General features: G+C 42.4%; 2 protein-coding genes and 1 long non-coding RNA gene across 3 annotated transcripts in view; 2 read left to right on the top strand and 1 right to left on the bottom strand.

Annotated features, from left to right (window-relative positions):
* The first annotated feature begins 5,064 nt into the window (after positions 1 to 5,064).
* ccm2l (CCM2 like scaffold protein) lies at positions 5,065 to 18,307 on the top strand. Its single transcript, XM_070839470.1, has 11 exons — positions 5,065 to 5,243; positions 7,107 to 7,274; positions 7,356 to 7,439; positions 7,966 to 8,149; positions 8,954 to 9,606; positions 11,159 to 11,288; positions 11,865 to 11,928; positions 12,757 to 12,913; positions 15,156 to 15,294; positions 16,988 to 17,135; positions 17,979 to 18,307. Exons 1-11 carry the CDS (start codon positions 5,214 to 5,216, stop codon positions 18,109 to 18,111), a joined length of 1,890 nt encoding a protein of 629 aa, XP_070695571.1. The 5' UTR covers positions 5,065 to 5,213; the 3' UTR covers positions 18,112 to 18,307.
* A 4,071-nt stretch (positions 18,308 to 22,378) lies between these two features.
* Positions 22,379 to 52,641, top strand: cables2b (Cdk5 and Abl enzyme substrate 2b). The gene is made up of 10 exons (XM_070840253.1): positions 22,379 to 22,987; positions 39,065 to 39,160; positions 43,865 to 43,942; positions 45,535 to 45,643; positions 45,729 to 45,897; positions 48,103 to 48,200; positions 49,595 to 49,701; positions 49,864 to 49,983; positions 50,867 to 50,951; positions 52,152 to 52,641. Exons 1-10 carry the CDS (start codon positions 22,380 to 22,382, stop codon positions 52,296 to 52,298), a joined length of 1,617 nt encoding a protein of 538 aa, XP_070696354.1. The 5' UTR covers position 22,379; the 3' UTR covers positions 52,299 to 52,641.
* Positions 52,642 to 59,479: 6,838 nt separating this feature from the next.
* Positions 59,480 to 60,948, bottom strand: part of LOC139210320 (uncharacterized) — a 3,179-nt gene continuing 1,710 nt past the window's right edge. Inside the window, exon 3 of the long non-coding RNA XR_011585243.1 lies at positions 59,480 to 60,777. This is a non-coding gene — a long non-coding RNA (uncharacterized lncRNA). The remainder of the gene's footprint in view (positions 60,778 to 60,948) is intronic.

The following is a 60,948-nucleotide window of genomic DNA, read 5'->3' as shown; positions in this document are numbered from 1 at the left end:
CTTCCTCTTCCTCCTCCTCTTCCTCCTCCTCCCTCTGGGGCTGAGTACTCCTCACCTCTTTTGTCCTTCATTCTTGTCCCCTCTCCTCTTCCCCTCCCCCATTTTGTCCATTCTTGCCTTTCTTCATTTCTACACTCCTCTCATCATTCCCTCATTTCTTCGAGCGTCTTCCCCTCCTTCACCTCCTCTTCCTCCTTCAAGTGTTCTTCTTCTTTTCATTTTCATGTAATCAGCTCGTCACTTTCTTCGTGCCCCTCCCTCATTGTCTCACATCATTTGTCTCTCTCATCCTTCCTTCTCTCTCTTTCATTCCTTGTTTCCTAGCGTTCTTTTCGTCCATTATTGATCATCCATTTATTTGTTCCTGCTGTCTTTCTCTGTGCTCTTTACATCATTTCCTATTTCCTTTGCCCTTTTCCTTCCTTCCTTCCTTCCTCTTTGGTGTTTTCATTCCCATCCCCTCTCCTTTCCTTTCTTTGATTTATTTCAGTCTTCATTTATTCCTCCACCTTTTTCTCTATTTTTCGTTCCATACCTCTTTTCCACCGAGGCTTTCATTCTTGTCTTTGTCCCCTTTACCTGACTTCCTCCTTGCCTCCTCCTGCCCCTTCTTTGTTCTTTATCTCCCCTTCTTCCCTTTTCTTTCAACTTTTCCACCACAACCATTGCTTTTAACTACATCGTCCCTCTTCTGTTCATCCTCCTTTTCATCCCTCATTCCATCTTCACCCTTCCCTCACTCCTCTTCCTCTTCCACCTGTCATCTTCTCCATGCTCATTTTCATCCTCTTTTTTTCCTCTCCTCTTGCGTCAGACCTCATGTGCGATTTTGAAGCAAGGGGTCTTTCAAGGATGCTGCTTCTTTCATATAACTGATGCACACACACACACACACACACACACACACACACACACACACACACACACACACAAACACACACAGATGCACATGCATAAATTCACACATAATTCAATGGACACTCTCACACACACTTGCTAAGACACAAACACACATTTTCAGAGATATTGAGTTGATGCAGCACCGAAACATATCAAGGACTGACATACTTTGACACACACACACACACACACACACACACACACACACATCAATCACGCTCGTGTGAACTTCAAAGAGAAAGAGAACATCAAGAGCAGGTGAGTTCATGTGGATACATGTGAGTTATAGTATGTGTGCATTTATATAGTATGAGTATGAAATGTGTGTAGGTATCATGCGTGTGTGTGTGTGTGTGTGTGTGTGTGTGTGTGTGAGTGTGTGTAGCCAAATACAGTAGAAATAAACTTTATGTTCTGTGTCATTTGCTTTACACTGATATCCAGTCCTGGAAACTATGAGCTGGAACAGGAAGGTCTATAACAAACTGAAGAACCCAGAGTAACCATGAGGTTTTAGACTGAAGCAGATAAATAATCAGGAGTAGCTTTGATGTATTGGTGTCATCCTCTCCTGTTCCTTATCCTTTATCAGACAAGGGACCATATTTGGTAACTTAAGTGGGAGTTCAAAATGCCGCCCCTTGCCTCACCATGAGGCAGCAGAACTATGAGATTTCTCCAAGCCGATCAGCGACAGTCAGGCTACATGACAGACCAGCAAGAAACCATATATGGTGACTTCACTGACCTTGATTTTCACCATAACATTAGAATTTTTTTGGAAAATCAGTGAGTGCCCTATAAAGGGTTAACAGTCACAAAACCATGTCTCTGTTATGGAGTTTACAAAAGCACATGGAGCAGCACACCTAAGAAGCTATGATAGTTCGCTCTGTTTTGCACTGTCCGGCTCTCCATTCCCTGAAAGTTTGTGCCGGCTTGCTATTGGTCAGATTAGCATGTGGAAATTCACCAAAATCCTGAAAGATTTGCATAGATATACTAACAACGTAGGCTAACTAGCTTCCAAGTTCCCTGTGAAACAGAAACTTGACTTGTTGAAAAAGAGAAAAGGGATCAGTTGTAGTCTCTACATTTTAATGGTCTCCAGTCAGCAGCCGTTGACAGCGTGTCTCCTGGCAACGCTGACTTTTAGATGTCAGTCAGCTGCATCATGGAAGCATCGACCCCTCTGAGGCTTAGACACCCGTTTCCATAAATATGTCCAAAAATGGTGTGGGGGGGTGTCCTGTTACTCCTAAACCCCATTAGTCTGAAAAACGTCCCACTGGACCGAAGGCCCATTTGCCTGAGCGCTCGTTATCCTGAGAACTCCCCCACACACCCTCCCTGCAGTTGTTTGTTCACTGACTTCTGGGTCGGGGGTTGAGGTCACATCTTGCGACTCGGGTGACGGGGGCACACACGCCAACTGAAGTAAAACTCTTATGGTTTTCTTCTGACGTTTGAAATTTGTCTGTGACCATAAAATCGCTTGAACTTTTGATGATGTAAGGCGAGCCTGCTAACCCCCTCATGTTCAGCACCATGGACAGGGCCACAGTTGGTGAACTGACAGCTGCAGGGAGAGTGTGTGTTGTCAGAGCAATGGGCTTTTTTTTTTTAAATAATGCACATTATCTGCAAAGTCTTTATATTTAGTCTTTGTTTCCACAAAAAGTGTAACTGCACTTTTTATTTGTCTTTAATGGTTTGGTTTGTTTTCATACTTTGGATCCAGTGACCAACTTACATGTTTTTCTTCAGAATAAAACCAAACATTTGTTTGATCTATCACACAGTTGGTGAAAATCTCAGTGTGGTGCAGAACTTTTGATTCATCCCCTGTTCTTTTTGACACAGTTAAGCCCCCGTTTCTCAGGGTTTAGAGAGAGAGAGGGGAGAGAGAGAGAGAGAAACAGGGGGGGGGGGGGGGGAGAGACAGCGGGAAGGAGGGAGGGAGGGAGAGAGACAGACAGAGGGAAGGAGAGAGGGAGAGAGAGAAGTGGGGGGGTTTAGGACAAGAAAAAAAACACTCAGAAGATAAATGCCCCATCTTTGTCTCCCGTTGCCTTGGTAACTGGACGATCATTAAGCCGTTAGCCCCTCCAGTCACCATGGAGTGGTTACCCTGACAATAGGTGTGTGTGTGTGTGTGTGTGTGTGTGTGTTATACATTCAAGTAGTATTTAATATATCTGTGTGCATGTGTGTGGTGACTGTGTAACATGTTTACAGAATATGTGTGTGTGTGTGTGTGTGTGTGTGTGTGTGTGTGTGTGTGTGTGTGTGTGTGTGTGTGTGTGTGTGTGTGTGTGTGTGTCGGACAGGTCACAGGTTTGATGTCGTCTCCTCTGCCTCCATTAGTGTCCTGCTGAGAGGAAACATGTCTTCCCTCCTCTCCTCCTCCCACCTCCTTTGTCACAGCGCTGCCTCCCTGTGGCCAAACCTGCTCACTGCAGCGCAACGTTTCCCCCTGATGATGACTTTCACAGGGTACATCTCATTTGAGTTTTTCTTTTAATAAACCTCAACTTTTCAAACATATAAACAGCAGCTGCGACATCGCTGACTGTGCGGTGACTAGAAATGAAACAGGGCTACTGAGCATTGACATTTTCATCTTTGTGTCATTCACTCCCCTGTGTTTAGACACTGACTGAAAGTACTGCCTTCGAGAAAATCTGAAAGCTGCCTGTTCCCACCCTTCACTGATGCTCCATCATATTTACAGGGATGTATTTTTGCCATCTTTAAGTAATTTTTCCACTCAAATTTAAAATGCAGTTCTGCCCTTTTGCGGCTTGGCTGAACAGCGAAATAACATATGCTGGTTATTGAATAAGCAGCAAACCGATCTAAAGTTTGAACCATGTGTTTTGTCTGTGTGGGTGCGGTTTGATCTGATTTGATTGACAGTGCTGACAACATTAGCAGACAACCCCACAACTGTCTTCACATTTTGATTCAAATGTTGCTAATCTCTGATCGGTGCGGTGAAATTTGTGACAAGTTGAGCTTTCAAACCAGTGAGATGAGGACAAGAAAAAAAAGTCTCTTAAGTGATGTCACTACAACTCTTCTAATTTTGACAGGAATCGTGTCTTCATCTAGGAGCCCATCACTGTTAGTAAGAAGCTTATTGAAAAACATTTTTAAAAAAAGAACAAGGTTTGCTGGGCCTTTAAAGAATCGTTCCTCCAGACTGGAAATCAGGCCATCTCTGCTAGCGTAATCGACACTGCAGACAGAAGCATTTAATGTGACTATATCTTATGGAGGATTGTAGTTAATTAAAGGCCTGCGTTAACAGACGTCCAGCTAAATTTAAAATGAGGTGCTGCGAAAGTTAACACTGAGTCACACTTGGCCAGAGAACTCTGACAGGCAGCAGCGAACCAGTGAATGCCCCAAACCATCCTTTTATTATTCTCACGAGATCGAAACTCTCACAAATAAGAGGACCAGCCTGCTGCAACCAGTGCGCAAGTGCGTTAATCAGCCCATGCATAGTTAGTCAGTGGACGCTGTCATTTCAACATTAGCAAGCAGGCACATTTCATCTATACACTGTAGCGTATTTTCCAGTTGTGTTAACAAGTGCTTTCCGGGGGAAGACAAAGAGGGAGAGAGGGAGATGGAAGACAGAGAGAAAAAGATATGAGTGAGTGAAGAGTAAAAACACACAGAATAGAAGTCATAAAGTAGTCAGAGGGCATCATTTCATATTTTTAACAATATGATGCTGATTGTTGAAGAGCTCCACAAACGCTCTGGTAAGTATACATGTTAAAATGAGGTAAACTTAATTCAAGGTTAATTTTGTGTGTGTGTGTGTGTGTGTGTGTGTGTGTGTGTGTGTGTGTGTGTAATCAGTACAGAGAGAATAGGCCTTATCAGTCTCTGGTGGAGTTTCCTCTCGGACAGGAAGTGGGCTTCCTCCATTTCCTGTTTTCTCCTGTGTGTGCGTGTAAATGTGTGTGCGTGTGTGTGTGTGTGTGCGTGTGTGTGTGTGTGTGTGTGTGTGTGTGTGTGTGTGTGTGTGTGTGTGTGTGTGGCCTCAGGAGAGGTCTCAAAAGAACAATCGGTGTAGAAAAGAAAAAGAACAAGAATGAAGCAGCCGAGAGAGAAGCTAAAATAGCTCGAACATAGAGACAGAGACACAAGAGGAACGATGGAAAAAACAACCAAAGGACGGACCCAAAGACAACAAAAGACAAACTGAAAGAAAAAATACACTCAGCAAGAGTGTGACCAGGACCAGGACTCTGCTGACCCAGAACAGGACCAGCACAGACGAGGACTGGACCACGATGGACTATGAGCCCAAGAAATCCAGGAAGGTACAGTAAGCTCTGGTCTGTCTCTGAGTTTCCACATTTCAAAGCTAATTTTGACACATTTCACCTCCAAACTAGGAACTGGGACTTGATTATTTTGGAGCTTGAAGACAGAACATTAATACGGCATTGTCAGAGATATGGCATAGCATAGCATATCTAATGGAGCAGATGCAGAGGTGTTGTATGGAGAAGCTTTGAGGTGCAGTCACACCAGCATTTAAGATGGTGAACATTCAGTTCAGCAATCAGTTCATGTCGAGTGAAGCGCTGGAACGAGTCGATCCCTGTGAATGTTTTTGTGCTGCTAAACTTTAAGAAGCACATTCATGCTGTTGACTGTGTCTTGACAGTGCTGACCCGAGGGAGAAAAGAGTTCAAAGTGGGAGATGCTGTTATGACTTTTTGGCAGTGTTGACCCATCATGTTTTATTTACCCATCTCCTGCGGAGTGCTGCTGCACAAAAAAGGATGAGGCATGAGGCAGGAGTCACTCAAGGACGCAAGGATAAACTTCTCCGTGCAGCATTCTGGTGTGACCGGGCCCTCCGGGGGGCAGGTCCTATGAAATCCAGCCAAAAACAACCTGTTGATAAAGCCAGACTGATGCAATTCTTTAAACTCGTGCTCCCCAGTAATAAGGAGCTTCTTCTAGACAGCCGGATTCCTACCCTCTGAAACTCGAAACAAAACAGTGTAAGAAAAGACATCATGTTTCTTAAAAAGGGAGACTTTGCAAAGACAAGTAAAAGAAAAGCACAAAAGGGAAAAAAAAGCATTAACTATCTCGATAGCACCTTGATCTGACCAGTGCAGGTTGTTAAATTCAATGCAAAATCCAATTATTTCCCTCTTTTTACTCCCTCAATGACACACTGGAACACGAGGAAGAACAAAACTCATTATAACTCCCTATCTTTGTCGTTACAATTAAATTCAGCTGACTACGGAGATGCTGATCAGAAAGCAGCCTCACTCTGATACATCTGATACTGAGATCTGTGCTGCTTATTATTCAGAGAGAAAGACAAGGCAGGTTTCTGGTTCTAAAACAGGCTAATTTCCCCTTGTCTTTCTCTTTTCAGTGTGTGTGTGTGTGTGTTCTAACGTCCATTCGCCCTGAGGCCACAGTATGTTAATGTGAGTCGGTGTGTGTGTGTGTGTGTGTGTGTGTGTGTGCGTCAGTGGGTGTCTAACGGTGTGTGCTGTGTTGTCAGGGAATCTCAGCAGGGAGTTGTCAGAGATCACTGCTCACCTGTCAATCACTGCTGGAACAGCCAACGGGGTGTGCTGCACACACACACACACACACACACACACACACACACACATATGTATACTGAGGCATGTATGTGTATACAAATTGACTGCCTTCTATCAGATTCTAGTTCAGATTCAAACCCTAAACACGTTGCCAGGGACCAAAGAGTGCTGTTCTAATTACAGCGAGAACACCGAGCGGCTCAGTGGGAGACTGGGACAAAATAAACAACATGCTGATGATTGGGCGATTCTAAGAAACTCACCAGTAGTAGAGTTTTAATGTAATGTTTGCCCTAAAGGAAGGTCATGGGGTTGTTAAAATCAAAAGGGTTCCTCCTCTGGGGAGCAGGACTATGCTAAATGAGATTTCCTGTGTGTAAACTTTGGCCTGATGATGACGGGATGATAGAGGGAAGGTCACGCAGTCACCAGAATCACTGGGGAGCATCATCATAACAAAGTCACATCACATACGGCTGGAGTGTCGGAGCACAGCAGCCAGGTTTGACTCAGCAGCTACAGGTCGGTGGAGACTTGCATTGGAAGTGGGGCAAGTGCACGAAGCTCATCAAAGACTCACCATGTCCATCTCTGCATCTCTAGGGTTTTGTCTCACCTATTAAGCGACTGGTCTGGTCAAAAGCCGGTCGCAGGCCGTTGGATCGAGGCAGCGTTTACCGCCGCCCGCTTCACACCGTCCCCCTCTACCCCCCAGACTACCTCATCCACCCCGAGAGACTCATCTTCGACTACGTAGAGAAGGAGGTCAAGGTAGAACCTCAAGTACAGTGCAAATCAACAAAATATACTCAAATCTCCATTGACTTCATGACCTTTGACCTCTTATCTTAGTTCCTTGGTCACCTGACCTGGGTGTCGGTTTCACTGAACCCCTCCAGCCGAGATGAGCTGCTACAACTGCTGGACACAGCCAGGGTTAGTAATCAATAAACTATCAATCGAATCACTTTTGTTGTAAATAATTAATAACCAGCAATGTATCTATTGTATCTATAATAAACCAATATATAACTAATAATCAAATCTATATCTATCTAATCTATACCTAATTATCACAACACAGTGATCTATAATGGATCGCTGTTTAGTTAGCAAGTAGGAAACCAATCAAACAATCAATAATCTCCACTAATTTAGGGCATATTCATCAATAACCCACCTGTATAATCTATCCTGTACTATCTAATCCCTGTTGCTCATAGTATTTATGTATCATGTAAATACTTAAAGTTAGGAATCAGTAATATACTGTTAACTGAACTCTGGTTTAATAATCAATAGGTTAAGTTAGCCGATAATTATCTACATATTAATCATTTCATCACTCATCCATAATCATTAACCCTCTAATGAGACAGTGTCAGTGTTCACAGGCTTTCATCAGTCTGTATTTCAACAATGTAATCAATAATCCATAATCACCCTGCGTGCTGGTCAGTAGCAGTTGAAGGTGCTGCCATTGAAGACCAGCGTGGACCAGGACTGTATTCTGAGTCTGTCTGCTCGCTGTCTGCTGCTGACGTGGAGAGACAACGAGAAGCTGCTGATGAGGATTCCCACGCACGAGATCGCCGCCGCCTCCTACCTGAGAGACGACGCACTGCACCTGCTGGTCCTCAAGACGGGTGAGGACACACCTGAGCACACCAGACCCCGAGTACTGAGGAAGAGCAGTGTTTATTCAAACTGAGGCTCTCAATTGGCTCTCAATGGACAAAATAGTATACTGAAAACTGTGTGTAGCTCAGACCTGCAACTCCACAGAGAGCAGAGGAAAGAGACGACGACCTGATCGCTGTTTTATTACTATTAAAAAAATGGTGGCTGATATAAAATGTGCCAACCAGACATTTTGGCTGCAAGTCACAACCCAAATTCCTGTACTTTCCCCTGAGCAGGGACTTTTACAGGGAGGGAGGGGTGTGAAATGATGTCCCTGAAACTTAATTTAGACTCTGGTCCCTGCAGTGATGGACCCTGGTTCCTCCAAAGGTTCCTCGTCTCTGGAGAAAGCTCTCGCAGTGGAAACTAAAGAGTACAACAGAGCACCATTACTCTAAACTTTAAGCTGCATTTTGGCTCCGGCACAGTGAATCAGTCCTGAACAGACATTTTTCTAATGTAACCTGCAACCCTACAAACTAGTGTAGTAAGTCACAGATATGCTAAGTACCCCTCCTCCTACTGTAGGTAGTCAGCTGGGCATGTTAACGTTTGCAGCTTACGTTAAAACACACAACTGAATCCATTCCTTAATCTTTGCATCTGTGTTTTTAAGGCTTAAAAACGACACAACCCTCTGACACGTTGAGATACATGAGTAGAAACACAAAGCCTGCCAGGCCTAGTTATGGTTGCTTAGCTAATGTTTGGTCAAACAGGACGGACCATCTCTGACACCATCTCTCTTTAAAACCCTCGTCCCACAGGTCTGAACGTGGATACAGTGGTCGCTGGAGACGACAGCCTGGACAGGAAAAAACCAACTAGCATAGATGGCCGATGTCAAACCATGAGCTGCAACGCCGACCCGCGGCCTGCAGGAGGCACAATGGAGCGACGACACACCATCTGCGGGGTGGACTGGAGGCCTTCACTGTCCAGGAGCAACCATGACAAAAACCAGAATGTGGAGAGAGGAGGAGGAGGAGGAGGAGGGGGAGGAGGGGGAGACAGAGGAGGAGGAGGGAGCTTGGAGAGGAAGAGAGTGGGAGGGAGCTGGGAGAGGAGGCAGCAAACACGTAAAACAGGAGGGAGCTGGGAGAACCGCAGGGCGAGACCCATGAGCGGGAGCTGGGGGGTGGGAGTAGGGGGAGGTGGTGGAGGGAGCTGGGAGAGGAGGCATGGGGGTGGCGGAGGAGGTGGGGGAGGAGGAGGAGGGAGCTGGGAGAGGAGGGGAGGAGGAGGCGGTGGAGGAGGAGGTGGCGGCGGGGGGAGCTGGGAGCGGCGGCAAGCCTGCACAGGTAGCTGGGAACGGGGCAAGAGCTACGGCAGCTGGGAGAGGAGGAACCACAATCCCCTGGAGCCAACGCCTTGTCCTGACGCCTACTGCAACCTGGTCATCCTGGCTGTGGAGAACAGGGTGGGTCACCTGATCTGCTCAACGTTCACTCAGGCTTTTGCTGCTGTTGGACCCAAATACTCGAGCGTTTAAAAAGACTAAAGGCAGGGGGAGACAGCTAGTTTAAAAAGACTCCAAGAACTTAGAGGAAATCATTTTTAGATTTCTGATTGTGCAAAGATACAACATACAACGAACATTTAATCAACTGTAATTAATTGTCCTGTATTTGTAGGGACTAATGTCCATCTTCTCCTCTCACTGCCTGAAAGAAAGCAACTAAGCATAATTGCCAACACATTGAACTGAAACTGTTATCTCAAAGGAAGGGCAGTGGGAATGTGGCCATTCATGTCAGCTTTGGACAAGCAGATGTTTTGTTGGTGGAAGTACATAAGAGAAAACAGGGATCACCAAAGTCATTATGAGTCGTTCAAAATGCAGAACAGTCCATCCAGTAGTAGTTGAGGTGCATTATTGTCACTCTGGGCTAAGTTGTTGGACAAACCATCATCTGAGCTGTGGGACAAGTTTGCCTTCAAGGTGTTCTGCCAGAGAGTTGCTGCTCTCGTCCTGCGTGAGACCAGAAGTCAACGTTGAGTTCCATCATTTCCCAAACCTAACCCAGTGCCTCTGTTGTCTAAACCTAACCAAACTGTGACTGAAAACTGACAACAATAATCTCCTTGGTGAGGCTCCTGTGTTTGACCCTGAAGGCAAACTTCTCCCATGTGTGCTGCTAGACTCTGAAAACACACACACACACACACACACACTTAGTGTGAGTTCTCAACTTACAAATATCAGTGTGGACGTTGAGTTCAGTCTGATATTCAGACTTGAGAGCGAAAAACAAGAGTGACGGGATATAAACTAGTGAAAAGATTTATTTCATTGCGGTTCACTTATCATTTGGCTCTTATATTAGAACTGTGGAAAGTAGGGCAATACTGATGATGCTCATCCATCTACAAACACAAACACACACACACACACACACACACAAATACACACACACTTGTACTGAAACTCTGCATTATTGCATAACCTGAAGCATTACATCACATTTACAGCAGAGTAGTTTTCTCATTGCGTTTGTTTGTGTGTGTGTGTGTGTGTGTGTGTGTGTGTGTGATCCTCAGTCATTGCTATCCCTGTCCCTGGAGCAATAATTTGTTTGGATTGGCAGCATTAGTGTTTCATTGTTAAACTGGCTCAGATGAAGCTCACAGATTCCAGTGGTGTTTCATCACACTGACAGACGTGCTGGCTTGGCTTTAGACGGTTGCTGGCTCAAACCCTGCACTTATTACTGTGCATGCACACTTGAACAAGGCACTGACTAACCCATGCAAGTGCTCACACCATGGAACGTGTTCAGTGTACTCAGCGAAGTGAATTAAGTGGAAAATTGCTATTCACAGGGTTAAGATAACCTAATAAGCTTTACAATAGTAAATTGATTGTACTTTCTCTCCTCACTGGACGTCAACATATCTGTGATTAGAGAGCATCACAGATAGTACTGATGGTGTGTGTGTGTGTGTGTGTGTGTGTGTGTGTGTGTGTGCAGGATGCTGCGGAGGAGTACTGCTCTCTGATCTGTCAGATGTTCCAGATCATTTACGGCCATCAGACCATCGAGTGTGTCGACAGAGCCGGGTTTCACCATTCCATGCCAGACCGCTATTGGCTGGAGAGGAGTGAGTGACACACGAGCTTTCTGTTCGTCAAACTTTGACAAACATTGTTGAATCTGATTTGTAGGGAATTTTGGTACATTAACTTTTTTCTTTTTTCCTTTGGTACATGTTTGTTTGTTTTTTATCTTTAATCTGATGAAACTTTATAAAGTTTTACATAGTTCCAGTTGCTTTTGGTCCCGCTAGCTGAAAGATTAACATCCACCTCTAAGCGTGGTATCAGCATGGATACCAGCATGTCAGGACACACCAAAGTTCTTCCTCCCAGCGTTGATGTGTGCCAGCACTTCATCATTCAAAATGTACCAATCCCATTCCTGCTCCCCAAACTGGTGACGAATGGGGTTATTAAAAATCGAAAGGATTCGTCTTTAGTGTAGTTAGTTCAATCACCCCACGAGCTTTCTCGTAGCATCACCCTCAGGAAAAAATCCTTCTTAGCTCCACTACTGGTAAGGCTCTGAGAATAGTTACAGCAAGTCTTCAGTTTGTCGTTTGCTTAGGGTTTAATAAACACTGCAGCCTCTACGGGGATGCTAGTGAGGCTAACATGTCTGTCTGTGTGTGTCTCTGCAGGTGACAGCTGTCTGACTGACATGTCCTACAGTTATGATCCAGAGTTTAGCTGCTGCAGCTCATAGTGAGTGACATCTGGCCCTCCATATTAATACAGTGTGTGTCTAACAGACAACTTTAAAACTTTCACTGGGCTACACAACATAACTTTTGTCATCACCAGCTGCTCTTGTTATGAGTTTGGTCACAATGTCAAAATACACATTGAATAAAGCAGAGGAGCTCATTTGTAGTTTATTTTATCAGGATGTTTAGAAAAATGTGCAATTTCAGAATAAAAGCCCAGAAACCATCAGCTATCTGATGACAATTGAGCCTCCAGGGGCAATGGCCAATGTTACATTGTTTTTGTAGTCAACATCTTCAAACAGATACTTGCATATATGAATACAGATACATTTTTAAAAGCTAACAAGGAGCTAGATCATCATCAAAATGTAACTTGTCCCTGAGATCCCTGCGATCAGTGGGCGGCCGGCTCTACCCCCTGAGTCACAGCCACCCTTAAAATTCCAAAAACTCCTCTCACCTTCACAAGAAAACATGAAATGCCCAGAAGCATTTCGAAGTTAACCTTTCCAAAGCAGCTCACTGGAAGTCAGCCACCACTGGCACACGTTCACACTTTCACAGTTTCCTCCCTCCACAGACACTTGGCCATAGGGCTAATGTAAAATTACAAGGGGGCCAAGGCGGGTCTGGACCCCCCTTGGCCCCCTTGTAATTTCCAGGCAAGTTTTTATGCTCCTGTAGCAAGTACAGTAAATTACAACTAATTGTTGCTGGCCAGTAGAAACTATAAACTTGCCAACACATCTATCCACCTGTCTATCCATTCTCTCTCTCTCTCTCTCTCTCTCTCTGTCTATCTATCTCTCTCTCTGTCTCTCAGTGATGGATCCCAGGATGCCTTTGAGCTCTACTACAGTGAAACATACAGTGAGTGTTCGTCTCTGTCGCTGCAGGACTCCCATCGCAGTCTGGCTTCAGTCAGTGACGGAGGAGACAGCAGCCCTGCCCTGCTGCTAATGCAGGAATACATGATCACTGTGAGTGAGCGTCTGTGTGTGTGTGTGTGTGTGTGTGTGTGTGTCTGTCCACAGCTTCAGTGGCTGTTGTTCTCCATTATTCTCCATAACAAACAAGAAACACAATTTATACAAGGCAGGAATAGCTTTTCAAAAAGAATAGCTTTTCGAACGTCAAGGGTTTGAACGCTGTGTATGTGTTCCACAGTTAAAACTCCAGTTCTCTGGAAAAGGCAAAAATAAGCCTGAATTCATAAAACACAGCTCTCCCCTCTCTATCCTAAGCCTCTGGCACCACACAAGCACAGGCCAGCGGCACAGGCATTTGCAAACACTTCATACGTGCAGGAAAATGAAATTAGCAGCTTCAACCGACTGTGTTTGTGATCCCAAAGCCGCTACACTGTATAGTAGTCCTTTGAGACGATATAGTGGGATTCGAGGCTCTACTATTAGCTCGCCGCGTAAACATCACAGACTGTATAGGAAGTGGACGTGGCCACCGTGATGGCACCCATTGGTTTGTGGACCGTCGTTTTGAAGCCTCTAGTTCCGCTTTACGGATGTCGCCATCTTGGTTTCATGGATGTCGTCATCTTGGTTTTTTGGAACAAGAACTGTTCCACAAAGACGCCTCTAACTCTAACTGGGACCATAATCTACTAAATGAACATGATTTTTTCATAGACTTCCACTATATATATATATATACAGTATATATATTATAAATACCCAGATGTTCCTCTGTCCTGGGCCATTAGAGCATACATACTAGTGTCTCGAGCCTGGCGAACCGGCTAACTTCTGGTTAGCCGTCCGCTAACTTGAATGGGGATGAAATCTCTTCAAGACTTTGTTGTGACTTTTGCTGTGAAAAAATGTATCTGTTGATTTACAGACGTCTCTTTCACCATGTAAGTCAACATAAAAAAGTACTTTTGGGCCCAATGGTATTATATGATGGACGCCATTGTTGTAATTACCCGGTTTGTTGCCAGTGCTGCAATAGCAACTGCAGGATTTCCTGCCATTGAATCAGACATTCACTGGCATCTGAAGGGACATGCTTGCACTGCGTTTGTAGAGCAGCCAGTAGGAACGCCCTCTCTCTGACAGGACCTGGGGATTGGCTAAAGCTTGAAAACAGACCATTATAATTACAATATGCTCAAGGTTATGGAGTTTTTTCCTAATGACACCAAAAATAAACTGCCTGAGCCCATCTGTAAGACTCTTCCTGCTTTTTATGATTTCCATCAAGCAAGATTCTTCTGCCTCCAATTTACACCTAAAGCGCAGAAGGTTGAGAAGTTATGGAAAGAATCAATGAGGTCTCTTAGTTTGTTGTCACGACAAGCCTCCAGATGTACTGAACTCGGAAATTAGCTACTGTAGTAATGCTGTGTAACTTTACTCAGGTAGCATAGGGCCTCACAGCAAGAGCGTTCCAGGTTCAAACCCACTGGATTCTCTCCATGTACTTCCTCCTACAGTCCAGGTTACGTATGCAGGTTAATTGGTGACTCCAAATTGACCTTTTTGTGAGTTTGAGGGTGAATGTCTGTCTGTCTCTATGTCAGCCATGTAGTTGACTGGCAATCAGCTGGGATTGGTTACACCGTGGATGCCATGAATGCAGCCGTTTTGTTGCTGTATACATTACAACAGAAGCAGCCAGCCTCCTGGAGCGCTCTGGAAAAGACCAACTTCTCTTTGGCACAAGAGCTAACTGACTAACACTGACTGTTTCTGTCAGGAAGATAAAAAGTCACTGGAAGTGGTAAAAGAAAAGCTCTCTGTGCTTGCCAGTTAATTGTCTGTGGGCACTTCATTGTTTTTAGCTTGCAGTATCTAATTATTTGTTCTGTTAATTGTCAAAATTGACTTCTAATTCATTTATTATTAGGGCCTGAGCACCCGCGGTGCGAGGACCCTATTGAAATTCGTGGATGGAAGGAAGGAAACATGTCAGGGGCGCAAACATCAAGAGGTGTGAGGACCCCATGGGGGTTGAGCACCAAGGGGTCGAAGACATAGTTGAAATGCAAGGAATTATTACTATTCTTCTTGTCGTTCTTGTTTTATTTAATCTTTTTTTCCAAGTTTTCTCCAAGTTGCGGCAGCTGAGCGGACTGCAGTGGAGCTACTATGACATTAGCTGTGACTAAAGGGTTAGAAGGCAGGAACAACCAGTTAGTAGCACTTTGTTCACAGTCTCCATCGAACCAAATGTGTGTGTGTTTATGTGTCTGTGTGTGTGTAGCTGCGTAACAAGCTGAGTCCACTGGAGTTGCAGCAGTTTGCGGTGTTGCTGAGAGAATATAGATTGGGATCAAACATCGACCACTTCTGCTCTGAGCTGCTGCAACTGTACGGAGACAACCGCAAGTTCCTGCTGCTGGGTGAGAGACCTAGAGAGAGAGAAAGAGAGAGAGAGTGGGAGACACTTGCATGCACACACACAGATAGAGCTTATAGACTGCAGGAAATGCTGCAGCAATCCACAACCGACTGTTTATACTGGTTATGTGGTAGTATTGCAGAGGAAAGAGAATCTGTGTCAACAGCACACTGTATATTGACGTGTGTGTGTGTGTGTGTGTGTGTGTGCATGTATGTGTACATGGATTTGTTTTACATTGTGTGCGAATGTCTATAGTGTGTGTGTGTGTTTACCGCAACAAATCCAGCTCTGACCCACTTACCACTGAGAAAACCACAACTTCCTGCTAGTGAGTGAGAGGGAGCGAGGCTGATGTGTGACGTTCCTCTCTACACACAAGGTTTAAACGGCAAAATCACTGAGATGCTCAGAAGCGCTCAGACTGAATTTTAACCCCACAGTTTTTGCAGGTTCCTATGCATTTTATTGTTATAGTAGTTATAATAAATCCACTTTTAATAGCATTACTGTCAGCTAAAACTACTTATTGTCATTAGGTTTGTCTGAACACCAAATATTTAAACCCACAGCTGCTTCTTTACATTAACCCTAGAACACTAACCTAACAGTTAGTAACACCATCACTAACGTCGGGTATACTTTACCCGATAAAAAAATACTTCTCTTCAAAATATATTAGCACAAGTACAACAATACATGGCCAATTGAAGTACTTTTCTTTTATTTTCCCCAATACAACGTCTCATGAAAAGGACCCTATAAATAGGCTCTAAAATTAGTGAAAAATAAGGGAATCGTTAACAAAAAATTCCTTAAAAAACAAAAAAGACAATGAAACACAATGAAAATCACGTGACCACAATAGCGTGAGTGAAAATCACCCAGCGTTAGTGTTCTAGGGTTAAAACCACTATGTGTATGTAACCGAGTCATCTGTACAGTTACTTCCTGTTATTATCTTTACCTGACTGGGAAGGCTGCCAGTGTGGTAAGTTAAGATCTGTAAGGTTCACGTTCAAAGCCCCACCTCTTCCAGTTCTTATATTATGTTGTCCAGCCTCTCCCCTTTTTACTGTCCTCCTGGGGGAGAGGTGGAAACTGGTTGGCTTGGAGGAGCAGTGTGTGTTGCTTCCGCCATGCATTGCAGTCAGCGCCACTGACTACATGTGCAGTATAACTGTAAAGTTCAGGATGTGCTCTTTTGTGCACCATTGACCACGTCATTATTCTAGGAAAGGAAAGGACATTTGAGGTTTGAGGTATCAAAAGTATTTTACATTATGCAGGGTCTAATCTTAATTTATAATAATTCATCATCATTGTTTGTTTTATGATTATATTTTGCATTGTTAATCTGAATCTGAAAAAGTACAATATTCATTTAGTCTGAGATAACAGAAAAACACTGTTAAAACTTGGACTGTAAAAAGCAAAGTGATCACACACATTAACACATTAACACAACTTTCCTCAAAACTTGAAGAATTAATAAAACTCCTTATAGTTATTTAAATAGACTACAGATATCCCTACTCTAAATAGGAGTAAATTCACTAAAAGCACACCATGTTTTGAACCCTTAAGTAGGTAGAACCCTGTGTCCTCAGACTAAACACATGTAGCACTGAGTAACGCAGCCTTAAGCCAACCATAATGCTGAATAACCAAAGGGATTTTCATGTGTATCCCAGGTATGCGTCCGTTCATCCCAGACAAGGATGTCGGGGTGTTTGAGAGTTTCCTGGAGAGCATCGGGATCCGGGAAGGTGGGATTTTAACTGACAGCTTCGGACGCATCAAACGCAGCATGAGCAACATGTCGGCCACGGCCATGAGAGGGTATGTAGGTCAGGAGGTGTGCACTCTAAACACCACACTGCCGTCTCACATCCCTTCATATCTAATCTAATCTAGTATTTTATATAAGATGTAAGTGAGACATCACACTTTTAAAGAGTTTTAGAGTATGAAATCTAATAAGAGTCGAGGGCCATATTTTCTTTTGACATTATTGAGTTAGGGTTATATCATAGAGCATGCCTACATGACATTAATACATTGTTAATGGGGATGTATTCATGTTTGAGCAGCAGCTTATTCTTGAAGAGGTTTGCTTTGTAAAAATTCAGAAAAATTCATCAAAATTACCCAGAGCCCAAAGTGACACCATCACAGTGCTTGTTTTGTCCAAACGAATCAATTATTCAAAAATTGATTAAAATAATGAAAAGGAAGGCAGCAAACTGGAGGAATTAAATAGTTGGCATTTTTACCAAAGAAATGAATATAAAAATGGTTGCCAATTTATTTTCCTTCAATTGACTAATCAGTTCAGCTGTACTTGTATGAACTGTTCCTTAGTGTAATTTATGTCAAAGCTGCATATTTCATAAACTCTTCAAGTAAGTTAACTTTTTTTTCTTAATGAAGTCAAAAGCACAATGTTTCCCTGTGAGATGCAGTGAAGTAGAAGTAGGAAGTGAAGAGAAAATACTAAAGTGCTTTGATACAAAAACCAGTGCAGGCTGAGTCCAGGTCGGCCACATTCAGTGCTGACAAACATTGGATTTCCTGTAGAAAGAGGTAAAACATCCATTTCCTGCTAAAATTACATTCACTCTCACCAGCAGGAAGTGAGAGAGATTGTCTCATATAATAATATTCTGTTTTTTCCCCCAGCAGGTATGACAACTGCTCTCTGGCCTCAGGATCTCAGGAGTTCAACCGACGCATCACTGACATCACCCACGACATCCAGGCGCTCGGCTTCCAGGACACACATGGGGACATTGAGGAGGAGGACTACTACCTCTGATGGAGGGATGAAGGGAATGAGAGAAACTCTTTGAATTCAGTTTGAACTTTGGAATCTGATCTGAATAGTTCACATTCTCTCCATGACACAGACAAACAAACTGTAAATAGTCTGACAGAGGCAGCCTTTCCTCTGACGATGTCTTCAGATGCAGACAAGAACAGCACACGACAAATAAAACCAACAAGTGAGTGAAATAAAACAATAGAAAGGAAGTTATTCTATAGAAAGCCAAAGCAAATCTTCATTCACTTTAAATCATTGAATTTGAATCATACAGTTAATAAACTACGACTAAACTATTCAAATGCTATCTTAATTTCCATATTTTAAAATGCATCATTGCTGCTCAAATGAAAGTGAAAATTCCACTGACAGTATTTTCTACATAAATCGCAATCGGATTATCTTGTTATAAAACACATCAAAAGGAAAATACGATACGTTATTATGCATATGTACGTATGTGTATGTATATATATGCACATGTATATATTATGTAACATACAAATATGTGTATATACATTGTCAAAATTATGTATCGTCTATGTACATGGATTCTCCATATCACCAAATTTGCATAAAATGAAGGCATCTAAATAATTTACAAAGCTGCAACATGATGGTATTTCCTAGGAGATGTAATACCTAACAGTCACCACATGGAGGCAACTGAGGATAAAAGAGCTGGTTTATCCCTGCTGCTGAGCTTCAGGCTCTGTTATTAGGCAGACATTATAGTTTGAAGGATGATAATAACGTAGTAATAATAATGATGACAATATAAATCAATAAAACAGAATAGAAGAAAGTATGATAACATGAGGTATCCAGGAGTTTTAACAACTGAACGGAATGATGAGAACCATAAAAAGAAAATCGACACTATCTCTCTCTCTTTCAGTTTTTGTGTTTCACTCTCTGCATTGACCGGTTATCCCAGCAGCAGCATCATGACCTTCCCATGGTGCACTGCTTCTCTGCCCCCCAGTCCTCACTGCCAGCCTCACTGAACATCAGAGAGAGAGAGAGAGAGAGAGTCAGCACACAACCGGGTTTCACCCAACTCCTGTTAGTCCCCTCACTCTCATTATGTAACAGGCCAACGCTGTGTGCCTTTATTTTTCTATTAATTTGTAATGAACTCATGAACTTTATTCTCACCAGCAGTGATGCACATTACTGTACATGTGCCAGAGGTAGCCAAAAGGCTGGGTTTCACCTCCTGGCCCGGAGAGATGGAGCACAGGAACAACAAACAAACGAGATAATAAAGGTAAAAACGGAGTCACTTAAATAGGACACGAGGAGAAGAGCGCTGGCTCTTAGCAGGAGGCTAAGTGAAAAACAATGGAAAGCTTTCCTCCATGTTTGGGCTGATGGCAGGCAAACAGCAATATTTTCACTATCACTTGTACAAACTTGGTCAAAGGTCAGGATTAGAGTTCATATCAGTCAAAACGATACCAGGAAATGCTATGAAATAATGTTCTGTTCTGCTAGCAGGACAGCAGATAAACTCAGAGATCATTTTTGTCAGTTTAACTGTAGTTTTAGGGCAATGTCCGAGTGTGTGTGCTTGAGTTTGTGTGTGTGTGTGTGTGTGTGTGTGTGTGTGTGTGTCTGTGCGTGCGTGTGTGTGTGTGTGTGTCAGGGGCAGCAGACACATTGTATAAAGTTGATCCTCATCATCCATCATCGGATTACAGCTCTCTAACCTCTGCAATCATCCACATGGCAGCATTTACCATCATATCATCATCATCCCACACACACACACACACACACACACACACACACACACCGCATCTCGTCCTCTGTTTGTCATATGAAGCCTTGTATTATCATGGATACACTGTTAACTATCAATCCTGGGTCAGATATTCTTCATTTTCTCTTTCAGTCTCTGTCAAACCAATAACATTTCTAATGCTTTTACAGTATATATATATTTTAAATGCTTACTTATGTATATAAAAGTATGAAGTAATATTCATAAAAAAACTTCAATTTCAAAATAGTTTGTACTTTATACTTTATAAATATGTTTTATTTCAGCTAAAATTTTACATTGGGCTAAATTAATGTTTGTTTACTGTTTTATAGTTTGAAAAAGATATATTTAATGCACTTTTGATTGATTCATGTCATATTAATTATATTTGATATTGGATATAATGTACATTAATGGTGATGATGATTAAATATCAATTATCAAAGTTTGTGTTTATCCTTAGAATACTGTGTAATGTATATTTTTGTCTATAAATGACACATGTAGATATCTATCGATTGATCAATCAGTTTTCATTTATATGGCACCAATTCATAAAAAAAGTTATCTCAACACACTTTTCATACAGCGCAGGTCAAGACCACACCATGCCATTCTACTGTATGCGAAAGCTTTTCCCACACCCTGTGCTGTCCAGCACTTCTACATCACAGCTGGGTGTGATACAGATACAGTCAGTCAGAGCTGACACATCAGGCCTGACCACACCCAAAGTCAACATTGTACAAATTCACACCTTTCAAGTCACATAAGTCAGTGCTGCAATATTCTTCTATTCAGATTTTTTTTTTTCAGCAACATATTAATTAAGGATGAGGTTTTGGTTATGGTTTCTGTGTCTATTAACCCACCAAGCTTCCCTTACACAGACAAAAAGGATGTATTCTAATAAAACATGACATCATGCAAATGAAAAATCAATTTCCAGTGAGATTAAACTGAATTTAATGATGTCAGTTTTGGATTTCCATCCTGCTGTTGTTCCAGCTGAGCCGGGGGGTCACTTGTAGTTCATTCGCGGCTCTGTGGACGCAGGGGATCAGGGGGTGAGTGTACAATAAAAAACTCCCGGCCTGCAGGGATTACACTGTGGTGTGTCCTACAGGTTATATTTAGCAGGCTAACAGTCATACTACACGGCATTGTCCTGCTGAGCCGGCCAGGTGCCACTCAGCCCAGTGTTGGTGTCACTGCAGGGATCACTGCAGAGAAAATCCACTGAGGTTTCATAACAAAGTGTCAACAGCCAATCAAATCGGCTGCCTGCTGGAGCTGCAGCGACAACTCAGTTAATGCCTCAGCAGCTCTGACGGTCCAAACATGTACAGGGGAGTCACACAGACACTGCAGGAGACAGTACCAGAGAAGGAACACCGCTTCAGTTAAAAAAGACACATTAAGAAAAAGAGAGCACTTTATTTATTGATTTGTTTGTTTACGATGTTATTGCTTATTTAACCTAGACAAAACACAACATTAATTTGACCAGATCTGGTTAAAAGCTCATTTGTATTTATGTTTTTTACCTGGACAGATCCCACCAGTGATGTGCAGGTACACACACAGATAAAGCTTTAACAATAATAGAGTCTCAGTGAATCAATACAATAACCTACAATACCCCCAAATACGAAGATGTCATTATTACAAACCAAATTTATTCTAAAACCACTCACTTGTCCAACAAGCAGCTCCCAAGACAGCCACAAATCTATTTATAATCCAAATCAGACGCTTCATCAGAATGGCATTTTCCAAATAGACACCTTTTGACAATGCAATATTTAACACAGGTAACACAAGATCTAGGTTCCTAGACTCCTATTTGGCTGAATGATTCCTTTCCCCTTTCCAACTAGATTTAAAGTCTTTGAAAGTACTACACACTGTAAAACTAACTGGCTAACTCAAAAAAATCACTGTCCTGACTTTCCGATGTGAAAAAGACTTGACTGTAGTAGCCTATTGTATATTTGTTTAAATTTGATACAATTCGTGCTACTACTAACGATAATCACAATTTTTGGAAGCCTGCACATGGCCTACAGAGAAAGAGGGAAAAGCACACAGAAAACATAAAACACTTGTGCTTGTTGTTAAAAAGTTTTTATTGCTTTAGGGAGAAAATGAGCACAAAAAGAAAAAAATGGTGAATGAAGACTTAAATACAGAGCTCCCTCATCTATCAACCTAAACAATATCTGATTACAATAATAATGATGATATAATTATTTGTGCTAATACATTCTACCATTTATGGTCAGAGTATTTACATTCTTGTTGCAGTGTGTGGACTGTACAGCGTGGACAAACACCTCCCCGACGGCTCTGTGCTACACGTCATTACGTATTCCCGTCTGGGCCAATCAGAGGCGAGGAGGGCGTAAAGCGCTCTCGCGCCGGGTAAAAGGGATTTGACAGTTGCAGGTCTGGAGCTGATCCTCCAGTGGACTTCCTCAGTGGGACGGAGACCATGGCGGCGGCTGCTGCCTGCGGCCAGCACAGCGCTGCGATGACGGCCGCCGTTAGCGGCAAAAAGACGGGGAACAGGGAACACAGTCGGAGGAACCGGGAGAACTCTCGCCGGAGACAAGCCGCTCTGTTGTTTCTCACTAACATCTCTCTGGACGGACGGCCAGTCCAGAGTAATTCCGCCGACAATGGAGGGAACCGCCACCACAAAGAGACCGACTTGGAGGGAGCCGACTCCGGCACTGCTGCGGCGGCAGCGGTCGGGTTGTACCCGGAGCTGGGTAACAACACCAGGTACGGGACATTCTCCAGTCTGTCAGCGTCCGTGAGCTACGGGAACGTCAATTCCTCCCCGGCACCGAGGACGGGACACCTCACCGTACCGCCTATCCTCGTCCTGCCGTCGGACACGGGGTTTAACGACGTGGGGAGCGCGGAGGTGCTGCTGGAGTGCCGCAGAGGCTCGTTCCCTTCTCCGGGGAGCAGTAACCTGCTCTCACCGTCCCCGTCCAACATCAGCCTGCTACCGTCGCCGCTGGGACCGCGGAAGTCCTCCACTCTGCTGTCAGTTCAGAGCTGTAACTCGGTGTCCTCAGAGCCGCGACAGAGGTGAGAGGCACACAACTGTTTTTGCTCTTATGCGGTTTAATTAGCATCTTTAAGTCTGGTGTCCACCTCGAAACAGCGCGGTTAGCTTGAATGTCCCAGCGTTGCCTGAAAGTTTGATGGAGCAGAGCTGCCTGACATCCTGTCCAGCCTAACTTTGCCCGCACACTTGTTCCCAAACAGAGGAGGTGGTTTGACTCTGGATTTGATGCTGCACATCTTTGGTTCCCATTAGAGTTTGTTGTGTGGTCCCAGTGAAATGAAGGATGGTTTTATTTCACGGTCCCTCCTGTAGAAAGTTTGAATGTGAGTGGTGGTGGTGAAGCTCTCAGCTGAGGCTGATCCAGGCTGTGAATGTGCAGACCCCTCTGCACAGGTGAGGGCTCCTTAGGACAGCATGCTATGACTTACAGGACTGATGTCAGTTGATTTTGGGAGGTGGGTGTGCATTATTAAGAGGCCTGGTCCACCTTCATATCTTGGTAGCTACAAGCCAGTTTCAAATGCCTGATGGTGTGTATGTTTTGTAAAAATATTTTCCCTAACCTCCCAACCTAAAGACTGCACGTTATATGTCTATAGAAAAGTGTTGGTCAGATTCCCTCGGTCTTGTTTACTTATTCTGATCAGATGTCTCATTGAAAGAGTGATTTTGCTCATTTAATTTCATACATTGTAGTTTAGACAAACTTCAGCCAACAATTAGCTGGAACCACTGAATGTTTGGCATGTTTGCTTGTTAATAGAGCGCCAAATGTTTAGCCAGATTCTTTCAGCCTTGTTTACTTTTTATTGAAACAAGTCCTGTTTTGAATTATAATCCTGAGGTGTATTTTTCTTAGTCTTAAGTCTGTCTATGTCTGCGATAAGATATGATTAACCACTGTTCCACATTAGACCTCCAGCAGATTTTCTTATAGTTGGTTTTGTGGGATAATGTGTTCAAAATGCAGTACAAAAAAGTATTGTTGTGGTATCGGTACTAATCCTGCCTATTGTTTCATAGTAATACTGCTACAGAAAAACTGACCAATTATTATGCATTTTTACCTCTTCTTTGGTTTACTTTAAATCATTGTTTTCTTCCAGGACTCTAAACTAACAAGCATCTCTATGCCAGTTTTGTCAAGACGTGCAGAATTCTCTCTAATTTTATCTTAAATCTTAATCTCAAATAGCATCAGAAGAGTATTTATTTGGAAGTTGGACTGATCGGTACCTACAGGTAGAGAGTTTGAATGCAGTAACCCTCCACTTCCCCTTTTAAAGCACACACCCAGACTTGTCTTTTTCAGCTTGAAGATGAAAAGTATGAAGAGAGAATGAAAGAAAATGAAGGAAATCCATCCATAGGTTTATTCTCAGTCTCGTCAATAACTTTGAGCTTGGTTACATTTGCAGTTCAATTGGAAACACAGATTAAAAAGTGGTAGCCTGATGAAGTAGCTTTGGCGTTGAAGAGGGGAAGTGAACCCGAGGACGGTTAAAAACCACTAACAGACAACATGAAGGCGAGCTGTTTTCTGTGGCACAGTAACCCAGAATGCTTTTCATGTGAGTGTTTACTACTGTAACTCAGCATAAGTGGATTTTCTCTCTCTGCTGAGAGAGGGAGACACACAGGCAGAGACAGAAATGGGCTGGATGAAAGCAGAAAGAGACAAATATTAACTGTGTGAGTGTGGTTTTATAAGGAAGCGTGTGACCGAGTGTGTGAAGCTTGCTCATCTGGCCGTGGTTCAGACATGCTGTGCTTGTGTGAGTGCTGATGGATGGATCAGCCTCGTCACCGTGTTGGCAGTGCATCAAACCCCGAGAATGTCAACCCCGCAGCGCTAAACACTGCTTAACCTATTTACACCTAACGACGGGCAGGGAAATTACCAGCAGATAACAGCTCATCAGTCAGACTGCTGCACCAGCCACCAACCGTCATCTACAGCTCTGCCGGATGATTTGTTTATTTCCTTCTGGTGCTGCACTCGCACTTTTTCATCATCTTTCATGCCAAGATGGTTGTTGTCAGTGTTCTTAATAATGAGTGTAACTTGCACACTAAGTGCTGAGGATGTAATGATACCAAAAATAACGATAATACCACAATAACAGGCCCCGACATGGTATTTAAGGAAAGAAAAGTGTAGTCAGCAGAGGGCACATCCCTGCCAGGTGATGCCTGCTGTGTCTCCACATAGCTTTATAAGATATTTATTTAATTAAAAAAAAATCTCTCTCTCTCTCTCTCTATATATATATATGTGTGTGTGTGTGTGTATATATATATATACTCGTTTTGTATGTTACACAAGTTTCAATAAAGTTAGAGATAAGCGGGAAGTGAAGATAACAGATGCTGGTTGTCATTCATGTCATATCGTGCGTGACTTCAGCCGATTAGAACATATAGATATGGAGTTAGTCTGCAGATGTTCCGGTTCAAAATGAGACCAAACTTTTTTTTTATAGATGTCAGTTGCTGCACCCGTATACGGGCCAGGCACCACGCACTGACTGAATCCTGAATCCTGTATTCTCTATGACTCAGTACGGTCACATATTGGCAGTGATAAACACTTTTATAGTACATAATGCAGCCTGCTTTTATTGGTTGTATGAAGTTGGCCGTTTCAAATACAGCCACAGTCCCACAGTATTGGTTTTTGGCAGTCTACATAAATGATTGATCTAGCTGTTATTCTTTAAATAAAGTGATGAAATTTAATTCATAAAAAGGCTGAAAATTGTGTAAAATGGCCATCACCATTTCCAAGAGCTATAGTGATGTTTTCACAATGCTTTTGTCCATCCAGCACTCACACTGGTTCATTCTCTGTCAAATGACTAATTATTTCAGTGCTGAAAAACGTACAAACAATATATCAGCAGCTATTCATCATTTAGCATAAACAGATAACACTAACCAATATTTAGTGACTACGTAATGGTTACCAGTCGTCCTGATCAGGACATTTTTCAGTTGAAAAATGAAATGTTATTTTTGGAAGCACTATGAAATTGAGGCATTGCTCCTTAATTCTTGCAAACATATTTCTGAGCTGCTGTTGCTTGTTGTGGGCAGCGCGGTGGTTAGCACTGCTTCCTCGAACCTTTCTGTGTGGAGTTTCCCTGTGCTTGTGTGGGTTTTCTCCGGGTGCTCTGGCTTCCTCCCACAGCCCAAAGATATGCAGGTTAACTGGTGACTCTAAATTGAAGGCTGTAGGTGTGAGTGTGAGCGTGAGTGGTTGTCTGTCTCTCTGTGTCGGCCTCTATGTGTCTGTGATTGGCTGGCGACCAGTGCAGCGATATAGACAACGGACGAATGGATGTTCCTTGTTTCCTATTGGCAGACATATTCAGTATGTTCATACTGGATGTCAGTGTAAAGTGTATTGCAGATTACAAACTCAAAATATGTCAACACTATGTCATGAACATGGTATTAGGCCAAATGTCTCATAATTAGGGCCAGTGATTACCGTAATGATGCCTCTGTGTTGTTGCAGTGCTTATTTTGAGGTTGAAATACTTTTCTTTACTTTTTTTGGACAGTAGCACTATTTGCTGCTGCTCATTCCTGACAGCTGATTAAAGAGTAAAAATCATTCGGGAATATTGGGCTGAAGGAGCTGCTGTAGGTTGTGAACACATCTATGTCGAGTTTCCTGTGCCGACAGCTCGCTGGGACTTGAGTGGCTGACTTTACAAGCAGCCCTCTCCTCACCGACAGACTTCCTGGTGTGATGAAGTTGGCCGTTGTCAGATACGATCATCAGTCGCGCTCTGTTTAGCCTCTCTGTCTATAGCCAGACTCTGTGTGTGAAGTCCTGCCAGGCCGCTAAGCAGCCAGCCAACTGCTTCATTAGCCTGCTCACATATGCTCGACAGACGCTCCTGTGTACACTTAGCAGGTAACGTTCACACACGTTTGCCTGCATTCATTCCAAAGGGACATTTGACTTCTGGACAAGCTGTAGCGTCTTCCCCTCAGCTGAGTGAATATGCATGTTTTTGTTGTGATATTTTAAAGTAAGAACGACAGGAGAGTCGGCACCAGTTCCAAGGATGCTGAGTTTACAAGAAGCCTGAAGATATTACGTGATGGTTTCATGCGTGAATGAGGTGATAGAAAATGAGAATTAGCAGTTCAGGAGACAGTCAGGATGGTTTTTGCTGTTGTACGGTGTCTGTTTATAGAAGTCGGGCCAATGAGATGTTTCTTCTAAACTGAACATTAAACATTCATGAGTCTGACTAAAAACTACAATAGCCTCAGACATTTTAGAAAAAAGAGACCAGACACATTTGTGCTGCATCCATAGCGAGGGCGCAATGATGTAATACATTTCCTAAATCAAACAAACAGCTCTCAGACAACTAACTTTAGCATGAGCCTAGGTCTGACCTTAAAGGAGAACTCTGGTATTTGAGGGCACTCAGTCAAGTCTGTTTGGCTGAACTTCCTCCTGGAGGGGTCAGGTGTTCCCTGAATGACCTCATGGAGTCAGTGGCGTGGATGGTTGAGCTCAACACAGACTAATGACGGTTGTTCCTGGCCACTCTCTGAGTCTCTGTGCTCATTTCTGACGTTTGGCTACACTAAGACTCTCCAAGTTTCATTCATTGCCAGGAGGAAATGAAACACAAGTTAATGACTGATGAAGCTGAAAAGGGAAAAAAACGGACACGGAAGAACCAGCATGGGTCAGTGTGACTGAGCTCCTCAGTAAATAACCACCACATGAGAGACAGAGGCTCTGTGATCACGTTATAGCAGAACATCTGTCCACAACCCTGTCCTTATTAATCACATCATTGATTCTTACTGACACCGGTGTCTCCCCTGCTGCTGAATAGCCAGTAAAAACTATGCTGCAATTAACCGATAGTGTTAACCCCAAACTTTAAATTGTATAGCTTATAACCTGCAAGCAGATGTGCACATCTCTAATGAACATTGGTCAGCAAATAAGTTTACAATGCAACTTGGAAAAAAAGAGGGAAGACTTTAAAGTGACTGCTTCAGTAATAAAAATGCTTAACAGGTTGAGGTCTTGCAGGGATAGAGACTAGTGACAGACTGCAGGACGGTTGGTTTAGATAAGATTTCATTGTGGAAATATTCATGAAACTGTGACTTTTTCATATTTATGGTCGAATATATCTCAGTTCAGTGGATCTGTGTGAAATTCATTGCTTCTTACAGACAGCTTCTTGAAAGTCGCACTCTGAGGGTTCTTTGAAGTGCCTGATAAATAAGCGTATGGTTAAGCATATAGCTCGGGGGTTAAGATGCTAAACATGAACTGCAACATCCAGGGTTCAGGTCCCCGTGTCTATAATATAATATAATATAATGTCTTACTGCCTGTAATATAAGCTTAAATATAAGTGCTCCAAAAGTACTTGGAAAAAGGTTCTATTTGCAGCTAGTTTATGTGTAAAGTGCTCGGTCTGTTCTTAATGTTCTCCCTCACCTTTTTTCTCCCAGCAGAGTAAACAGAGTTTTAGGGTTTGGCTGTTCAAACTTGACCTGGTTGTTAATCAGCCTTTCTTCCTCTTTCCATCTCTCTCTTGTTTCTGTCTTTTGGGCCTTTTGAAGTTCCTTTTGCTTCCTCATATCTATCACTTTTCTTTATCATTCGCTCACACATGGGTTGAAGTAGCATGTTGAAGGTTAATGATAATAATCAAGGGGACTAAAGCTGCTAACATTTTGTGTTCATATTTATTACCATGATTAATACACATACATTCTATTGTGCCCGATGGATGAAAAGGGCAATATCAGCGTGGTTCATCAGCCTAACACTCATGTGCAAGCAGATACATTTTGTCTTGATTTTGCCCTTGATTGTTTTTTTTGGTCAAACTCTCTCCCCTGACTCACACACACACACACACACACACACACACACCAAAACTGACTTAATGTAAGCCGGAGCAGTGAGCTGCTTTGTTCCCAAATGCTGAATTTGTTGCCCGAAGCAGAAAACTTATCAGATTCAGCAGGAACACCGATTAGACACACCCTCTGGACCAACACACACACACACACACACACGCACCAAATTATGTGAACGAATCCAGAGAGGAGATGGAATCTGACTGACATCATCTGTGTGTGAGTGTGTGTGTATTTGTCTAAACATGCATGCCTCTCTAGTGAAAACAGAGCTGAACCCCGCTCCCATCCACACCCTTAACACACACATGATTTCTCTCTTTCCTTCAGTCTGCACAGCGTTCCCTCAGACCAGGTCCTCGCTAATGTGGACAAATCAGAAAACGTCCTTCACCTTCAACATGTCGGTTGTGGTTCTGTTTGTGCTCCCCCTCTCACACCCACACTGGAACCCCCCAGTCTTAGAGTCTTATCATTCACATCCAGTTTTCTGTTCTCTGTTACCAGACTGATAAAGGGACATTCCACCTCTTTTCTTAGACTCGCATTATTATTCTTATTTTGGAAGGAGTGACGTCCTTCTCCAAACAGCCGTGCTTCATATTTAGGGAGTGCGCTTACATACACTCTGATAATTCCATTATAATCTGACCTAATTAATCTGATCTGCTTTATAAACCCTTAAATCATATTGGGATAATAATCAGTGTGAGTACAACCGCATTAGTGGAGTTGGATTACACTCGTTATTGTATGAGAGATACTCTTGGCATGCACACATCTTAGTTTGTCAATGGCACGCAGGTCAAAGAGTAAACGTACAGCAGGAATTATTCTCAGAAATAGTCTCCATGAGTTCATTAGCGTAAAGTGTGTTGAAACAATGAAAGAGTTCGTTTATACACGTTTCTCAAATATGAGAATTTGCTGATTTATTATCATTGTAAACTGAACTTTGGTTTCCCATGCTAATGAACATAAGTGTTACTATGGTTACCAAATGGTTTGCCTGAATATGTTGTCCGCTCATACAGATCATCTCCAGCCGAACCGAACCACACTCACCAGGGCAAACGCACCAGGGTCCGTTTAAACACTCACCATTTTAACAGTTTAGATGTGAAAGCATCCGAAACCATAAAAACCGGATCAGTTTTGTCTCACTTATTTTCAAGAAGAGGAAAGAGAGAAAAGGAGGGATAAGAAATGAGGGATGATTTTTTTTTCAGTAAATCAGGCAGGAGAAGCAGGAGGAGTCTGTTAATCTGGTGATGTAAGACACACAACAGGCCTGCTGGGTGTGCCTGTGTGTGTGTGCCTGTGTGTGCGTGTGTGTGTGTGTATGTGTGTATGTGTGTGTGCGTGCGCGTGCGTGCGTGCGTGCGTGTGTCAGTGTCAGTCAGAGGTTCATGTAGTGTAATCTGTGGAATGTCCAGCACCCGTCAGTCACTGTCAGAGGTGATGAACAGACTATTCATACACACTGCTGGGTGCAGTGTGTGTGTGTGTGTGTGTGTGTGTGTGTGTGTGTGTGTGTGTGTGTGTGTGTGTGTGTGTGTGTGTGTGTGTGTGTGTGTGTGCGTGCGTGTGTTGAGGATTTAGACAACAGAACATTTAATCTATGGTTGGTGCCTGGTCAGTGACAGTGTGTGTGTGTGTGGTAAGGGTTTAGTATGGGATGTACTTAAGTAAGCTCTGTGTGTGTGTGTGTGTGTGTGTGTGTGTGTGTGTGTGTGTATTAGGGAGGGAGAGATTAGAACGCCTCTGATCTTACACACAAAGACAAGTGGAGAGACAGAAACTGATCAGAATGATGCAAAATCATTCACATTTGGGGTTCACAGATGGGACTTTAACTCCCCTGATGCTGTTTCCAGTGGCCCAAATCAAAGTATCTGCTCACACTGAGGACAGATCACATCTGAGCACTTTTTTCCCCTCAAAGTCTATTAACCTCCTCTGCATGAAGCCATTGAACGCTGGGCAGACACTGTGAGTTGTTGTCAGTCATGTACCTTTTTTTTAACTAACACAATGTTTTAATCATCCTTTCTGCACAGCCACAACCTGTGAGCTGTATGTTCACACTGTACGGGTCAGTTGACCACACCTGACATGGCAGCTCACACTCAGTGTGGGCAGACCCTTGTTTGCCAAAAGAGAGAAAGGCAGCATTATACTAATCTTTCTCTTCTGCTTTGAGGTCAAGTTTTATATCATAGCAGTCTCGAGACTACAGTTATAGCCACAACATGAAAAATATCCCTCCATTTATATATTAGAACAAGCGCCCTTGTTCTCTTCTAATTTTTGACCTGCTGAAAATTCAGCCATTTAGGCACTTGATCAGATGTATCCTCAAACAACATGTTAAACAACAACTAGTCTGGCAGAAATTCTGCCGGACTCTTAACTTGGTTGGGTGTGACTAATTCAGGGCAAAAATCTGGTCTTAATCTGTACAGCGTCTGCCCGGCTTTTAGATCAGTCTGTAAGTGAATGTGAGGCTGTAACTCACTTGAAAGTTGATGCACCAATGCACTGTGCAAATTTCAATTAACAGGAAACTGGAAAGACAACTGTATGTGGATCAGTCACAGCTGGCCAAAATCTGATCGGTTTAATAAGGTCAGTATTGGTGTCAGTTCTGATCCACCAGATTGGATCGGTGCATCCCTGATTAATATAGGAATTGGGTGTAAAAAAAAAATGAAAATTCACTATTGGTGTTTGTTCAGCATATTGGGGGCATAAAAGTTAACTATGTCCAAACACTAAAAGCAACTGAAACAGCAGGTTCAGTTCTGTGGTTTGAGTGTAAGGACAGAGACAGAAGTCTAACAAACATGGTGGACGACCTTAAGAATCAATGATTCCTGTCCCTACAGAGCGAGAGATCTGCAGAGAAGATTAAGCCTGTGTGTTTGTGTGTGTGTGTGTGTGTGTGTGTTCGTGCACGCACAGTCTATTCTGAGCTAAAGCAGTCTGCCTCTGATCAGTGGAAGCTGTATGGAGGAGGAAGCAGCTGCCAGCTCGTCCATCAAGACACAACGAGAGCAAATATCATTGATCCTGAAGGGTGAATCAGCTCACAGCAGGACAGACGTGTGAAATGTGTTCAGTACGACACCAAGCTGCAGCCGCTGTGTGGAGACCAACACGGTGTGTGTCAGTCAAACAGGAGATTTTATTTACATTGTTTGGCCCAGAAAACTGAATGATGGTCATCATTCAGTTTCACCGCAACTAAAGGGATCCAGTCTGATTTTGTTAGCAAAAATGTTCAGTTTCCTATTTTCCTTTTTTGATAAATGCATGGATAAAGTGTAGAAGACAGATGACACATATCTTAAACTGATAATTTTGGAATTCAAGGAGGAGGATATTTTTGGAGCAGTAAAGAGAAGACACAAGGGAAAATATTTGAGGTGTTAATTTGTGGCTCTGGTGTAGAGGAGAAGATTCTAGCTGTTTCAGACCTCCTCAATAATCTGACATTTACTTTGTAGTGTTGTGACAGACTGTTCAGTGGTTCGATCTGATCAGCGGTTCAAAGCACACGGAGAGGGATGAATGGAGGGAGGTGATGGTGTCGCACTTACATTTTACAGTATTTAACTTGAAATCCATAGCAGGATACACAGTAAACCAGTGGTTAATATTCTGGAGAATAGAGACTTCTTGTAGAATTGGTGGTACATTGATTGATTGAAAATAGTATTGCTTGTATTAACAGTTTATGTCAGTGTTAAGTCAGTTAACAGAACAACAGAATTATAGTAGAGATGTCCAGAGAGAGAGAGAGAGGGAGAGAAAGAGAGAAAACATGAGAGAGGAAGAAATTGTGATTTATGTGAAGGAAGAAAATATAGCCAGAAACAGAAAATGGAGCAAGTAAATAGACTAAAAAAGGAACAGGAAATAAAAAAGAGAGGGACAGACAGATGAAGAAAGCTGAGATCAGGCCAAAAAAGTACAGAATAAAACCAGTTTTTACTCTATTTTAAGCACACAGTGCTCTGACAGAGTGTGTTTGCACTGGTTTATTTTAAGATAAAACGACACCAGCTGTTATTAGCGTGACTCTGGTGTTGTTCATGACTCAAACAGGATAAAATGACTCTGCGTCCCAGACAAATCCATCACTACAGCCCCCAAAAACAGGCCAGCAGCTGCTCCTGGGCCTGGACAGAGTCACAGGTTCCTGTGTGATTTAATGGAGCTGTCGCGTTCAAAGGTCATTTCAGTCTGAATTTCACATCAAACACAAATTCTGAAATAATCAACACAGTAGGTGGTCTTAAATATTTACATCAAGTACCATTAATCTAAGACCTACTCAGTCATGGGGCTGCCCCGTAAATACTCATGATAGAAGATGTCAGCTCAGGAGCCCCTAATTCAAACCTCAGGCTGTCAGTTAAATCGCCTTTTATTTTTATTTTTTTGCTGCGTCACTGAACGCAGAGCAACACAAGCAAACAGCATGGCACCACACGATGACCTTAAACGAAGACCTAATGGAAATAGAGAAGAGTGATGTTAAAAAAAAAAAAAAAAGAGGACGGCAGAGCAGCTTAGAGGGACGAGCAGGCTGATGCCCGCCTCATTTCTTCACCCTCACTACACTCAGCTGAGCTTAAAATGTCAGCTGCTGTAGTTTAAAGATACAGTGAAATGACTTTTCTTTTCTGATCCTCTGCCCATGTGTGTCCAATTTCCTGTTACATGCTAGACATGTGCCAAAAATGTTTTCTTGAGTATTTTATATGACAATCCCCATGTTTTCTCTTCCTGTAAACCATAGAAGTAGCTCCAATCAAATGTGATTTGGGGTAACTAGTTAACTCCACCCATTGTATTTACACTGGACTTCAAGTGGGTAGTCAGCAGAGCAGAGTCAGAGGTTTGTGCTTGGCGATGGAGGTCTGCATCATGTCATCATATTCACTAAGCCATGCCCACTTCTGAGAAACCTAACCTAAAAGATGGAGCTGAGATCCATTCCATTTGAAAATGCTTCTGCATGTTTGACGTCGCTGATCAGCAGCTGACGAACACAGTAATCACTTGGCCTCTAGATTTGACACATGGGAATATCAAATATCACAACATCTGACTACTGTTTCACCAAACCAATCATTAATTGTCCTGTTTGTCTTCCACAGTCTGTGTGTTGGGTGATGTTTGACAGTAAGATGAACAGCGCTAACCTGGGACAAGAAACATGGCTGCTTGATGTTTGGTAGCAGCTAGTACACTCCGCTGCTTTGGCCTTTAGTCAAACAGCATGAGGACATAATCGTCTTCAGCTATGTTGTGTTGTAGCTGCGGTCTGTGTAGCGGAATGACGATGCTGTGGTATTTGAAGGAAGCTGAACGGTGAAGCTAAAAAGAGGTCACCTGATCAGCCACCACACTAAAGCCCCTCCTGCTCCCCGTCTCTGAAGATAACCTGCTGCTCTCTTTCATTCAGTTATTCACATGCTCATGCATTAATTCATACTTTATTACATAGCGGCAGAAATATTTTCAGAGTCTGAAGCTCCTATCTGCTCAAGCATATTAAGTTTCTGTGGAAAAGGGCATCAGCCAAACTTAATGTGCCTGCAATGTAGAAAAGCTTTGCTGTTTTGTTTTGGCTGCTTGGCCTTTAGGTTAATGCCTCAGAGACAGAGTAATGCCTCAGAGACAGAGGTGTTTACTAAATAATGTTTCATATTCAGAAAGTCTTCCCAAGTCTAAAAGTAGATTATGTGTATGCGTCTGAGTTTGTTTCTGGCTAAATGTTAGTAAGTGTCAGAGGCTCGTACTGTAAAGGCTACTGGCTCAGTCTCCCTGGGGTCTCACAGTGAAATCCTTCAGGATATTAGTGTCCAAGCCTCCTCCTCCTCCTCCTCCTCCTCATCATCGTCATCGCCATCGTCCTCATCATCATCCTCAGCAGCGAGGGAAACGGCAAACTGGATTTTTCCGTTCCCACACAACAGAAATTTTCCACAACGTCCCAGAATGTAGGAGGCTGGTTCTCATGGAAATGGGCCACTGGTCAGACTGTTGTGATAATGAGTCTGCAGATCCACGGCTCAGATACTGGGTCACATTCAGAGAGACTGGGACAGCCCTGGTGTCAGCTGTCACACTCGTACCCACATTCTGTTGATGTTTATGACTGCAGTGTTTTCCTCACAGAAGGAAAATAATCTATAGAAGACCGGCAGGGATCATTATATTTATTGTCGCAGTGTAGTGTGTTAATGTGTGTGTGTGTGTGTGTGTGTGTGTAGGGGGGGTTATTTGTGACCCATCCAAACATGTTGTTAAATCCAAATTGTTATTTGTAGCTGCCAATTATGAGATAAGGTAGCTACTGTCATTACTGCAGCCCTGAATAATACTGCTCATTATTCAGCCGTGTTACCTTGTGAGTGTGGCTGGGTGGCGAGTCTTAATGTTGTTTAATAGAGACCAACATGTGTCTGCAGCACCAAAGCTTTGGTTCTCGTAGTGGCAGCTTGTGAGCTTATGCCAGGATAGGTGCCTGAACTGAAGAAACTCATCAGGTTTGTAAAATATAAAATGTAAGTTGGAATTAGTTTTTCATCTGAGAAACTTGAGTGTCACGTAGAGGGTGCAGCAGTGTCGTGCTTAAAGGCACTTCAGCAGAAACCGGCCTGTCAGCTGTAATAAGGATCAAATGTGACCCACAGTGTGTCACTGTGTCAACCCTTGTGGCCATATTTGTTTTTGTCTTTATCATCATCACCATCATCATCATCCTTCATGGGTATTGTGCCAATTGGCTCTTTTCATTCCCACACAATGGAAACATTCCACAACATTCCGGAATGCTGTGGAGCGACAGTTCCCATGGAAATGGTACGCTGAGAAGATTCCATCACATGACTGCGGTTACAGTGGATCCCAAAGATAGAATTAGCAGAATCTCTTTGGTTGGGACTATTTTGTTTAATATGCTGGAGAGCCAAGAGTTTTGTGGTCCGGCCATTCTTACTTGTAGTCTTTACTTCCATCCAGAGGAGACTGACTGATCAACATCTTTACTGTAACAGTTGAAAACCTACATCAGCACTGTTCCACTGATGACCTGCTGTTTGCTGTTGCTGTTGTGTCTATTTCTGGATCTGAAGGACGTAGTGTTTAAATTATGCCGCACTCAGTTTCCATCAGCACATCTGCCTCTAATTCAATCTCGCATCTTCCCTAGAACACTGACAATCAGGGTTGTTGTTACTGTGCATGTTTTGCTGAGGTTTCTCAGCTGATTGATTGAAATAACAACGCAGTGGTGACTTGCCAAGTTGTTCCAATTAAAAGGAAATCCACCGTCCCAGTGCTGAGATTCACATGATGGCAATGGCAGATCTGTCTGACTGTTGAATGACAGATCAAAATGGCAGCTGTAGAAAAGACCTCTCACTTTGATGCAGAGGGACCAAACTCAGACGTTTACATGATCATGTCTAGTAGAAATCTACTTGCCCAAAGTCAACTCTTACTTGTCAACTTTTACTCACTATACAATTAGTTTTATTTATTAGCAGTTATCAGATAGCAAACAAAAATGTAAAAAAAAAAAAAAAAAAGAGTTAATTGACTTGCTAGATTTACTTGTCCGACATGGTGTTTGAATCGCCCCGGGCAAGCGGCCAATCCTCATTGTTGAACCATGTGGCTGATTGGCAGTTGATGAGGGTGGAGGCTCTATTTCATACTGGAGGCTTAGTGAAGAGGCAGCACTCTCAGAGGCTGCCACCAAAGCCCGGGTCAGCTCTCAAAACACAACCTCGATTTATGTGTCCAAAGTCATCACAGTCCAGCAGACTTAAGTAGATTTTCTGAGTTCACAGCTGCTCTCGGAGCGTTCTGCATCAGAGGCTCTTTGGTTCTGTCCTGATTCCTGCTGATTGAACCACACTGAGCAGCACAGGCTAGTCACAGCCATGGTACCACTGGTGGCGTAGGGTGTGAGTGTGATCCCTAAACTACTGTCATGTATACTCCCAATGTGAATAGCGTCAGATGCAAAAACAGACTGAAAAGATTAACCTTACCACTGACCATCATGACTGGATTGTCAAAAAGCCCTAAAACCCTCCTGCCAGCAGGAGTTTGGCGCACTGCTTCTGAAAAACGCACCAGACACTTTCTCAGCAATTTTCAAAGTAGTAGAGTAGAGTAGATTCTCAGTCACCACTTATTTTTGCAGCATTGAATATGCATTGAATCCTGACACCACTGTAGTGTGACATTGTAATGTGAATTCAATGTTACACTAATTTAAAACTACTAAATGACAGCTATGTTCAAAGTATGTCATGCATGGCTGGTTTAAAGAGAGAGAAATATATTTAGGGTGGAATTTTCTTTGTAAATGCCTCTCGCACTTGGACTCTAGAGAGAAATGTGTGAATTATGTTTTTGGGTGGAATGTTAAAGGACCAGCAGAGGGCAGAGCATCCTGTTCATTTCTGAAACTGCCTGAGGAGACGCATCTAGCTATCCAGATGTTACCACTGCATCACACACACACACACACACACACACACACACACACACACACTAAGCTACCTCAAACATCTGCTTCACTACCTTTTTAAGAGTACTGAGGACTGACAGTTACACAAGTGAATGTGTGTGTGTGTCACTCAGATTGTGCGAAGCAGTGATAACAGTGATTTAAACCAGGTGGTGTTGAATCACCAGATCAGCCATAAAAAAACAGTGGCAGATGCTCTGTGTGTGTGTATGTGTCTCTCTCTGTCTGTGAATGTTCTGTGTGTGTGTGTGTGTGTGTGTGTGTGTGTGTGTGTGTGTGTGTGTGTGCGCATGCATGTATGTTACTATGTGTTCATTTTTTCATGTGTGTGTTCACAGTTGTGTTTGTCAGCAGAAGGTTTTACTGCGCTGCTTCCCTCCAGGGTTTGGGTCCCAGTATGCGCCAGCCTGTGTGTGTGTGTGTGTGTGTGTGTGTGTGTGTGTGTGTGTGTGTGTGTGTGTGTGTGTGTGTGTGTGTGTGTGTGTGTGTGTGTGTGTGTGTGTGTGTGTGTGTGTGTGTAAAATGTTCAAACCCAGGCAATGTATTGATTATAATATCAGTATTGTGGTATGAGACTGAATATTGTACCTTTTTATTGTAAAATCATTAAATTGCTTATTTTTATATCCCATGATGTTTATAATGAAATACTTCCATAAAATGAATGAGTATCACAGTGTAGCCTAAAAACCTATTAGGATTTTTGTTAGGAGGTTTCTTTTCTTTATCCTTGTGCAGTGTAGATTTATAAGATCGGGAATATATTTATCCACCCGTCAATAACAGATAACAGCATGAGCACTTAATATCTCCAAAAAACTGTTATGTAAGATCTTCTGTTTTGAGTCACTGTATTCAAAGAAAATGTGGCTAAATGTGATGTTTTAATGGCTTAAATCATAAAATGTTGCGTGACCTGGTTCGGATACGACTGTCTGACTGCGGCTGCATGCGTCTGTTCAAGGAAGAAAAGGGCTGCAGAGCTTCGTACGTGGTGTTTTTCAAAAGAAGGACGTTTTATTATACAAATCTATTTTGGTGGGTCACAGAACTGGTTTCTTGTATGTGTGGTGTTAATGTCATTCACATATACGTGCTGAAGGGCTGTTTGGAGGCTTTGCTCTGTATTCATGTGCCATGAGATTATGCATTTGCCCCACATGTATATGTGAGAGCACTGACTTACAAATGCACACTGTGCATTTACTGTGTGTGTTTGACTATGCTGATGTCAGTAATGTTATGTAACTGCTGTGATGTCAGTGAGCTCCTTGGCCTGCTTTCATGTCGAGGTCTGTTGTTTTTAATCCACAAGGTCAAAACAGCGACACAACATGGCTCATAACCTGACCTTCAGCAGACAGCCACAGGGGGATGCACACACACACACACACACACACACACACACACACACACACACCAACATAACTAATGAGAAAGTTTCTGAAAGATGCTGTTGTGTTTTTTTTGCATTACATGGTTCCTCAGTGTGTTCTGTTAGATTTTATTTCTGTGTGAGTGTGTGCATGTTTTACTCAAATGTCCTCTGGTGCCCCTATTCATTATTTATCTGAAATTACATTAATCTCCGTGTCTATCTGTCTGTCTTTCTGTGTAGAACCCGCAACCTCTCTGGTGGATCTCCCAGACCTCGACACACCAAGAAGATCCACTTCATCAAAAACATGAAACAGTACGACACAAGAGGCAGCAGGTAGGACACACACACAGTAAAGCAGTGGTTGGATTAGTCCCTTGTTTTACATATTTTTCTGTATGTTGTGATGTTTTATGTGTCTCATGTTTATGCGAGTCCTTGTTTCACTTGACTGCAACAAAAATTCCCCTCAGGGATAATGAAGTTAAAGGCAAAAGGTGAAATTAGCACGGATCACATCGTTCCACTGCTCCAGCCAAATCTTCAGCCAGGTGTATGCAGTGTTTAGCAGCATGTTGATCCCTGCTGTTCACAGCGTGTAGAGTTACAGAAGAACACCTAAACACAGCAAGGTCAGGGCAGTGGGCCTGGGCTTTTGTAAAATGTCTGTGAAGAGCTGTTGTCAGGGGCAAACCCCGAAGGGTGTGGCTAGCATTGCAGTTAGCCATCAGGTTCTTTTTATAACTGAACCGAGAGCTACATTTTCTGCAATAAGTCAATCAACTGTTGTCCGACTGCAGTGGACTGATCCTAACCCGCCCTGTACAGTTATTCTGAACATATCCAACTGGAAAATACCCTCGTGTTGGTAAAATAAGACCACAAACCATGTCCTAACCTGAAGTACGTTGCCTTCTATTTATAGTCCTTTACGTTAAGGCTCGTATGTAGATTTTGGTCCCAGAGGTCATCGTCTTACAGATTTTTCCATCGTGACTCAGCCTCTTTAACAGCTAACCTTTACAAACTCAGCTGACATGCAGAAGTGTGCAGCCTTCACTCTACATCAGGAGAGAAAGTGAGCTGGTGGTCTGTCTTGTGGAGCGTGGACAGTGTCATTCTGTTCAGTTCTTCCTCTATTGTGCTCTATTTTTGTCCTTCCTTGCAGGATGTATAAATCAGACCTGGGTCAGAAGACCACCGGGCAGCTTGTCAGATAATAATAGACGGAGGGCTGATTTAGAATAGATCTAGCTAAGAGCAGCAGAGCTGTTGTTTGTAGTTCGTCTTAGTCACCATGACATCACAGAGAAGAGACCGCAGCTGAGAGAAAAACGAGAATGTTAGAGTCTCCTGCCTGAGCTCCTGTTGCACCCCTGGGTCATCATCCTCCTGTGGGTGAGGACTTTACAGCAAGCCCCTGTGTTGCAGGCTTTCAATGGCATAGTGACGGGGTTTAACATGAATAAAGGAACATCATTCAAATTCAATGTAAAATCTGATTGGGGATTGTTGTCTCTATATCCATAAAAATAGTTTATGGCACAAAACCGTTTTTGCTCAGATTTACCTCAATGTAAAAAACTTTTGGTGAATGTTTTAAATGGAAATAAGAGAACACAAACATAAAACTAACTCCTTATGGATTTACAATACCTACAATACAGAACTAAGGCTCAAATTGTCCCATCAACATGGGTCTTGGCATGCAAATACAGATATTTGTGTTTTGAAAAAAACTGCACATGCAGGCAAAAAACTACTTTTTAATATTTCTTTTAGATTGTGTCCCATTTTGTCCATTACAAAATGGCTTACAAGATATAAATGATCAATCATGTGCCAATTTTTCTTGTTTTTTCCTGGGATCAGTGTGGTGTTTTTCTTTAAGGTGATCATGGAAGAATGCACCCCCAGCGCTGTGAAATGTGTGGTAATAACTGGATTTGTGGAGGGGACAGAATCCCCAATAGGTCTGTTGTGATGCTTCTGCTGTTTGCACTCAACTCCCTGATGACTTCCTGCTCTTGACTTTCCCATGCATCATAGGGTGTGTGTGTGTGTGTGTGTGTGTGTGTCAGTGGCACACACAACCAACAACAGCATTAAGTCAAAGCTCATATAATCTGTCTCGTGGGGTGCATAAAGGAGGACAGTCAGTCAGTTTTGCACAGATCACAAGAGAGTTGTGTCCAAGTTACAGTAGCAATGATTTATTCACCATGAAATCACATTTCGCTCCTATGAGAACTAGACTTCCAACAAAAGCACTTCATTTAGTTCAGTTTTTGTCTGCTTTGAATGATAAATCACTTTATAAAACAGCCACAACATGAGCAGGTAAAAACTGAATGTGTGTTTGACCAGGAATGTGTCGTGCCTGTAAAATAACCTCAGTGGATTTGGACCAACTTCTGTCTGCGGCCTTTCATCTTCATAAAGTTTATTCCTGTGTGACTTTTTAAACAAACTGCAGTATATAAGATTAGAAAACTAGCATGACCTGCAATAAAGTCAGGTTTCTTCACATCATAAATCCAGTGGGTATGAAAACATTAGATACCTGACCTTTGGTATACCGTTTCTTGTCGTAGTAACCAATAACGTACCAGCTACAGCAGGGTCAGCTGTACAGGACATGACTCCCACCAACCTGAGCAACCAAACCTTTTATATAAGCCACAAATTATCATTTTCCTCAGCGCAGGTAATGCTTATCAGGTTCAACATTACACTTTAGTGTGTTTGCATGCTAACTAGCATTTGCTAATTACAGGAAGTACCGCTGAGGCTGATGGGAATGACATTAGTTTTACAGTTAATTTGTCATAAACAGTATTGTATAAAAAGTATTGGACTAAAACATCTTGACCTAATGGTGGTGTATATGGAAAGTGAAGGGATCTCCACAGTCGTCCACAGCTGCTGATACATTTCACTCAAAACCACAAATGTCAACCTTCTGGTGGTGTCAGGGGATCAGGGGACTTTGGTCATCTCAAGCAGGATATTTGTACCAAATTTTATGACGATCCATCCAATAGTTTTTGAAATATTTCAGTCTGGTCCAAAGTGATGGATCGACTAACAGACACTGCCCCTCCTAGACCCAGGCCACTAGCGAAGCTGAAAATATCCTGTTAAAAATCCATTCAAATGAACTCAGTTGAAAGTAGATAATTAGCATTGATACTTGAGCTCATTTGATGAGATTGTGGGAGGTTGGGAACTACTGAACTGCAACATCAGTGGTAATGGCTGACATCTACAATGTATTTAAAGGCTTCTTCTGACACTGTAATTCACAGCCACCTATGAAATTAATTCTGGTAAACATTTTTAGTTTTTGTGTGTTTACAGATTGTTTATTGGTGAGTTGTGCAGTCTGGCAAGCAGATGACAAACAACCTTGCTAGCTTGCAGTTGTAGTTAATGAATAATGTAAAGAAAGCACGGATTGGAAAAACAAATTCTAAAGTTTGCCATAGAAGGACAGAGTTACCTGTGACGGGGCCCTGCAGGTACACTGTGGTGTTATAGATCTCACGGGCCCTCTGACAGACGACACCACTCTCTAACTCCCGAACTTACCTGTAAGCTGCCTTTAACTCCTGCTCTCAGCCATACAAGGAGCAGATACTCGGCGGCCTGGCCTGGACTTATTTCTCCAATGGATCTGCTCCTGCTAAACATCAGTGTCTGTCCCACTGGCTTGATAGGCAGCTTTATGTGAATGCAATTGCCTAGCATCTCAGAACCAACCCCTCCTTACCGCACCCACACACTTAACACATTCCTCCCTGGCAGGTTATAAGATCAAGGTTCGTTCCCTTTAAGCTCGTATTTTATTTGCTTATATTGTTTAATCCAGGTTATCTAACTACTTTGGTAGATTCACTGTGACTCTGATTAACCTAAAATCTAGAGAATTTGCTCAGACAGTGTGGCTCTTTGGCTTTGTACTGTTTTAATTCTGTCACAAGGTCAATGATATGACGTCTCTGACCGGCTACATAGATATAGAAAAGGGAATTACTCATCATAAATTCAATAAACTCAAGAGTAAATGTGTTTATGTTTTCACACACTATGAATCATCCTCCAGTCTCTTTGCTTCCTGAGCCAAAGATAATGACTGTAAACATTTTCCTCTGAGACACAAACCAGGCGAGCAACTGCAGTCTGTGCTCCGCAGGGCTTTATACTCCAGGGGATCAGCAATACAAATACACACACACACAGACGCTCTGTTCCGTTGAAACACAATTCTAACTCGCTGTTGTTTAGCAGCGTCTCTGGTAAAGGTGCAGGTCTTAGCACTTGCACTGGCTTTTTATTTCCACCTACTGGAAATGTGCTCACTTCACAGCACTGTGAGTTACCACCAGTAGTGTCACATATTTTTAGTGAAATTTCAACGAGTGGGACTGAAAACAAAGGATTTTTACAATAAACCTGACTTGCTGTTATTACTGATGCTGTTGGAGACTTTTACAGATGGAGTCTGGTATCAAAAACCACACTTAGAATGAAAGTTTGAGTCTGTTACACCTGATTCTTAGAGGTCTGTATCTCTGACCAGAGGGGAACAAGTAACTAACAGAGCATGCTTTGGAGCAGGGCTGGGCAGCATCAACTAAAATCAATAAAACAATTAGGTGTCACATTTACCTAAGTAACAATTAATAGGATATAGCTTATTAAATGCACCTGTCCTCAAGATTCTCTGTCTTCACCAGGGAGCTCTTTTTAATCCTTTACAGGGAAAATAAAGAGAAAAATATGGATCAAGTCTGAGCGATCTCTGATTCATATTTCAATATTAACTTGTTTAAGTACACTGCTGGTGGAACAGTGCAGGCTCGACCATTGAAAGGGACTGTAGAGTCAGGTTTTTATGTTCTTAAGGTGTAAGCGTATGTTTTGATGAATTGCCTTAGCTTTTCTGTGTTTTATTGGCTAAAAGTGATGCAATGAGCGGTGATTTTACTGGACCCCTGGACAATGTTGTGTGTGTGTGTGTGTGTGTTTGTCTTTCAGAATTGTCCTGATCTGTGCTAAGAGATCTCTGTGTGCTGCCTTCTCTGTTCTGCCCTACGGAGAAAGCTTCTACCTCAGGTAATCTGCACACACACACACACACACACACACACACACCCTGCAAATGCAAAGCCACCTCAGTCAGGCAGGGTGAAAGAGTAGGAGGACAGGTAGAGCTGACCAAAGAAAGAAAGGAGAGGAGAGGATGTGATTTTCTCATTGGGTTCGGAAGAAAAAAGGAGAGAGGAGAGGAGTTGCATATGGATGACATGAGAAGGGAGGAGGAGGAGAAGGAGAGAGAGTGAGGCAGGGAGGAAGAGTTGTTTGTTAGGACCTCCTCCAGACAAACAACAAGCAAGAAGGAAGGGACGATTTTCCCATGTGCCTCAGAGCCCCCTGACTTGACCTGAGGACTTTTTGGCTTTTCTTTTGGCACACACACACACACACACACACACACACACACACACACACAATCTCACATAAACGTCCCCACATATACACATTTAAGTCTTTATAGACACATTAACAGATAAAAATGTAGCGCACACTTTTATTATTCAGCTGTTCTCTGGCTCTAACACACACACAGACAAATACTCATATTACTATATGAGCACACATATATAGATACAGAGTAAGCTTATTATTATTACATTGACACACACACACACAGATGGTAATCTACAGCAGCCCCTGTGCATGCTTACCATCACGTCACACGCACACCACACATACACAAGGAAGCAAAGCACAAGGGAAAACTCATATCTTATGTACACACAGATTATCAAAAACACACACAAAACTTGTGTCTCCTCTGTTATGCACACACATACACACACACACTCACATACACATAAACACATACAGTTTGCATACGCACACACACTCAGTAGTTGAGGCGGCGTGAGTGACATTGGTCTTTGTACACACTTCCAGTTTAATCTTTTAGCTGATGTTGTGGTCTGAAACTGTGAAAGTTCAGCGTGTTCAGCAGAAGTTGTGGCTGTGACAGGAAGTGACCTTTGACTCACAGGAATGTCTTTGAGCCACATGTCCCATGCTGTCACCTTGAAACGCTCCGGGCCAGGGAGCGTATCTGCATTGTTCGATGATGTGTGCTGCTCATATGCCACTAAAATATGACAGAGATGAGCCAAAGACATTTTAACACACCTGAAAATGGCTTAGACCTTTCTTCAAACTAGACTTTAAAGCTGAGGCTCCACTTGCAGCACTTGGAGGCTGTAAAGTTCATCACACCCCACAATTAGAAGAATGCTGGTGTTTTTAGAGCACTTTAGGCGCTAGGATTAAAATGTAAAGTGTGTCTTAAAAGCGAGCCGCAGGAAAGGTCAGGAAGTTATTAAAATCAAAAGGGTTTATCCTCTCAGTATCAGTTTATCGCAGATTATTTGGTAGGACAGCGGTGCAAGGAGAAAAATCACGAGGTGGCTAAAATCATTAAAGTTAATCTACAAGTTTAATTTTAAGCTAATTTGCATATTTTTTTCAGTCCTTCCTAAATTCTGATTTATTGCTGATTTATTTTACAATAAATGCTCTGAATCAGATTCATCAAGTTGTGAATATTTAATGTCAATTCCTGCTGGTAAACCTGCTGCTGTTTCCCTTGTCAGCTTAACCACTGTTGTCTCCTTCTCCAGTGACCCCACGTTAAACCACCCCAGGAGGAGGCACTCATCTGGTAACATCTCCACCACCCTGGAGATGCTGCCGGGGCTGGAGGGCTTTCAGCTGGAGACCTATGGCAGGGTAGGTAAACACACCACCGCCAGCACACGCTCAGGTACACACAGGTAGAAGAGTTGCCACCAATCCATCTCCTCCCGTGTTTCAGTCGGTGTCGTATGCCCAGTTCCTGTACCCCACTAACGCTCTGGTGAGGCAGAAGCCATCGTCCACCAATGACCTGACGCTGCAGATTCCCGTTTCCAGGAGCACGCACAGCATGCCAGGAAGGAGCTGCCCACCCAGCAGACTGAACAGCACTGTGGGACTGGACCCAGGTAACACACACACACACACACACACACACACAAATTATCTCCATAGCATTGGTGCAATAACCCTGAATTTTAAATTATACCAGGGCCGTTTCGTCTTGTGATCAGGATTTCACCACACAACCATCAAGTCAGATTTAGGGTTTAGACCAAGACTAAGACAACAGTGATATGCGAAGTACAGGCAAAGGAAGAGAAGAAGAAGACACAGGATGAAGAAGAGATGAGTAAAGAGAGAGAGAGTTGTTGCAGCTGTGCTGGAGTGTTGTCTCTGTATATTTTAAACACATGTGTATATACGTATGTGCTCAGTGTGTGTCTCATGCTTCTGCTATCTATAAACACACACACCCACAGTGACAGAGCCCTGAATTAGCCTCTAAACCCCTCTCTCTGTAATCCGGAACCTTTCATTAACACAACACAGCTCTGTGTGTGTGTGTGTGTGTGTGTGTGGTTGTATGTATGTGGAGTGCACATGTGTCCCAGTGTGCATACTGATAGGGGCTTTATATTTTTAGTCTCCTTGTGACAGCCTCTCAGGCTCGGCTCTATAAGCTGCTGCATGTACACATCATATGTTACTAGATGTGTACTAGGCTAACTAGTCTAACTGGAGTTATAAAGGCTGTTAAACATTGTTAACATCACCAAGAGGTTATGCAGCATGCACCGCCGCTCCCAGCCGGTGGGCAGTGAACAGCTGCACTGTATGAGCTAGCTGCTAATTAGGCAACATCATCTGGTTTCTGGTTTAGTTTCATTTCTGCATGTGTTAAATACACTAATACAGCATGAAATTAGAGACAGGTGGAGCTGTTTGAAGTGGAGCTAGGCTAGCAGTTTCCATCTGCTTCCAGTCTTTATGCTAAGCTTAGCTAAAGACATCACTGAGATAATTCAGGTGCTTGAAGGGGTGTTTATGGGAGTTCCTTTAAGAGATCTTTCTCCCTGAAACCTGTCATTAATGACATGCACTTTTATAATACAGTACTGTGCAAAGGTTTTAGGCAGGTGTGAAGAAATGCTGTAAAGTAAGAACAAGAATCTAAAATTGTAAAGTTTATTTATATCACCACAGATCTTCTGTGGATGTCGGCTGCTTCAGATCCTTTTGTCTCTTCATGTGATCCCAGACTGACTGGATGATGTTGAGATCAGGGCTCTGTGGAGGCCACACCATCACTTCCAGGACTCCTTGTTCTTCTTTACGCTGAAGATAGTTCCTGTTGACATTGGCTGTATGTTTGGGGTCGTTGTCCTGCTGCGGAATAAATTTGTGGCCAATCAGACGCCTCCCTGTTGGTATTACACGATGGATAAGTATCTGGCTGTATTTCTCAGCATTGAGGACACCACCTGCAGAAATGCAGCCCCAAACTTACAAGGGACCTCCACCAGCTTCACTGTTGCCTGTAGACACTCATTATCGATCTGCTCTCTAGCTCTTCAGTGAACAAACTGCCTTCTGCTGCAGCCACATATTTCAAATGTTGACTCATCAGCCCAGAGCACCTGCTGCCATTTTCTGCATCCCAGTTCTTATATTTTCATACATTGTTCAGTCTCTTGGCATGTTTCCACATCAGAAGTTTGGCTTTTTGGCCACAGTTCTTCCATGAAGACCACTTCTAGCCAGACTTCTCCAGACAGTAGATGGTGTACCTGGTCCCACGGGTTTCTGCTGGTTCTGAGCTGATGACACTGCTGAACATCTTCTGATTTCAAAGGGAAGTAAGAATAACATGTCTTTCATTTCTTGGCCGACCACTGTGTCTGCTGTCTTCAACGTTGCTCGTTTCTTTGTTCTTCTTCAGAAGAGCTTGAACAGCACATCCTGAAACCTCAGTCTGCTCTGCAATCTTTGCCTGGGAGAGACTTTACTGATGCAGTATAACCACCTTGTGTCTTGTTGCTGTGCTCAGTGTGAACATGATGACCTGTGACGTGAAACACAGCCTCACCTTGGTAGCAGAGTTTGGTTGTTCCTCACCCAGTTTTAAGCCTCCTACAGCTGTTTCTGTTTCACTTCATGACTGTGTGTCAACCTACATATGAAATTGATGATCATTAGCACCTGTTTGGTATAACTGGTTAATCATACACCAGACTATGATCCTGACTTTGTGTACCTAGAAGAATTGATGCTGTTTTGAAAAACCAAAACCAGAGAAATCATCTTCTTGTATTTTGTGTGTGTGTGTTCAGGTCTGGAAGATGTGACAGACTATGACCCTAACCTCCTCAGTGACCCCCAGTGGCCTTGCGGGAAACACAAGCGGGTGCTGATCTTCGCCTCCTACATGGTAAGAAGACACTGAAGATTGTTGTGTCTCCATCATTGTTTCAAGTGACTGCTGCATTCAGACTCACTGCATTAAAACCCAGCAGCTTTGTGACACCTTTAATGAACTCCATCTTCACTGCTTTTAAATTTCTAATTATATTGTTCTAGGAGGTTTATAAGTAGCAACTTCTCAGCGTAAGTTGCAAAGGAACATTATGTTCAGATAACCAGTTTCATTTCACCAGTTAACATTTCATTTTTGGGATGAAAATAATTTTATGAGCTTCATCCTGATTATATTCTCGCATCCAAAAATTACAGCAGCACTTAACTAACCTAATTTTAACAGATTTAAGAAACAGGAATAAAGTAGTACAATGAACAACCGAGGGAGAGACAGGCAGAGAGGAAATACAGAGGGAGACGGCAGAAGTGTAGAGGAGAAAGTAGGATAGAGGATTATAGAGCTCCCAGAACAGAATAATCACCACTGAGAGAAGAAACGCGCACGCACATGCACATACATTCATCCACACAACATACACGGCTCTTTATATCAACATAATTATCCTGTAGGCATTAGCTTAGTTTTATCCCTCCACATGAATTAAGAATATGGACACACACTCACAGAGACACACATATGTAGAGTAAGATCAGTGACAAAGCAGCCCACCTCAGCAGTAATCTTCTCTGAAGGATTAAACGGTACCGATAAAGTGCGTGCGTGTGTGTGTGTGTGTGTGTGTGCATTACAGTGTGATCTCACCACCCACTATAGTTTTGACCCTCTGACCTAAACTCCAAACACACTGAGAAGGACTTGTGAAGTGACGACACACTGAGATGCACACACACACACACACACACACACACACTTTAAAAACACATAATGGCCATCACCATTAAATAGACACACACTTAATCCTCATGTTTGCCACATGTACACATAAACTAGCGCTTCAGAATTCAGGAGTTTTTAAATTATCACTCAGACATCAGAAAGTCTGGTTGTATCACACACAAAGATTGTTCAGTTTAAATATCTTTAAACTGAACAAATTTCATTTTTCCAGTGTTGAAAGGGAGAATAAGGCTTTTTGTTTTCTTGTTTTGTCCGTCTTCAGATCCATCAGTTAATCCTTTATTCTTATTCATGTGAGTTAAATTTAGGAGAGTGTGTGCCCGGACTGAAGAGCAGAAGATGTTAGAATACTCTATCAGTGTTTACTCCCTCGTGGGGTTCATTTATATTCACTGACCATTGTTTAACTTTTGCATATCTCTGACTACAAATCCCCTCTCTCCACTGTTTATGCATTCTGCTCTCCCCTCACTCCTTTTCTTCTTGCTCTGTTTTTCTCCATTTTCTTTCTCTTTCTCTTAAATCTTCTCTCAACTGTTGTCCTCCAGACGACGGTAATAGAGTACGTCAAACCGTCTGACCTGAAGAAAGACATGAACGAGACGTTTAAGGAGAAGTTTCCTCACATTAAACTCACCCTCAGCAAAATACGCAGGTAAAGCATTTCCACCGAAGTGACTAAATACCTTAAAGGACTTGTGATAATGTGAAACTCTCAGAAAATTTGAGTATTATGGCTGTAGAATACACTTAATTTCTTAAAATGTAAACTACGGTAAAGAAATTCTTCATATTAAAACCTGCCTCTATCTCTCAGTCTGAAGAGAGAGATGAGAGTCATCGGGGAGGACTGCGGCATGCAGCCCGTCACCATCGCAATGGCGTTCGTCTACTTTGAGAAGCTGGTGCTTGGGGGTCGACTCAATAAACAGAACAGGTACTTCAACACCTGATCTTCATATAAGACAACAGCTGCATGCAGGTACTTTACAGTTTAGCTGTTGACAGACACTGAAAAGTAAAGTAATTCGATTATTGGTCAAAGACTCCGAGGTCTCTCCAAGCTGCAGACTGGTCTGGTGATCAATGTGCATGTTCATTTATCTGCAGTGCTTTCATACGATCGCTCACATCCATTCCATGACTTTTAATTCTTTTCTCTCCATGTGTACATGTGCTCTAACGGGGACTCTGGCAGCATGCCCACTATTTACTACAGTTTATGCAGATGTTGGTGATGGTTGAACTGTACCAGAAGACAGTAAATGTCGTCCTGGAAATTTTTTGACAAAATAAAGATCTGATTGTCAAATGAGCCTTAAAAATTTTGATTTTCTATTCCACAGTATGTGGTGCAGGATCAGCCCCCTCTTGTGTTTGCTTTTAGTTATTGTCCTAAAGGCAGCACAAAGCATTGCCACTGTCCTCACTGTTACCATTTGTAAGATTCAACAAGAAGCTCTACTGATTGTTGTTCCATCTCTGAATGTAACGCACTCAGACACACTCAGTGGCCCATAAACCACACAAAGGAACAAAACAGTCCCCCTGTCGTCGTAAATGTCCTGGATAAAGATCTTATGAAGAGCGGAAAGTTGTCAGATGATGGACAACATAAAATTAATGTTTTTGCTCATTGAAGACGTGGGGATTTACTTTGGCTGTTGGCTGTTCATGTTTCATATTTACTTGCTATAATAGAAACTACAGCACAGCTCTTACACAGTTTGTGTAAAGAGTGTGTGTGGGCTGCTAACCGAAGACTAAAGTGACCGTACGTATATTCTGCAGAACGACATCAAACTATTGTTGTTTTCCAGGAAGTTGGTGTCAGCTGCCTGCATCCTACTGGCTGCTAAGATCAGCAGTGACCTCAAGAAACAGGAGGTCAAACACCTCATTGATGTAAGTCTCTCTCACACACACACACACACACGCACAGTAGGATGATGATGATCACCTCTGCCTGTCAGTCAGATCATGTTGCTCTTGCTCAGGTGTTTGTGATGCTGATGTACCTGAGCAGGTGGAAAACAACCTACAGGGTCTCGGAGCTGCAGGACTGACGACAGTTTCTGTCCCTCGTGGTTAACTCACGGCTGTCCTCACACAGCACAGAAACGTCAGACCTCAGCAGTGCTGTTGTCATTGGATCCAAATGGTGCAGCGGCGTGGCTGCTGTTATCGGCCAGTGTTCGATTATCACTCATTATCAGCACACGTCAGCTAATGAGTACTGAGAAATGTCAGCACAGACAGGATTTTTGTAGAAACTGTGTCCATGGAGAGCACTAAGTTTATTATTGAACTATAAGATGTCCCACTCAGTACATACCTTGGTTACGGCTCTTTAATATCCATATTTAAGGGACCCTGTCATGACAGTCATCAAATCAATTAGGCTTTTACATCAAATATCAATCAATATCAATCACCACTGACCCAAAATAAAACACTACTAACGCCGTTAAAATACCCAGGCCATGGGGTTTATTAATATAAAAACAACAAACAGTCAAAAGACAACGACGACGCTGAACACAGAGAGAGCCAGTAAATCCTCACATTTACCTCAAACATGAATAACTAATAAGTGAAACCATTTGTTGGGACTTTTAGGAGGCCCTGAATCAGAACTCGAATGAATATTTCACAGACTGAGTGTCCTGATCAAGTTGTTTTTGCCCTTAACCCAATCCTTAATATTGGATATGTGCTGATACCGAGTCTGATTGGATACTTCTATTAATCTAAATGTTCATTAAATGTGAATGTAACACAGTGAAATAAGTGTTGCTGCTAAATCTGATGAGCCTCGACTGAAATGCTGACAGGATTCAAAACCGATGAAGCTAAGCTCATACTGCTAATGTGGTGTCAGCCATCGAGGAGCGCTCCAACCATGTTTCACATTCATGCGCTCTCACACACACTTTCACTTGCTGAGACTGTAGTAGACTGTAGTGTGACTCAGGTGAATGAGGAAAAGCTGCAGCACCAGCAGTCTGAGGTGGGCTCAGTGGAGTTCAGTAATATGAGGATTGGAGACAGAGAGACGCAAAGCCATGGAAGAGTCATGCTTTGGTTTCTGTTGTGTCTCTGTAGAAGCTGGAGGAACGTTTCAGGATCAGCAGGAGGGAGCTGATATCATTTGAGTTCACCATCCTGGTCGCCCTGGAGATGGCGCTCTACCTGCCGGAGAGTAAAGTCATGCCGCATTACAGGCGGCTGGTGCAGCAGCAGCAGTTATAGCAGCGTCGGGCTGAGTGGCACTGCGACACACTGACCTCCCGGGACTCCGGCACCTTCCATCCACACTGTGGCGCCTCCTTCAGAGGCTCAGAGCATCAGAGGGACCGTCCTCCTCTCGGCTCACAGTGCAGACGCCAAAGCTCACCCTCACTGTGATGGCGGTGTGACAGCAGGCCTGGCGGTGCCTGGCTCAACGGCTCCACGAGAATCACTGTATATCGAATCCATCACAGCCCCCCCAAGTCATGTCTTTTCTCTGAGGAAATCATGTTTCAACCTGATTTTCATAAATCTGGCTGTTGTTCTTGTTGGCTTTAAAAAGGGTTTTTCTCACCAGCTCACCTGCAGAGATTTAATGGAGACTCTCTTATGTTCTACGTAGAGCTTTTGTTAAGCTGCGTTTAGCAGTTTTGAGTCCTCCCTTTTAAAATTTCTGCAGTTGAGCAGGTGAATGACACATCGGCCCTGTTCAGTTTGAAATGGATAGCTTCACAATCTTTCAAATTTGTGTTACAACAACAATCAGGTGCCCATTTGAACAGCTTTTAGTTTTCCTCTCTGTTATTTTCCTTCTACTGTAGATTAACAGGGAGATGCTGGAAATGCAAACTATGTTTTGTCACCCATCACGCTCATAGACAGAGCGTTAGGAAGCTCTCTCAACAGCCAGCATGAACAGGAGGAATCCTCACCGGCACACCTGCTGTGGACACCTGACGGCTGTTATAAGACAGACGTGGAAAGTTGTAAACCTTTCCTTAAAGTCTGGCTCTAACCGCACACTCCACTCTGCTGCGTCAGCCTTTTTAAAAAAAAAAAACATTCCCACATGACTGAAACACATTGCTTTGATATGACAGGTTAAGGTTTGCAGTGCGAACTTGTCGGCACTTTAGTGAAGCATCACTCAGCAGGGAGAAGGGAAGGGAGACCTATCCATAGGTCCTAACCAGAAGTGCCATTTTCAGTCACATTCAATGGAATTTCTGCCAAAGGGTTTTACAGAAGTTTTCTTTTTTTTAGGTCTGACCTGAATTGAACCATTTGTATCATTCTAGTCTAAATCAAGTGTAGTTTACTGCCTCTGTAGCACTGTGGGCCAAAGTCGCTGAGCCGGTGATGTAATGGCTGAAATGACACTCCTCATTTTGCTTGAAACACAAACACGAGTTTTGTGCATCTGACAATCATTTTACTGCACTTAAAAGCTTATTTTAATGGTGCTGAGTGTTTCCAGCATCTGTATCAATTATATTGCCAACATCTGTCCATATTTTTGTAGAAGCTTAAGTTGTGAAATTCACTTTAAGGCGACAGTCGGGTCATGAGGGGAAGCGGTTCCGGCTGTGGTGACTGTCTCCAGTACTTCCTTGTGTGCAGTATGTTGCCCTCTCACTGGTGCGGTCTCATCCCTTCCTTCACTGGTCAGACTCATGTTTGGACTCTCACTGGCATCACTTTTCTCTGTGGTCCTGATGTCACAACCTTCGCCCTCTCTGAACTTCCAGCCGACTGCCTCCGAATTTACTCTCCCGCCCGCTCAGCTCTGCACTGCTCTGTTCAAACTTTAATTTATGGAGGGGAAGGTTCGTGTTTTTCACCATCAGCTCACTTGACAGAAACGCACACGGAGCTGCAGTCTGCTGCTGCCACAAGCTCCGCTGGAGGAGTTTAGATGTTTAAGTGCCTTGCCTGAGGGCACCAGAAGTGTAGCTGTTCCTATTCTGTCCATCCTTCAGACCACCTATCCTCTGTACTTTGACTTGGTCTCCCCCTACCCCCACTTGTGGATGGAACTGAGTGAGTAATCAGCAGACTGCTGCTCACTCTCGTGGTCACAGAGAAGCAGTGCATCCTTTTGGATAAAACGTTGTGATGACGAGGGGAAGCATTCAGATCACAGAAAAACAGCTGAACCAGCACTTGTCATAGACTCTGCAGCAGTGATCTGCTTCTTGTGACCGCCAAAGGTCTTCCCCAGGAAATATCACTGTGACATCATGGAAGATTAGCCCATTTATTCCGTTGAATCCTGAACACAACTCAGCTGACGTCATATCACAGCAGAGGCCACAAAGCTAAGCTAAATAACACTGCGGCCCGTGGTTTTAATTCTCCGCATCTGTTCAGTCCAAAGCTGACGGATTCCAGCTCCTCAAATGTAAACATTTAACGGTTTTCTTTGTCTTGAGCGAAATGAAACAAAAAATCTTTTTGAATGCTGATGGGACAAAACAGACAATACGAATGGGCATTTTATAGTTAATGGAGGAACTAAAGACAGATTGATGAATGATGAAGATCATTGGTATTTGCATCAAGTCAAGAATTATCACTTTTGTTTTTATTCATGGGGTGGAGACGCGCAGAACAATAGCTGCTGGAAAACAGATGAAAAACCCTGAAACGGACACACCAGCTCACACCCAGAACAACGATGTTTTTGGGACAGGCCAGTGCCAACACCTACAAGCAAGAACTCATTCTGTCTGCACTATGAAAGGACGTCAACTACCAAAAAACCTTTCTGTTCATGAACTACCTTAGAAAAACTACTTATTTATTCTGTTTTCACCGTATCATAAAGGGACTTGATTAACCCACCAGAGGCCTCTGACAGGATGTTTGTGCCTGTTTTTCCTCCATGATGCAGCCCTAAAAACCGGTGCCAGAGCATAATGTTGGTGTTATCTTCTGAGCGTGGTTATCACTGGTTACAGGCGGCCATGTTGGAGGAAAGAGGAATGCCCAAACTCTCCCTGCAGGGTCTCTGGTGTCTTTGCACTTTGCCTTTTTGCTTCACAATCCTGAATCTTTTTATTTTATGACTAAGTAACGAGGGTAATAATATTTTTCTACATTCAGTGTGTGAAGTATGTTGTTGTATTATTGTATATTGAAAACTGACCGAGTCACTGAACTTTATTTATTGCTAACAGATGAAGTGTCGTGCTCTGAACACAGGCAGAGCCGAAGGTTGTGAACCTGCAGATGATGCAAAACATTTAAAAACAATTTCAACTAATGTTTTGGATTTAAAATGCAATTCTTCACAATGAGGTTCCACGTCAATGCTCTTCCACTACTCTGATCTTCTCTCGTGTGTCAAAGGGACTGTGTCATATTATGGAGCCTGGTTCGTCTGCACTTGAATGCTGGAGCAGGAGAGGTGATGGTATTCCCCAACGGGTCCTGACGTGGTATCAGGTTTCAGGTCGTTTTGTTGCATGAAGTTTAAGGTTCAAGACGGACTTGAACCGTAGTTAAAAGACCATACCAGAAGTCTTTCATGTCAGTCATGAATGGTTAACATCACTGTGAATTGTTAAGAACACCATGCTGTTGTTTTTTTTGTGTATCCACTGCTTCCCATTCAGTAGCATACAGTAAAGCAAATGGCACGCTCTTAAAACTTCAGTTGTGTAATACATCACAGTAACACTGTTTCAACAACCATTGTTATCAGAGATTTGCCATTGTAGTCAAATTTCAAGCAAAAATGCTGAATATTTCAGCTTCTCAGGTGTGAGAATCTGAAGTGGGAAGTTATAACGTGCATTCTTCACTGTTTGATCATCGACTTATCGAGAAAATAAGATGCTGATTGACAGATAATAACGACAATGATTGGTTGCAGCCCTAATGCACACTTAGGGCTGCTGTTCTGAAAGATCAGAACAAACACGTTCTAAAAACCTAAATTGTACAGCACTCATTGGGAAACGGTCAGCAGAAGTATAAAATACTTTTAAAGTTTACGAGCTAAAACTTGCAAAGACCCTTGTTTGGGTCTCCGTTTTGTGGTTTTCTCTCCTGCTCCATGCAAGACAACCTGCCCGTTTTAAACCTTTGCGACATCCATGAGAGGAAAACGTTCATTTTAGCAGCAGACAACAGGACTCCCTTTGTTTAAGCTGATGAAATATAACAGATGTTAAAAGAAGAAGAGAACTAGAACAGACAGCGGAATAAATCTTAAGACTCTGCTTTAGAGCAGAAACAGCTTGTGCACTTCCAAAGTCGTCTTCTCTACATTAGAGACTTAATTACATTATTTATTCTATGCAGCTTTTATGGTGTCGGCTGACCTTCATCCTCCTCGTCCTCCTCAGTGCGTTTACCTGTAATGTGCCACAGCATTTACTTTCTCCTGACACTCTCACGTTGTGTTTAGTTGTTTTATATTGAGTAATTATTATTGTTCTGTTCCTCTTTGACACTGTAGGCTGTGAAGGGAAACATTTACCTAAGTGTTTGTCTTCCATTTCTAATTATTGTTTTTTCATTAAGTTAAAATTCATTGTCAGTTAAATTAATGAGATTTTTTTTTTTTTATTGTTTTTTTTTTTAATGGAGACATGGACATGCAGTCATGCAGCAGTTTGGCAGCGTTGTATCACAAAGTTCATGACAGGAAGTTAATCTGTGGAAATATTGTTTATGTTAAGTTCAAAACAGAGGTTGGGACATCAACTTGTGACAAGGGTCGTTAATATTTTTTGTAACGTGAAATGTATCGATCTGCTACAGCGTCTTGTACTAACTACACTGTCAAAGGCTGCTGCCTGTGGTGCAGTTAGTTACACTACATGACAGTTTGGTATTGAACACAGATCAGAGGCTGAAAATATTTATAAAAATGTTTTGTAAAAGATTAAGACCATATACTGTTTAAAATGCCAACGTTCAATTCATGTCAAGTGTATTTTCATTAAAAATATGGAAATTACAGCTGCTGTTCTAATTCATTCTTTTCTTTCAAACAGATGCTGTTTGTGTCTGATCTGTCACGATGGAGAAGAAAGTGACGGGATGTTTGTTGTACAGTTGAATATTTATGCTGCATATTCACCATTTAGCATCAAAGGATCAGGGATTTCAGGTTTTACAGGCCACTGCTTTCATGACAACTGAATTCACTACTTTAAAAAGAATGCAGAATGAATCAGTGTCTAAGTGCAACAAAGATTTGTGCAAATGCAATAAACACAAAAACGTATCGAAACATCTCACTCACATTTTCAAACTCATATATTTGCTTTTTTCCACCATTTTTGAACTTGGATCACCTCCTCTGACAGTTTCTCACCAACAACATTTAATGTTAGTGAACCCATGCAGAGAGTGGCCTTATTAAGAGAAGCTTTCAGCCCTTTGGAAAAAAAAGGTTCTGAATGAAAACTGTTCAAAGTGGGACGGCTAACTGCCTCTCAGTGCAGAAGGAGGCAAACCAATAGGACAACTTCCTTGCAGGAACACACTCAGATGCTTCCGTCGATGGTGACATTGTGTAAGTCAGCAACCTGCCTCATTGCTCTGGTAGAAAATAGTTTTCAATGAAAACTTTTGACAGGGAAGCCTGAATTATCCTGAGTAACTGACCCAAAATTATAACCAAGATTTGTAGTTAGCATGTAATCAACAAGCACCTACAACAAATGCTGATCTGGTATAAGAAGGTCGTAGTTAGTTGTTGGTTATTCATGTGCCGCACGGCCCCGTCTGCTTCCCTCCATCCACATGACAGTCACAACGAGGCGACAATGCCCATTCAGGAGACGTGAAGTACAGACCACTACATGCCATCGGGACACCTCGATATGCATCATCTTTGTAATTAGAATATCTTTGCTTCAGTTTCCCGTGAGATGCGTGTGCTTCCTGTAGCCTCACCTTTGGGTTTACTGATCCTCTTCCTGCAGAAGAGGAAGCACAGCCGCTGACACTACAATGACGATGACAACCAGAGTCTGACGCACACACAGCAGCACACCTGTGGCTGATTGAGTTTTACTCTGAGAGGAAAACATGTAATCTGTTAAAGTGAAGAACACCTTTTGGCCACAATGTCAAGTGCCTCACTAAAGGTAGGAAGTCTGATTTGATTTGGGTCACTTAGTTTCCTCATTGTGCATTAAATCAGTGATTTTTTTAGAATAAAAATGGAGTGTAGATCAACACTTTAGCATGTAGAACACTTTATATGCAAAGGTGTAATAACACTAACCATAACCATTCAATTAAATGACATCATCCTTAATTTTATGACATTATTGTGCAGTGCCGTTCTGTTCTGTCTTCCCAGTCATCCTCAGGTTTGGGAATCTGGAACAACTTTGATGGATGCCATTCAGAGTAAAGTTGCAGGAAGTCAACATGTGTGAGTGAATGTTTTCTTCTGCGCGTCCTTCCTTACAGATCTTCTTTCTTCCAGAGAAAGAGGAGCAAGTAACAGTGATCTTTCCTCCTTCAGTTTGTGTATAGACGAGGGTTTCTGCATAAATGAGACCAGAGACTATGCCTCACAGCAAGTAGGTGGACTTTGCATGTTCTCCTTTTGCTTGCAGGGGTTCTCTCTGGGTACTCTGTCTTCCTCCCACAGAATGGTTGTCAGTCTATGTGTCGGCTCTGTGCTTGACTGTGGTTCCTGTTCCTGTTTCTCATAAACATGACATTGCTGATTTCTTTGCATGTGAAATTAGGTTTTGGGTGTGTTGTGAAACTGTGAATGCTGTGAATCCTCAGACCTCAGTTCTACCTCTGGAGCTGCTTTGAATGAAATAATTACAAATAGCCATTATTTCTCTTCAGCTCCAACCAGCGAAACTAAGTTGTGTAACAAAGTGCAAGACACACTGACTCTGCGTAGGTCTGAAACATTAATTTTGGTTGCAAAATATTTGCAAAACTTTGGTTTGACTAAATTGGACGGACAGACGGACTGACAAAACTCTGTTTAACATGTGCTACAAAGCTCGCTGACCATTTACAAATAACCAAAGAGAATAGTAGAAAGAGAGTGTGGTCACAGAGGAACAAGAAGCAGAAGCAGAAGTGTGACAGACTTTCATGTTTGAGGCTCTGATGGTTTAAAGCTGCAAACCAGGACCTCCTCACTTCTCTAAATGTCGTAGTATGTCTTCTAAACTCAACTTAAAGTGGAATTAATGTCATATTTTTGGAAAATGAATTGTAGGTAGTATAGGCAGTATGCCTATACTGCTAGAAAATCCTTGGTGCAAAAATCTTTACACAGCTTTTAATACAAATCAAAAAATTAAAATTAAAATTAGTGTTTGTGTTTCAGTAAAATACAAAAGAATGACACTCCGGATTCTAAACTGTAAACTTCAAACTGTTTTATTTTGAAGAAAACAAATAATTTGTATATCACACACCATGATAAGAGGGTGAACTATCAAAAGATCTTTTTCTCAAGACAGTTCATGCAGTGCCAACCCAATCTCACAGAAGTTTGTGAAATAGTCAAGAAATTTTAATCATTTCTTTCATGTCCCTGAGCAGGAATTTCAAACAAAAGTATTTTTATGGGATTATCTTTTCTATATCTATGCTGTTATTTCTTAGTTTATGTTAGTTTTTCATATTGTTGACCTATCAAACACACGTTTTTGACCGGCAGTGGACTGATGTGGACTGACACAATAAAGAAAGTAAAACAAGGATATAATCTGGTGGTCACATGTTAAGTAATGTCGCAGTTATAGTTTAAAAATAAATACTAAATGAGAAATAACTACACAGCCTCTGTGCTCCCAGGTCCTACAGAAGTCCTACTGATCCCATAGAAATACTTTGGTTTGAAATTATATTTATATTAGATAAACACACAAAAAATGCAATAGAAAAAAAAAAATTGTTGTTGTTGATTGTTTAATGAACTTCCACAAGACTGGGTTGTTCAGTTTAATCCCTGGAAAATTGTCTTCTGGTGTTTCAAATGTTGAAGCCTGAACAATGAATGTTTTTTTACTTCAATAAATTCAAATTCATTGATTTAGTTCAACTTTTTGAATTACAAGGATTTTTCAAGTTACCACATTATGTTACCACAAAATTTATTTTAATGAGTTGTGTTGACACAATAATAATAGTAATTACTACAAACTTGTGTGTCTTCGTTCATAGATAAGACGTGAAATTCAAATTGTGGTAACTTGAAAAATTGGTTTGATGAGAGTTCCCACCTACTCGGATAAATTCAAGAAATTATAACCCAATTACTTTACAGCAACTTATAACATAGTTTACTTAAATAATACTGTAATATCTTCAACAAAAATATTTAAGATAAGCTTAACTTACAGTAGAAGTTGTAAAATTAGCGCTAACTTGCAGCTAACTGTATGTATGTTACAGCAGAGCCACAAATCCTCACAGGTCGTCACAAGAAACAACAAATTTTTGTGTGAATGTTACTGATTCAAACCACTTTGTGTTCTCCTGCTGGCCACTGAGAGCTGACTGAGTCAACATGGCGTCGATAGTGTTGAAGCTACTGCTGTTGTAAACTAACAGTAGAGTACAGAGGAGGATCTATGACAGGGCTGCAGTCCGAGCTCCTTTCTACACGAGGCACAGAGTAGACGACATTATCTGCAACGCTGTTGAGTGAGACAGGTGTTGGGCTGGAAAAATGCACCACAGAGTAATCCAGCTTTCTGTAGTCATCTTCATTCTGGAATAAAACAAACACAATGAACTTTATCACTAACAAACTGTAAAGAGCCCAGTCACATCAATACAAGCTAGTAACCAACATCCTCTGCTATTTGTTTTCGTTGTCAATATCAGCAGGGTTTTTAGTGAATCAAAGACCATATTAGCATTAGTATTAGACTGTATATTC

The sequence above is a fragment of the Pempheris klunzingeri genome, chromosome 11 (genome assembly GCF_042242105.1).
Source record: "Pempheris klunzingeri isolate RE-2024b chromosome 11, fPemKlu1.hap1, whole genome shotgun sequence".
NCBI classification, from domain to species: domain Eukaryota; kingdom Metazoa; phylum Chordata; class Actinopteri; order Acropomatiformes; family Pempheridae; genus Pempheris; species Pempheris klunzingeri.
The sequence above is the reverse complement of the archived record's forward strand: the minus strand, read 5'-3'. Positions and strand labels throughout refer to the sequence as shown.

Excerpts from the sequence above, each read along its gene's own strand:
- cables2b (XM_070840253.1), top strand. The coding sequence starts at position 22,380 with ATGGCGGCGGCTGCTGCCTGCGGCCAGCACAGCGCTGCGATGACGGCC. Across the intron at positions 39,161-43,864 it reads TACGACACAAGAGGCAGCAG|AATTGTCCTGATCTGTGCTA; the intron begins GTAGGACACACA and ends TTTGTCTTTCAG. Across the intron at positions 49,702-49,863 it reads ACCCTCAGCAAAATACGCAG|TCTGAAGAGAGAGATGAGAG; the intron begins GTAAAGCATTTC and ends TCTATCTCTCAG.
- ccm2l (XM_070839470.1), top strand. The coding sequence starts at position 5,214 with ATGGACTATGAGCCCAAGAAATCCAGGAAG. Across the intron at positions 7,440-7,965 it reads AACTGCTGGACACAGCCAGG|CAGTTGAAGGTGCTGCCATT; the intron begins GTTAGTAATCAA and ends GCTGGTCAGTAG. Across the intron at positions 8,150-8,953 it reads CCTGCTGGTCCTCAAGACGG|GTCTGAACGTGGATACAGTG; the intron begins GTGAGGACACAC and ends CTCGTCCCACAG.